The 72,089-nt window shown below is 42.2% G+C and overlaps 2 protein-coding genes across 4 annotated transcripts; both read right to left on the minus strand.

Moving 5' to 3' along the window:
• Positions 1–351: 351 nt before the first annotated feature.
• LOC120027045 (adseverin-like) lies at positions 352–21,828 on the minus strand. The gene is made up of 16 exons (XM_038971890.1): positions 21,636–21,828; positions 18,269–18,423; positions 17,436–17,597; positions 16,666–16,815; positions 16,378–16,470; positions 16,167–16,299; positions 15,951–16,039; positions 15,575–15,790; positions 10,726–10,847; positions 10,523–10,613; positions 3,253–3,423; positions 2,816–2,993; positions 2,366–2,484; positions 2,069–2,146; positions 1,913–1,973; positions 352–521 (listed from the first exon to the last, which is right to left on the minus strand). The coding sequence occupies exons 1-16, from the start codon at positions 21,826–21,828 to the stop codon at positions 352–354; spliced, it is 2,181 nt and encodes a 726-aa protein (XP_038827818.1).
• An 8,863-nt stretch (positions 21,829–30,691) lies between these two features.
• LOC120027000 (transmembrane protein 106B-like) lies at positions 30,692–42,489 on the minus strand. Of its 3 annotated transcripts, none has more exons than XM_038971835.1 (8): positions 42,335–42,489; positions 37,955–38,145; positions 35,235–35,298; positions 34,899–35,058; positions 34,436–34,576; positions 34,110–34,159; positions 33,136–33,189; positions 30,692–32,840 (listed from the first exon to the last, which is right to left on the minus strand). In XM_038971835.1, exons 2-8 carry the CDS (start codon positions 38,136–38,138, stop codon positions 32,699–32,701), a joined length of 795 nt encoding a protein of 264 aa, XP_038827763.1. In that variant the 5' UTR covers positions 38,139–38,145; positions 42,335–42,489; the 3' UTR covers positions 30,692–32,698. The 3 variants fall into 3 exon arrangements, with proteins under 3 accessions (XP_038827763.1, XP_038827764.1, XP_038827762.1); XM_038971836.1 differs by lacking the exon at positions 42,335–42,489 and adding an exon at positions 41,309–42,323; XM_038971834.1 differs by lacking the exon at positions 42,335–42,489 and having other exon boundaries at positions 37,955–38,275.
• Positions 42,490–72,089: the final 29,600 nt, after the last annotated feature.

The raw sequence follows: 72,089 nt of genomic DNA on the forward strand, positions 1-72,089 counted from the left end.
TAGAGCATGGTGCTTGCAACGCCAGGGTTGTGGGTTTGATTCCCACGGGAGACCAGTAAGAAAAAAAAAAGAAATGTATGCACTCGCAACAGTATGTTGCTCTGGATAAGAGCATCTGCTAAATGACTCAAATGTAAAATAAAATGACACATAGCAGGCCTAAAAGTAAAGCAAAAAATACAAATAAAAGTAAAGTACTTTGCGCTTTCTTGGCCCAACACTAGTCCATGAATGGCTAGTTAACCCTCATTTCACACTAGTATTTGTAAACCATTGGCTGAATACAGAGTGAATGTTATACATGTCTAAACTGTGTTATTACATTGTTATAACCGTTGGGATTCATTTATGCTAAATCTGCAGTGTCTTCATGGTCCTGGCCACGGTGTGTGAGTCCCAGCGTGCCATGTCCCACCCCAGGAACCACCCTGTGAAGGTGGGGGGTTCATGACCCTGCTTCACCATCACTATGGAGGTCCTCTTATCCCGAACCCCCGGATCCGTCTCTATGTATGTCTTGGCTGTAAGGAAGGGAGCACATAGACACTGTCAATGGGGTAAACCATAGTGTATTTGAAGTGGGAACACACTCTTTTCTGAGTGTACAAAACAGACAGGAACACCTTCCTAATATTGAGTTGCCCCCCTTTTTGCCCTCAGAACAGCCTCAGTTCGTAGGGGCATGGACTGCACAAGGAGTCAAAAGTGTTCCACATGGATGCTGGCCCTTGTTGACTCCAATCCTTCCCACAGTTTTATCAAGTTGGCTGGATGTCCTTTGAGTGAGCGTTGCAGTTCTCGACACAAACCAATGTGCCTGCCACCTACTACTGCTTGCCACTCTGAATGGCACACATACACAATCCATGTCTCAATGCTCATCTACACTGATTGAAGTAGATTTAACAAGTGATATCAATAAGGGATCATAGCTTTCACCTGGATTCACTTGATCAGTCTTTGTCATGGAAAGAGCAGGTGATCCTAATGTTTTTTACACTCAGTGTATATTAAAAGGGAAATACTGATATATATACACTACCGTTCAAAAGTTTGGGGTCACTTAGAAATATCCTTGCTTTTGAAAGAAAAACATTTTTTTGTCCATTAAAATAACATCAAATTGATCAGAAATACAGTGTAGACATTGTTAATGTTGTAAATGACTATTGTAGCTGGAAACGGCTGATTTTTAATGGAATATCTACATATGCAAACAGAGACCCATTATCAGCAACCATCACTCCTGTGTTCCAATGACACGTTGTGTTAGCTAATCCAAGTTTATCATTTTAAAAGGCTAATTTATCATTAGAAAACCCTTTTGCAATTATGTTAGCACAGCGGAAAACTGTTGTTCTGATTAAAGAAGCAATAAAACTGGCCTTCTTTAGACTAGTTGATTATCTGGAGTATCAGCATTTGTGGGTTCGATTGCAAGCTCAAAATGGCCAGAAACAAAGAACATTCTTCTGAAACTCGTCAGTCTATTCTTGTTCTGAGAAATTAAGGCTATTCCATGTGAGAAATTGCCAAGAAACTGAAGATCTCGTACAACACTTTGTACTACTCCCTTCACAGAACAGCACAAACTGGCTCTAACCAGAATAGAAAGAGGAGCTGGAGGCCTCGTTGCACAACTGAGCAAGAGGACAATTACATTAGAGTGTCTAGTTTGAGAAACAGACGCCTCACAAGTCCTCAACTGGCAGCTTTATTAAGTACCCGCAAAACACCCGTCTCAACGTCAACAGTGAAGAGGCGACTCCGGCATGCTGGCCTTGCTTGAACGGTAGTATATATATATGTAAATATAATATATAATATACTATATATATTAAACTACACATTAAACTTACTATACAAAAAATTAACTACCCTATACACACATAAAACAAAGACCAAAACTCACCAGATTTTACAGATTCAGTTTTCTCAACTTCATTGGCATCTTTGCCAATCCAGATAAACACCTATCACAAAACATTAACATCAATATAATTCAACCTCCATAGAGGTAAAAATGTGCTGAACATTTTAATTTGGGGAAGGGTAACAAGCTCCATACCTGATCCCAGACGTCCAACAGCATCACGTCATCCTCTGCCAGGTCCTCCTGACTGAACTCCCCTGGAACCTCCTCAATCTGTAGACAGCATTTATAATCTATCTATCTAGCTATTTGTGTGTGTGTGTGTGTGTGTGTGTGTGTGTGTGTGTGTGTGTGTGTGTGTGTGTGTGTGTGTGTGTGTGTGTGTGTGTGTGTGTGTGTGTGTGTGTGTGTGTGTGTGTGTGTGTGTGTGTGTGTGTGTTTGTGTGTGAGCGTGCGTGTGTGTGTGGGTGAGCATGTGTGTGTGGTACTCACTATGAACCTGCCAGTCTTGTTGGAGCAGGCGAACAGGCGAGGTTGTTGAGTGCGGCTACTCTCCAGTCTCTCTGATGTCTGGTACTCCTTCTTCCCCCCTAACGCTGCCCAGAGGTCCGCTACATCCAAACATAATACATGTTTCTGTGCATCTTGAACTTGTGATATACATTTTAGGACTAAAATCATCCATCTGCCTCAAAACATTCCTTGTATCAGTGTGCCCCCTGGTGACTCTCCTGAGTACTACATCACACATCATTATCACGGTGCCATATCAGGTCCCATATTCATAAAGCTTCTCAGAGCAGCAGTTCTGATCCAATAGCAGGACCCTGTACATATACTCTTACTTATTATGAGTTAAAAGGAAAACTGGTACTGGATTAGTACTCCTCCCCTGAGACGCTTTCTGAATATGGGCCCAGGCCAAGGAATCTGTGTTCTCACCTGGTTCCTGTCCCTCTACGATGCGTTGTGTCTGACACTTCAGCACCTGACTCAGGTACTGGGCTCCCCGCTCCTCGTCCTCGATGGCGCCCTTACCCACCCACAGGTAGCTCTGCCCCGCGGGCATCTTCAGCAGGTAGGCATCGTTAGAGTTCAGGCTGCCAGCCTCCACATCCACCTACCACAACACACAACAGACAAAGCAACTAGGATCTAGTGGCGAGAATAAAAGCTGAGGAAACGCTGACCTCCATCTAGATGACAGGAAACGACAAACGAGCATCATAAATGCCAATGCAAAAAACTGTAATTTAGCATGATCGGTGCATAAACCCTTTTCAGAAAAATGTGTGTAAACTGCATTTATGTGTGTTTACCTTCCATCACTGCCAATGAAACAACCATAGGTGTGTGTCTGCGTGGGAGAACATTCTAACCTCTGCGATGCGTGTGATGATGCCCAGGTTACGTCGGACCTGGAACAGGCGTGTGGGGGCCGCAGATGCCTGGCCTCCGATGCGTGAGGTACCACTCTTGTACACGATGAGGGGCTTGTCTTTGAACAGACTCAGGAGATGGGCAGGCTCTTTACCTTGGGACACTCTCACCTAGGAAACCACAATAGATTATTAACGCATATGCAATTTGGTACAGGTCATGGATAGCGAAGCCATAGCTGGAGTGCAAGGCAGAGACCTATGCTGTACAGACAGTCATTAGGGGGCACTATAACACATATACAGTGGGAGATTCTCATTTGGCCAAAAAGAACGTTCTCTCCTGGACTCCTCCGTCCTCTCTCCTCCATGACCCAGAAACTGATAAGTGGTCGAGGGGATTGTTAATTCGTTAGGAGGCAAACGAAGGCGTCTGTGCCACTCCTCAATTACCTACTTTGACAGAGGATGCACAAGAGTATCCTCACGGCGTCTAGCACAGTGTTTTACAATATGCCACACCCCTTTGAATCAGCTGTTGTTTTCTTGAAGGAGAAAAGCATGCACACATTTAAAAACAATACTCTACTTAATGTTTATCTATAAAATGTCTGCCACAACTAGCTACATTTGTTTAATCACTTTACACATTTATTTTTGGAATCCTCCCCTGTAAACATCATTTTGAGAGTTTGGGACTAAAAGGTTCCATCTGCATTTTTGTCCAAATTCAGCTATTGACATAGCCTTGTTTTGTTCAATGTTTACCTACAGAATATACAGTTGAAGTCGGAGGTTTACATACACTTAGGTTGGAGTCATTAGAACTCGTTTTTCAACTGAATTTTAGTCCAAATTCAGCTATTGGCATAGCCTTGTTCTGTTCAATGTTTACCTACAGAATATACAGTTGAAGTCGGAGGTTTACATACACTTAGGTTGGAGTCATTAGAACTCGTTTTTCAACCACTTCACAAATTTCTTGTTAAAAAACTATAGTTTTGGCAAGTCGGTTAGGACATCTACTTTGTGCATGGCACAAGTACTTTTCACAATAATTGTTTACAGACAGATTATTTCACTTATAATTTACTGCATCACAATTCCAGTGGGTCAGAAGTTTACATACACTAAGTTGATTGTGCCTTTAAACAGCTTGGAAAATTCCAGAATATGATGTCATGGCTTTAGAAGCTTCTGATAGGCTAATTGACATCATTTGAGTCAATAGGAGGTGTACCTGTGGATGTATTTCAAGCCCTACCTTCAAACTCAGTGCCTCTTTGCTTGACATCATGGGAAAATCAAAAGAAATCAGCCAAGACCTCAGAAAAATAATATTAGACCTCTGCAAGTCTGGTTCATCCTTGGGAGCAATTTCCAAACGCCTGAAGGTACCACGTTCATCTGTACAAACAATAGTATGCAAGTATAAACACCATGGGACCACGCAGTTATCATACCGCTCAGGAAGGAGACGTGTTCTGTCTCCTAGAGGTGAACGTACTTTGGTGTGAAAAGTGCAAATCAATCCCAGAACAATAGCAAAGGACCTTGTGAAGATGCTGGAGGAAACAGGTACAAAGTATATATATATACACAGTAAAATGGGTCCTATATCGGCATAACCTGAAAGGCCGCTCAGCAAGGAAGAAGCCACTGCTCCAAAACCGCCATAAAAAAGCCAGACTACAGTTTGCAACTGCACATGGGGACAAAGATCGTACTTTTTGGGGAAATGTCCTCTGGTCTGATGAAATTGAATTAGAACTGTTTGGCCATAATGACCATCGTTATGTTTGGAGGAAAAAGGGGGATGCTTGCAAGCCGAAGAACACCATCCCAACCGTGAAGCACTGGGGTGGCAGCATCATGATTGCTGCAGGAGGGACTGCAGGAGGCACTTCACAAAATAGATGGCATCATGAGGTAGGAAAATGATGTGGATATATTGAAGCAACATCTCAAGACATCAGTCAGGAAGTTAAAGCTTGGTCGCAAATGGGTCTTCCAAATGGACAATGACCCCAAGCATACTTGCAAGCAAAGTTGTGGCAAAATGGCTTAAGGACAACGAAGTCAAGGTATTGGAGTGACAATCACAAATCCCTGACCTCAATCCTATAGAAAATTTGTGGGCAGAACTGAAAAAGCGTGTGCGAGCAAGGAGGCCTACAAACCTGATTCAGTTACACCAGCTCTGTCAGGAGGAATGGGCCAAAATTCACCCAACTTATTGTGGAAGGCTACCCAAGTTAAACAATTTAAAGGCAATGCTACCAAATACTAATTGAGTGTATGTAAACTTCTGATCCACTGGGAATGTGATGAAAGAAATTAAAGCTGAAATAAATCAAAGCTGAAATAAATAATTCTCTCTACTATTATTCTGGCATTTCACATTCTTAAAATAAAGTGGTGATCTTAATAACTTCTTGCCACTAGGGGGTGCCATTTCGACATAGTACAAATTCGTTTCCAAATTAAACTGCCTCGTACTCAATTCTTGCTCGTACAATATGCATATTATTATTACTATTGGATAGAAAACACTCTCTAGTTTCTAAAACCGTTTGAATTATGTCTGTGGGTGAAACAGAACTGGACTTAGAGCAATTTCCCTATGTGGAGTTGAGAATGCAGAATTTTCCAACCTGTTGTCAGACCTGTTTATAAATCTGCCTGTCTTCTATTGGTTGAGATGCACTGCATACGCCTTCCTCTGGGTGTCAGCGAATAGAGGGCCTTGAAATGGAGTCTCTAGGCAGAGCTGAAAGTCTATAAATTGATTGAAAACGAGGTGTATCGTTCTTTTCCCCTTCGCTCTGACGCACTGAGGACCTTGGAACGTTCTTTTGGAAACATCGGTTAGTGAAAAAATTAATATATTTTGGTGGTTTATACGTTATAGCTATTTTTGCCTTGAATCAATGCTGGTGTGATGTTTGCTATTGTGGTAAGTTACTATAACGCTATATTGTGTTTTCGCTGTAAAACACTTAGAAAATCTGAAATATTGTCTTGATTCACAAGATCTGTGTCTTTCATCTGCTGCACGCTGTGTATTTTTAAGAAATGTTTTATGATGAGTAATTAGCTAATACACGATGGTCTCTGTAGTTATTCTAGTCGCTTTGGTGAGAGTTGGGATGGTGGCTGCAATGGTAAACTATGATTTATACCTGAAATATGCACATTTTTCTAACAAAACATATGCTATACAATAAATATGTTATCAGACTGTCATCTGATGAGGTTGTTTCTTGGTTAGTGGCTATTTATATCTTTATTTGGCCGAATTTGTGATAGCTACTGATGGAGTAAAAAAATGGTGGAGTAAGAAAAGTGGTGTCTTTTGCTAACGTGGTTAGCTAATAGATTTACATATTGTGTCTTCCCTGTAAAACATTTTAAAAATCCGAAATGATGGCTTTATTCACAAGATGTGTATCTTTCATTTGGTGTCTTGGACTTGTGATTTCATGAACATTTTATTATATGATATCCCTGTGGCTTTAGGCTAGGCTATGCTAGTCAGCTTTTTTGATGGGGGGGATCCCGGATCCGGGTTTGGGAGGTGTTAGAGGTTAAATGACCTAAGACAAAATTTTTACTCTGATTAAAACTTCTTGCCACTATAGGGGGTGCTGTTTTCGCATTAGCATAATTTCCTCTACAGATTAAACAGCCTCTTATTCAATTATTGCTCTTACATATGCATATAATTAATACCATTGGATAGAAAACAATCTATAGTTTCTAAAACCGTTTCAATTTTGTCTCTGAGTTAAACAGAAGTCATTTGACAGCACTTTCCCTGACCAAGAAGAAGAATGCAAGATGTGTATGCTCGCTTCAACGCTCTGCCTATATATGGTCACGCCACCTATGACCCGAAACACACTTCATTCGTCTTCCTCTGGGTGTCAAGAGGACGTCAGAGGAGAATTTTTTTGTTTACCTTGTACTGACGTGAAATAAGACCTATTTCTTTGGCGTGACCGACAACTTCCGGTTCTCTGACTCGCGCTATTTGGAGGTGCGATTGTCTACTGTTTTGCTGCCGTTACGGATGAAAACTATCTCCGTCTCGAAGTTTGTTTGATACATGTGACCATATCATCTTAATGTATGTTTTTTCAATATAGTTTAATCAGATTATTTGAATTTTTTCGGGAGTTTTGCCGTGTTCCGTTCTGTGACTTTTTTTTACTTTGGCCAGTCGACCAGTACATATGCTAAATGAAGAGGGAAAGTTGCCATTATGAATGGATTGAACGACTCATCAGGACTAAGGACACATTGATCAACATTCTGATGAAAGATCAGCAATAGTAAGACCCAATTTACGATGTTATTTCATATATCTGTCGTGCATGTGAACTGGTCGCGGGCGCCCAGCTGGTTCTGGCTGGCGTGGCTATGCTAATTTAGCGCTACATTTTGTTTTCGCTATAAAACATTTAATAAATCTGAAATATTGTTTGGATTCACCAGATGTTGGGCTTTCAATATCTGTACGCTGTGTATTTTTCTGAAATGTTTTAAGATAAGTAATTAGTTATATGACGTTGGTCTCTGTAATTGTTCTGGCTGCGTCAGCACTATTTCAGATTGCAGCTGCAATGTAGAACTGTGATTTATACCTGAAAAATGCACATTTTTCAAAAAAAAACTATGCTATACCATAAATATGTTATCAGACTGTCATCTTATGAAGTTGTTTCTTGGTTAGTGGCTATATATATTTTTATTTAGTCGAATTAGTGATAGCTACTGACGCAGGAAAAAACTGTTGGAGTAAAAAAATTGTGTCTTATGCTAACGTGGTTAGCTAATAGATTTACATATTGTGTCTTCCCTGTAAAACATTTTAAAAATCTGAAATGGTGGCTTTATTCACAAGATCTGTATCTTTCATCTGGTGTCTTGGACTTGTGATTTAATGATATTTAGATGCTACAATTTACTTGTGACGCTATGCTAGCTATGCTACTCAGTGGGGGGGGAGTGGGGGGTGATCCCGGATCCGGGTTGGTGACTCGTTAAAGGTTAAATGTCAGGAATTGTGAAAAACTGAGTTTAAATGTATTTGGCTAAGGTTTATGTAAACTTCAGACTTCAACAGTAGCATTGTAAATTCCCCCAATTCATGTAATTAAGTAAAAAATAATACAAGATAAAAATTGCTGATACCATGCAAACCAAAGAGTGGTTGGAACTTTAAAACTTCTTTGGGATAGGGGGCAGCATTTTCACCTTTGGATGAATTGGTGCCCAAATTGAACGGCCTCCTACTCTGTCCCAGATGATAATATATGCATATTATTATTACTACTGGATAGAAAACACTCCGAAGTTTCTAAAACCGTTTGAATTATGTCTGTGAGTATAACAGAACTCATTTGGCAGGCAAACTTCCAAACAGGAAGTGAAAAATCTGAAATAGGTCGATGGGAAAGTCATCGCCTATTCAAATCTCTGTCATTTATGGATCTGTATGCACTTCATACGCCTTCCACTAGATGTCAACAGTCGGTAGAACGTGGAATGAAGCCTATAGTATGATGTGGGGCCAGATGGGAGCTATTGGAGTGACTGGTCTGGCAGATTGCCAGTTCCTGGCCACGCACGCTAGGCATGTGATATCCGTGTTTGCCATGAGTTATATAGACATGAAGAAATGCTCCGGTTGGGACGTTATTGGATATATATGATAACAACATCCTAAAGATTGATTCTCTACTAATTTTGACCAGTTTATTCGACTAGTAATATCACTTTTTGAAGATTTCATCCGACGTTTGCCTTCAATGCGCCGGTGTTTGGACACGTGTACTACACATGCTAGATAAAGTTGCTAATATGACATAAGTAATGGACGTCGAACAAAAAAACGATTTATTGTGGAACTAGGATTCCTGGCATTGTATTCTGATGAAGATATTCAAAGGTAAGGGAATATTTATGATGTAATTTCGTATTTCTGTTGACTCCAACATGGAGGAGTAATGTTTTGTATTTTTGAGCGCCATCTCAGATTATTGCATGGTGTGCTTTTTACATTTTTTTTTTTTTTAAATCTGACACAGCGGTTGCATTAAGAACCAGTGTATCTTTAATTATATGTAAAACATGTATCTTTCATCAAAGTGAGTATTTATGTTAGATGACGGGGCTCTCTAAAATTTCTCCGGATATTTTGGAGCCATTTCTGAACATGGCGCCAATGTAACCAAGATTTGTGGCTATAAATATGCACATTATCGAACAAAACATAAATGTATTCTGTAACATGATGTCATATGAGTGTCTTCTGATGAAGATGTTCAAAGGTTAGTGATACATTTTATCTCTATTTCTGGGTTTTGTGAAAGCTATCTTTGCTGGGAAAAATGGCTGTGTTTTTTGGATTTGGTGGTGAGCTAACATAAATATATGTTGTGTTTTCGCTGTAAAACATTTTAAAAATCGGACATGTTGGCTGGATTCACAAGATGTTTATCTTTCATTTGCTGTATTGGACTTGTTAATGTGTGAAAGTTAAATATTTCTAAAAAATATTTTTGAATTTCGCGTGCTGCCTTTTCAGCGGAATGTTGGGGGGGGTTTCCGCTAGCGGAACGTGTGTCCTAGAAAGGTTAAAACCAATCATCTCAGAATCATCTTTTTTCAGATAGAACCTTACAGTCCTACTCTCTCAATTTGCTTAATGTTGCACGAGTGGAGAAGGAGAGTCTCATTTCATACAAGTGAATTTGTTTCCACGTATCCTTTCCTCCCCTCCTCTTGATTACCTTTCAACTTTTTCAAAAAATGGAGGGGATGGGGGAGTTAGTAAAACCAATTGAGAATCTCCCAGTGTCTCTCTACAAGCAGCACCCTGTGCTACCTATTGGTCATAAATCATTGAATCAGATTAAGGGATGCCAATTCCACATACAGAGAAAAGATTCCGTCCTGCCCCGAAGGCATGGAAAGTAAACCCTGATACGGCAGTCAAATTAGGGGATTTAATACACAGTAGACTGGAGAGAATGACATCCTCTAGTATCACACTTTACTACTGTGATATAAAAAAAATGAATTTACAAACTTTATACAGTTTTGACACATTTCCACCGAGGCGATCTGCTCCAACCTCTTCAGCCTCAGTGTGTGTGTGGGTGTCTTTCAGAAGGGTTGGGATAAAGCAGAACACACATTTCCATTGGACATTCATGGACATTGGACAATAAGAGATCCTCATCTTAATTTGGGTTAGTCCTACCTGAACTGCGTTCCCTCCCAGAGAGCGATCCAGCTCCACAGTTAGGAAGGCTGAAGCTGTGAGCTCATCCAGAGTGCTGCTAGCCCCCTGCCTGCCACAGGAAGTATACGGATCAATCCATCCATCCACCCACCCATCTAATCAACCAACCAACCAACCAATCAATCTAATTGAAAATATGAGTACAGGTCTACCAGACTGACCAGGTGTAGATGATCTGTCCTCTCTTATATGTATAGAGGATGATGTAACAGTCTCCTCCATAGAACTGACCATACGTCTTTGGGTCAACTGGGACTCGACCACTGCTCTCCACTCTGAAGATCTGGAACATGAAACATGCATCTGGCTGGTTATTCTACTATAATTTGTTTAACAATCTATGTGATTGGGATTGTCAGTGGAATAAAACACCTGACTCATGTGTACATTAGCATGTATTAGCATATATGCATATACACTCAAATGATGTCTAATCCAAGATGGCAGCATGTCAAGTCGTTTGTCTGTGACTAGTACGTTTTAACCTACTAATAGTCTATTTATTTATGGTTGCGTAACTTCGTTGTTATGTAGTGCAAACTTTTATTTTTGCTGGTGTAAAGATCACGGGTCCTCCTCAACTCGGCACTTCATTACTTGAAGTTTACCAAAGTAACCCTATCTCTGGCTGGCCTGAGTTCCTCCTTCGTCCGCGGAGTGTCTTGTCCAAGCTGCTCCTTTTTGCTCTTCGCCTGGCTGTCAGTGGCAGCTCAACCCGTTCTCTCTATCGCCCTCAACACCCAATCTACTCACACGCGCAAACACTCACATTGACTCACATACACGCTGTCCCTCTCTCCCCTTACCTTCGCTGGCCTCTTATTTTTTTGTCAGAGAAAATGCCAATTTAAGTGGTATTGCTTTGTGCACTGACTTTACTGAACTCTGGAGAAAACGAACATTGTCGCAGGGTGAGTACATCTGACAATGTGCTCTCCCGTCCATTAGACATTTTGTCTCCAGGAACTCGCTCTTTTTTACTCGGTCCACTCGTCCAAGTGCCGATGCATTTGTGGCATGATGTGAATGTAACAGTATAACTTTAGACCGTCCCCTCGCCCCAACCCAGGCGCGAACCAGGGACCCTCTACATCAACAACAGTCACCCACGAAGCATCGTTACCCATCGCTCCACAAAAGCCGCGGCCCTTGCAGAGCAAGGGGAAACCCTACTTCAAGTCTCAGAGCAAGTGACGTAACCGATTGAAACGCTATTAGCGCGTACCCGCTAACTAGCTAGCCATTTCACATCCGTTACACTCACCCCCCTTTCGACTTCCTCCTTTTCCGCAGCAACCAGTGATCCGGGTCAACAGCATCAATGTAACAGTATAACTTTACGGCGTCCCCTCGCCCCGACCCGGGCGCGAACCAGGGACCCTCTGCACACATCAACAACGGTCGCCCACGAAGCATCGTTACCCATCGCTCCACAAAGGCCGCGGCCCTTGCAGAGCAAGGGGAAACCCTACTTCAAGTCTCAGAGCAAGTGACGTAACCGATTGAAACGCTATTAGCGCGTACCCGCTAACTAGCTAGCCATTTCACATCCGTTACATGAACAGTACGAATTTGTGTCACTACCAAAGTCTAATGGTTTTAAATGACTGTTTTGTATTGTCTGGAAACTCACTTGTAGAATTCGCTTGCAGTAGGTCTCTTAAAAAAGAGAAGCCGTGCAAGGTTATTAAACAGAGGTGCCTAGTTATTCTTCTGTTGTTGATATCAGGTAACGTGCAACCTAATCCTGGCCCTGATATGCAATGTCTCCAAACCCCCTCTGATTTTAAATCAAGATCTGGTTTTGGTATTTTTCATTTAAATGTACGCAGCCTGTTGTCATAAATTGATGGGGTTAGGATTTGGGCTAAATCAACTGAAGCTGATGTAATTGTGTTTTCTGAAACCTGGCTCAGCAAGTCTATTTTTGATAAGGTATTTGTATAAGTGGTTACAATGTTTATCGCACTGATCGGGTTAAGAAAGGTGGGGGTATGGCTATATATGTAAAATCTAAATTCCATGTAAGTGTGGCAAAGTCTGAAACTATTTGTAAACAGTTGGAATTTCTTGCTTTGAATATTGAGGTTTCAAAGGGCCTCTCTATAACTGTGATTGGCTGTTATAGACCCCCCTCTGCTCTCGGTGACGCATTTTCTTCTTTGACGCACCTTATGTCTAAACTTCTTTACAGTGAAATGATCTTGATTGGTGATCTCAACTGGTGTTGGTTAAAGCCGGTGTCTGATGATTTACAAATGTTTTGTAATTCTTTGAATCTTACCCAGTTGATTAACTCACCCACTCGCCCAAATCTTAAATGCCCAGATAAATCTACAATTTGATATTGACAAATGTTCCACATAAATATTCTGCGGTTGGTGTTTTTTGTAACGATTTAAGTGACCATTGTGCTGTTGTTGCTGTTAGAAATACTAAGGTTCCAAAGGCAAATTCACGTTTTATTCGTAAGAGAAATTTGAAGTGTTTTAATGAGCAGGCTTTCTTTCATGATTTGTTTTATTTTGACTGGAGCAAGATTGAGCTTATCCCTGATGTGGAAACTGCCTGGATATTCTTTCATGATGGTTTTTTCCAAATAGTAAACAAACATGCCCCATTCCGCAGGTTCAGGGTTAAAGGGCGGGATAATCCATGGTTTTCTTCTGAGCTGTCTTGTATTATTCACGACCGTAATCTAGCCTGGGCTAAAGCAAGGAAATCTTGTTCTGATGCTGATTGGCTTATTTTTAGGCAGTTAAGAAACAAGTGTTCTTTTCTTCTCAGGAAGGCCAAGTCTGAATATATTATGTCTGTTACCACTGATAACCTGAATGACCCTAGAAAGTTTTGGAATGCTATTAAGTCTATGTCTGGTAACAGTAATGTTAATGAATTACCGTCATGTGTTTTGAAGGACTCTGTTGCTATATATGGCAAAACTGAAATGCTGAATTGTTTCAATGAGCACTTTGTATCATCTGGTAGGCTGTTTGATTCAGTGTCCTCTGTCTCTGTACAACCCTGTGTGGATGAACTAGTGTCCTCTGTCTCTGTACAACCCTGTGTGGATGAACCAGTGAGAGCTGGTCAAACTTTTAGCTTTTTGCCATTCTCAGTGCAGGTGGTACATAAAGCCCTGAAATCCTTAGATCACATAAAGCCTGCAGGTCCTGATCTTTTGGATCCCTGCTTTTTAAATCTGGCAGCTGATTTCATAGCTGAACCACTTACATATCTGTTCAATCTAACCCTGGAATGTAATGAAATTCCAAAGATCTGGAAATCAGCATTTGTCCTACCACTTTTAAAAGGGGGAGATCCAACTCTTTTAAATAAGTATAGGCCAATCTCAAAGCTGTCACCCCTGGTGAAAATACTTGAAACCCTTGTAAGTGAACAGCTAAAAGAGTTTTTATTTACTAACTCTATTTTATCAATGTACCAATCGGGCTTCAGGAAGAAGCATAGCACAATTACAGCAGCCATGAAGGTTTTAAATGATATCACTGAAGCCCTTGACAAAAAACAGCACTGTGTCTCACTTTTTATTGATCTCTCTAAGGCTTTTGATACAGTTGATCATGCTATACTAAGGCAGAGATTGTTGAGTGTAGGTCTTTCGGAGCATGCAGTTGCATGGTTTGCTAACTATCTGTCTGATAGAACTCTGATAGTGCACTCAATTTGATGGGCTTATGTCTGTTAAATTGTCTGTCCTGAATGGTGTGCCCCAAGGCTCTGTACTTGGTCCTCTCTTATTCACTTTTTATATAAATGATTTAGACAAAAATGTCCAAAATGCACAACTTCATTTTTATGCTGATGATACTGTTATTTACTGTTGTGCCTCATCTCTTACAAAAGCTTTCCAGAACTTGCAAACTGCTTTTTATACTGTTCAACATACCTTGTGTCAATTGAAGCTTATCCTCAATACTGACAAAACTAAACTAATGGTGTTTTCTAATGCAAGAAATAGACCTCTGAACCTTTCACCTATTACTACCTGTCAGGGCAAGGAGATTGAGGTTGTAACCTCATATAAATATCTTGGAATTTTAATTGATGACGGCCTCTCTTTTAAATTGCATATTCAACAACTTACAAAAAAATTGAAGCTGAAATTGGGTATTTATTTTAGGAATAAGGCCTGTTTTTCTTTTGAAGCCAGAAGGAGGCTAGTATCAGCTACATTTATGCCTTTACTAGACTATGGGGATATTTTATATATGAATGCTTCCGCTCAGTGTTTGAGATCAATTGACACTCTTTACCATGGCACTTTGAGATTTATTTTAAACTGCAAAACCCTTACGCACCACTGCACTTTGTATACCAGGGTTGGCTGGCCTTCTCTAGTCACTCGTAGGCTCAGTCACTGGTATACTTTTATTTACAAAGCCATTTTGGGTTTACTACCTTTTTATTTGGGCATTTTTATTGTTCAGAAATGTGGTGGGTACTCTCTTCGTTCGCTAGACTTTATCCTGCTAACTGTTCCAAATGTCCGAACTGAATTTGGTAAAAGGTCTTTTATGTACTCTGCGCCATCGTCTTGGAACACCTTACAAAATAATTTAAAACTGGAAGAACTTGTCCCGATTGGTGTTTTTAAATCACTGATGAAGGATTTTGAGGCTGATTCCCTGACCTGTCAATGTTTTTAATTTGCTGTTTTTGATTTTGTTATACTCTTGTGAATTCAATGGTTTTTACTAGATTACTTGTAGTTTTTCATGTCTGTCTGTAATTTTTGTAATGACTTGGTGCTGCCTATCTTGGCCAGGACGCTCTTGTAAAAGAGATTTTAAATCCCAATGAGCCCTTCCTGGTTAAATAAAGGTTAAATAAAAGAAAAAAATAAATGCTTATTCACTCCTTGTAACACTTGCGTAATGAGGAAGCTTGCCTGATACATGAAGGCCTGTGTTAGTGTCCCGATCTATTGCTTAGACCATAGCTCAGTGGGCTAACCATGTCTTGTGGTGGTAACACTTGGTCCTGTACCTGAGTGTCCCCTGTGCCGTCGTCCACCATGTTATGCTGGGCTGCCATGCTCTGGGACTCATGGAGCTTGGAGGCATCGAACTCCACCTGATGTATCTTAGCGATCCTCTCGGTCACAAAGACCTTCCCAAACCCCTCGCTCTGGTTCTTATCCCTCCACCCCTGGAAGAACTGTTTGAAGATGGGAGTCTCCCCACCCTCTGGAAGTACCTGGATCTGGAGGTAAAGAGTTGTTCCTATGAACGTCAGGGTTGGGGATCAACTCCCCTTCAGTCCCAATCAGTTTAGCAGGACATGAACTGACACGATATTTGAGTCACGAGATCCAAACATAGCAATTATGACTGATGCTAGATGGATGATAACGAGCATGAACCTGTGTGTTAGGTGGGTAGCCCATCTGCTTGATGAAGCCCTCAGCAGTCTTCATGGCAGTCTTCCTCTCGCTGGGGTTGGCGTTACGGCCTTTATGGGTGATGTTGGATGATTCATGCAGAAGAAGAGGTACAAAAAAGGTGGGAGGTATAAAAGGATGAGTGATGAATTTAGATGATTTGTCAAGATAAAGATGTTCAGCAGTTTAAATATGTACCTTTCCAGATGAAGATCATCCTGCTCTTCCCGTGGTCCAGGATGAAGCACTCGTCAGACAGCAGATGGCTCTGAGAGAACGGGTTCTCCTCTGAGACCAGGGTCACCTGCATCGCTCCGGACGCATCAGATACCTGGAAGGAACAACAACGAGATGAGTTTGAATGTGTGTGTGTATGTGTGTGTGTGTCTGTGTAAGAGTGTGACCATACCATGTAGAGTTTGGCCATCTTCCTGTTGGAGATATCTGCCACCATATCGTCATTGTCATCACCTTCTGGTAGATTTGGCTTGTTGCCGAGTACCTGTTAGGATTGACAGGTAAAAACACAAAGACAAAAACCACAAAGATAACATTGACAATGGAGATAGTGAAATGATGTCACACAAAAGTAGATTACTTAACTGTCATACAGTTTTGCAGTTAATTTCAATTCAAGAGTGCAAACACTAGACTAGGGAATGAAAGTTAAATGTCGTGTTGAATGAACATCTGTCACCTCAGTTAACTTAGACGGCTCGCTCCCTTCCTCCACGACAACCAGTTTTGCTCGGCCATTCCTCTCGTTGTCACGGATACCGGCAGCCACCTGTGCTGCCTTCAGGAGCTCAAACTTGTTGCACTCTGAACCGCACCACTGGTAGATAACCTAGAGAAAGGTAACAGATATGGTTCAGTTGAAAAGAGGGCTGTTGCACACTTTATGTAGTTCCAGGTGCATAAAGGCTTTAGCTTCGAGGGCTAATTAACACAATCTTGTGGCAAGCAGACAACCCCGGTTCAAAACCAGTGGATCACTGTTGTGTGGCAATACATCCTGATTTCTGGCAATATTCAAACAGGAGTGAAGAGAATAGCTTTCGAATTTAATTTGGTAAACATTAGAATACCTTGTATATCAAATGATCTTGATACCCACCTTAAGTCAACATACCATAGGCCTTCATATGTTTTTGATTTAATAAGAACTCAAGCCGAACGGACAATGTTTGTGTTTCAGCAGAATTTGAAGTTTGTTACAGAGTGAAGTCTAGACAATGAGTCAGGTTTCTCAGGAAAGTGACAGTCAAACAAATGAACTGTTGTTACAGGGCCACTGAGGGCACTACCATACGTGCCATGAAAGTCTGGACCTCTTGGCAGAGGCAGTGTTACCACCATAGACACTATATCACTGATACATGTTCTATATCTATATGGTAAACTCTCACATAGAGGGAGGCCAGAGTACAATCTACTGATCCAGTAGATCAATCAATGAAAACATACTGCTCCCAGGTCCACGATGAAGCAGTCCCCTCTGTTGAAGCTGGACCAGTTGAGGGTGACCTCGGTTGCCCTGACGACACGGCGACCTTTGATGTGGAATAGTCTCAGAGCTGACAGGTCATTGGGGACCACGTGATGGAACCCAGAGGCCACGCCTCCGGCCTAGAATAGAACAGAATAGAATAGAATAAAATAGAGTAGAATAGAAAAGAGTAGATTAGGATAGAATCGAATACTTTAATGCCCTCGAGGGAATTTGTCTTGCTCAGTTTAAAAGCAATTCAAGACGCAGATGTACATGCGTATTATACATCACATACAAAACAAGGTACACAGTTACGTATTACCCAACACAAACATCCCTGAAACAACATACAAAAGGCAATGTCAGGGCCTATAAGTACCCTATGAGGTTGAACAAGGGTAGCGTGTCAAGTACTTCCTTCTAGCGATTAGGCAATATTACGGAAAACCAAGAAATGTTCAGGACCAAGAAAACAAACAACGTGTGGAACACATAACTGTTTTCCTGTTCCCTACACCAAGCTCCTTTTCCATCCCATGAGTCACTGTTGCTGCCCATGGTCAGGGCCAAATAAAACGTTGCAAAAAGTGATTATTTAATAGCACACCTTCAGCATATGATGCCCAGGGTCTGAAATGTAAAATGTGGCAAATGGAATGAATGTTCACTGCTAAAAAATAAGGGTGCGTTCTGGTTCAGTATAACACCATATATTCTCGTAGTAAATAGCAGTAACACAGATAAAGGAATAAATCTAATATTAGTGAAATAAACTGAAATAAAATGCATCAGTAAAACAATACCGTACTTTGTATGTGATTCCTCCCTTGAAGTATCGTGTGAAGGCAGTGGACTCGAACCCCTGCAGTTCTCGGTACTGGACAGGCTTCCCTCCAAGAAAATCATCCAGCTGAACAGTAAAGATGGCCGCCGCCGTGCTCTCATCCTGGCTGCACTCCTTACCTGAGGAGAGAGCATGAGTGGTACAGTACTTAAATACAATATGATAAATGTTCGTATGAAATGAGAGACTATTCAAGTTTAGACAGAGGAACTTTAGCACAACTTCAGCACAAACTGCCTGGTTGATGTTATGCCTCTAATGCTCATAGTATGCTTTATTTTAATACTTTAATGCATTCTCACTCTGCAACAGAGTCTACCAGCTTTGCATGTTGCCATCAACATAGCTCAGGCAGTAGGATGCTCTCTCATCCATTAATATGCAGATGATACAGTATTATACTCAGCTGGCCCCTCCCCTGATTTTGTGTTAAACACTCTACAACAAAGCTTTCTCAGTGTCCAAAAAGCTTTCTCTGCCCTTAACCTTGTTCTGAACATCTCCAAAACAAAGGTCATGTGGTTTGGTAAGAAGAATGCCCCACAGGTGTGATTATTACATCTGAGGGTCTCAAGCTTGAGGTAGTCACCTCATACAAGTACTTGGGAGTATGGCTAGATGGTACACTGTCCTTCTCTCAGAACATATCAAAGCTACAGGCTAAGGTTAAATCTAGACTTGATTTCCTTTATCATAATCACTCTTCTTTCATCCCAGCTGCCAAACTAACCCTGATTCAGATGACCATCCTACCCATGCTCGATTACGGAGATGTAATTTATAGATCGCAGTTAAGGGTGCTCTATAGCGGCTAGATGTTCTTTACCATTCGTCCATCAGATTTGCCACCAATGCTCCTTATAGGACACATCACTGCACTCTATACTCCTCTGTAAACTGGTCATCTCTGTATACCTGTCGCAAAACCTACTGGTTGATGCGTATTTATAAAACCCTCTTAGGCCTCACCACCCCCTATCTGAGATATCTACTGCAGCCCTCATACTCCACATTCAACACCCGTTCTGCCAATCGCATTCTGTTAAAGATCCCCAAAGCACACACATTCCTGGGTCGCTCATCTTTTCAGTTCGCTGCAGCTAGCGACTGGAACGAGCAACAAACACTTTCTTCGATCAAAGACTCAATCCTGGACACTCTTACTGACAGTTGTATCTGCTTCGTATGATGTATTATTATCTCTACCCTCTTGCCCTTTGTGCTGTTGTCTGTGCCCAATAATGTTTGTACCATATTTTGTGCTGCTACTGTACCATGTTGTGCTGCTGCCATGTTGTGTTGCTACCAAGTTGTTGTCATGTGGTGTTGCTACTGTACCATGTTGTGTTGTCATGTGTTGCATGTGTTGTCAGGTCTCTCTTTATGTAGTGTTGTGGTGTCTCTCTTGTCGTGATGTGTGTTTTTTCCTATATTTTTATTTCTAATCCCAGCCCCCGTCCTTGCAGGAGGCCTTTTGCCTTTTGGTAGGCCGTCATTGTAAATAAGAATTTGTTCTTAACTGACTAGTTAAATAAAGGTTAAATACAAAATAAACACCACTACAGAGGTTTAATTCCAGGATCTGGCATCCTGTTAGTGATACCTTGTAGGCTGATGGTAAACAGTCCAAGTCATACCTGCTATTTTGGTGTGACTAACCTACATTAAACATTAGTCTATAGCATTTGGCCATTCTAATTTAATGGGTGACTGAATTGCGGAACTGAGGAAGAAATTAAAGCCCATAGCAGCAAGCAAAATGGCAAGGAAACCTATTGGATGCCCATTAGTGTCTTTACTGGTTAATGATTCATGATGATGATGATGATGGGGGGGATGCGGGAGGAGAGGAAGGACAACCTAACATCTTAGTGGTGCTATTGATGTTTGTATTCAGATGGGAGTTGGTGAGTGAAAAGAGAGAGAGGAGGAGAGAGATGTGTCAAGGAAGGAAGCTAGTGTTACAGATCAGTAGTCTTGACTTGCATGGTTCCATAGCTCCACCACAACAGCTGTACAACACCATGTTTCTACAATAATCTACCTTAATCTGATAGTACTTTCAGGTAGTGTGTACTCTGAGACAGCTGAACAGAGTAGTTACTCAAAGGTTCATGAAAAGTCTTGATTGTTTTCCAGAGTGGCTATAGTCCTGATAGGAAGGGAAAACATCACCGTCCCATGATGTGTGCAACGATGACTGATATAGTTTACGACCTCTGCCTGGAATGTCCTTATCTCAGAATCTTAACATCTGAGAATTGTCCAGGAAGCGTCAGGATATGGCAACTCGCCTGGCCTTTAACCAGATAATCACTTCCTACTTCAGGCAAACCATTTGTTTTCAGCTGATGACAAGATGGGTTGACTTTCTTCTGTCTACAGTAACAGACAACAGCACCTCGAGACCTCACACAGTTGTGAAATGACAGTGACACTACTATGGCGGACAATAACACATACAGCACATACACTGAGTGTACAAAACATTAGGAACACCTCTTCTTTCCTTGGCATAGACAGGCCAGGTGAATCCAGGTGAAAGCTATGAACCCGTATTGATGTCACTTGTTAAATCCACTTCAATCAGTGTAGATGAAGGTGAGGAGACAGGTTAAAGAAGGATCTTTAAGCCTTGAGACAATTGAGACATGGATTATGTATGTGTGTCGTTCAGAGGGTGACTGGACACGGAGTATTAACTGAAACATTTAACTGAAAACCACATAATAGTGATTATTGTGTCCATTTCTCAACCATCTTTCATTTCTCAACATTCTCAGCATCCTATATCTGAACTTGTGGTGTCACCATTCCTTCTCCAATACAAGCCAAACCATCTCTCTTGTTCTGTCTTGTATGTACAACCTGTTCTTCTCTTATATGAATACATCTACACAGATGTGATCCTATGACGAAGTGAATGTGTTATAACACCGTTAGTACCGTATGCCCTTTGATGCTAAGTTGCTTTATCTTTTGCCAATGTATTTATTAATGTTAATGACAATATTATGATAAAATGATGCCGTTGATTTCAGCCTGTAGATATAAAACTTTAACATCTATGAGGCACTCCCTAAATATGTTCACATTTATCTCCAATGTTTGATAAGCCTCCGTCAGTAAACAAATCATCCAGCATGTGACATCCTGCTGAACAGCCTGAGGAAACACGCACACACGCACGTGCGCACGCACGCACGCACGCACGCACGCACGCACGCACGCACGCACGCACACACACACACACACACACACACACACACACACACACACACACACACACACACATACACACACATACACACACATACACACACAAACTCACCCAGCCAGTAGTGCAGGTCGTAGAAGCAGCTATCCCGCTGTTTGACAGTGTGGAGGACCACATACGCATCCCCAACATAGAAGTTCCCGTGTAAGTTCTCAGGCACAGGGACCAGCTCCATCTTCTCTATCCTCCATATCTGGAGACCGGCTGCCCTGCCTGCCTTGTCAAACTCCCTGTGGTAGAGCACCATGGTTCTTCTGGTTGTCTGAAAGCAGAAGAGGGACGGCTGGATGTGGATCCCAGGTGTGGTGAGAGGAGCGTAGGGTGAGAGAGGAGCTCAGACTGCTGCTCTGTTCTCTATCTGGTCATGGGGAGGAGTGAGTCAATAGCAGCAGTGTGCAGGGCTATAAGTTGGAGGCTGAGAAGGGGTGGGTGTGTCTTAGATGCTGCCAAAGTACACACACACACACACAAACACACAGTCTGTGTGTGGTTTTTACACTTGTTTTCACTACACATGCATATTACTGTCTCTATTCATACTCAGTATTTCCAGTTAAGGTGCTGCTCTAATAAATGTATCAGATCATAATATTAGGCTTTAAATAACTTGCATTCAGATCAGGCCGATAGAGATGTGTATCTTGTAGTTTCAACAGAGCTCAGCAGTGGGTGGTTATTTGTCTCTGCACTTATGAATATAGAGAACCAGAAAAAAAATCCCCACAATTGGATCAGTTGTTTAATATTAGACTGGTCTCTGAAGGTTATGGCTTAGGGGAGTTCAAGGTCTTTGCAATGGTATTCGAAACGTATAGATTTACCAGCCATACCTCCCCCTTTCCAACACATTTCACAAGCATTTTCCTCACAAGTCTTGAAATACTATGATAGTGTCACGATCTTTCAAGATCGAACCCAGAAGCAGACCAGGACAAGGAGCGTAGGAAGAAGGTGAGTATTTATTTACAGTGAAATGTGAAAAGGTAGATATATCCAGATGGCGTAGCGGGCAGCGGTGGTGAGTAGATGAGAGGAAATAGGTGAATCCAATGTAGTAGCAGAATCCTCTGTCAACCAGGCGGGAATGGAGTGAATGATCCAGGTGAGTAACTGAAGACAAAACAAACGGAGGTAAGTTCAAGGCAAGCAATACGTAAATGAAAACAACAAAACAAATTCTATCCAACTGGAGTCTGGTACTCAGGCACAACATACTGTTCATGGCTAACGATCCGGCAGGGAATGGAAGTCAGGTCAGAGCCTTTGAAGGGTAGAGATGATGATCAGGACAGGTGTGCAGATTACTGACGGGAAACAGGTGCGGGTGAAATCAATCTCCCAATGAGCTAATTCGCCCGGCAACCAGACAGGGTGCGTTCCAGGACACCTGAAACACACTCCAGGACAGACACACAGGCAAACCCAGACTCAGGAAGCGGGATTCGTGACAGATAGTGTGTAGTACAACTACTCACTACTAACTACTACGTAAGTGTTCGATTACCGATCTGTTAATGTTGTGCAACTAATCTGTTTTGACTTTTGTAATTTTTTTCCCCCCTAAAAGTAATTTTATTTTCAAGTCGGTGGAGCTTGTGACCAGTTTCCACTTAGTGTCTGTTAATGTGAGCGATAGAAGAGGAGACAGTCAAGAGATGGATCCTTTATCATGGATTTATTTTTATTTTTTATTTTATTTAACCTTTTTTTTAAAATAAATTACCAAAACAAACTACCAAAAGGCAAAAAGCCTCCTGCGGGAACGGGGCCTGGAATTAGCAACACAACATGACAACAACATGGTAGTAACACAACATGGTAGCAGCACAAAACATGGTACAAACATTATTGGGCACAGACAACAGCACAAAGGACAAGAAGCTAGAGACAACAATACATCACACAAAGCAGGTACAACTGTCAGTAAGAGTGTCCATGATTGAGTCATTGATCGAAGAGATTGAGATAAAACTGTCCCGTTTGAGTGTTTGTTGCAGCTCGTTCCAGTCGCTAGTTGCAGCGAACTGAAAAGAGGATTGACGCAGGGATGTGTGTGCTTTGGGGACCTTTAACAGAATGTGACTGGCAGAACGGGTGTTGTATGTGGAGAATGAGGGCTGCAGTAGGTATCTCAGAAATGGGGGAGTGAGGCCTAAGAGGGTTTTATAAATGCGCATCAACCAGTGGGTTTTGCGACGGGTATACAGAGAGGACCAGTTTACAGAGGAGTATAGAGTGCAGTGATGTGTCCTATAAGGAGCATTGGTGGCAAATCTGATGGCCAAATGGTAAAGAACATCTAGCCGCTAGATAACACCCTTACCTGCTTTCTATAAATTACGTAATCTAGCATGGGTAGGATGGTCATCTGAATCAGGGTTAGTTTTGCAGCTGGGGTGAAAGAGGAGTGATTACGATAGAGGAAACCAAGTCTAGATTTTACTTTAGCCTGCAGCTTTGATATGTGCTGAGAGAAGGACAGTGTACCGTCTAGCCATACTCCCAAGTACTTGTATAAGGTGACTACCTCAAGCTTTAAACCCTCAGAGGTAGTAATCACACATGTGGGGAGAAGGGCATTCTTCTTACCAAACCACATTACCTTTGTTTTGGAGTGTTCAGAACAAGTTAAGGGTCGAGAAAGCTTTTTGGACACTAAGAAATCTTTGTTGTAGAGCATTTAACACAACATCCGGGGATGGGCCAGCTGAGTATAAGACTTGCATATAAATGAATGAGAGAGCTTCCTACTGCCTGAGCTATGTTGTCGACAACTACTGTGATTATTATTATTTGACCATGCTGGTCATTTATGAACATTTGAACATCTTGGCCATGTTCTGTTATAATCTCCACAACACTTAATAAATACATTATATATACAAAAGTATGTGGACACTCCTTCAAATGAGTGGATTTGGCTATTTCAGCCACACCCGTTGCTGACAGGTTTATAAAATGGAGCACACAGCCATATAATCTCCATAGACAAACATTGGCAGTAGAGTGGCCTTACTGAAGAACTCAGTGACTTTCAACGTGGCACCGTCATAGGATGCCACCTTTCCAACAAGGCAGTTTGTTAACTTCTTGCTGAGCGCTGAAGAGCGTCAAAATCGTCTGTCCTCAGTTGCAACACTCACTACTGAGTTCCAAACTGCCTCTGGAAGCAACATCAGCACAATAACTGTTCGTTGGAAGCAAGCCCAAGATCACCATGAGCAATGCCAAGCGTCGGCTGAGGTGGTGTAAAGCTCGGCACCATTGGACTCTGGAGCAGTGGAAACGCATTCTCTGGAGTGATGAATCACGCTTCACTATCTGGCAGTCCGAAGGACAAATCTGGATTTGGACGATGACAGGAAACCGCTACCTGCCCGAATCGATTGAGCCAACTATAAAGGTTGGTGGAGGAGGAATAATGGTCTGGGGCTGTTTTTCATGGTTCAGGCTAGGCCCTTGAAGGGAAATCTTAACGCTACAGCATACAATGACATTCTAGACGATTCTGTGCTTCCAACTTTGTGGCAACAGTTTGGGGAAGGCCCTTTCCTGATTCAGCATGACAATGCCCCCGTGCACAAAGCGAGGTCCATACAGAAATTATTTGTCAAGATAGGTGTGGAAGAACTTGAATGGCCTGCACAGAGCCCTGACCTTAACCCCATTGGACATCTTTGGGATGAATTAGAACACCAACTGCGAGCCAGGCCTCATCGCCCAACATCAGTGCCCGACCTCATTAATGCTCTTGTGGCTGAATGGAAGCAAGTGCCCGCAGCAATGTTCCAACATCTAGTGGAAAGCCTTCCCAGAAACATGGAGGCTGTTTCAACAGCAAAGGGGGGACCAATGCCCATTATTTTGGAATGAGATGTTCGACGATCAGTTGTCCACATACTTTTGGTCATGTGTAGAATGGTCCTTTGGAGGAAGGATTGTTGACATAGAGTTGATATTTGTATCTAAAAGCATAGTTGAGAAATAATCAAAGTTGGCATATTTATGACATTTTGGCCTCCTTTAAGTCTCCATAATATTTGATATGTAAGTGCTACAAATCAAAATGTGGTGTCATATGAAGATTTACCGCTTGCTCTAAGAGCAGCATTTTGGTTTCAATAACAATGTTCATACATTCATTTATTAATATTGAAAAATATAAATGTAACAGTATAACTTTAAACCGTCCCTTCGCCCCGACCCGGGCGCGAACTAGGGACCCTCTGCACACATCAACAACTGACACCCACGAAGCGTCGTTACCCATCGCTCCACAAAAGCCGCGGCCCTTGCAGAGCAAGGGGCAACACTACTTAAGTCTCAGAGCAAGTGACGTAACTGATTGAAATGCTACTAGCGCGTACCCGCTAACTAGCTAGCCATTTCACATCCGTTACACTCACCCCCCTTTCAACCTCCTCCTTTTTCCGCAGCAACCAGTGATCCGGGTCAACAGCATCAATGTAACAGTATAACTTTACCTCGTCCCCTCGCCCCGACACGGGCGCGAACCAGGGACCCTCTGCACACATCAACAACGGTCGCCCACGAAGCATCGTTACCCATCGCTCCACAAAGGCCGCGGCCCTTGCAGAGCAAGGGGCAACACTACTTAAGTCTCAGAGCAAGTGACGTAACTGATTGAAATGCTACTAGCGCGTACCCGCTAACTAGCTAGCCATTTCACATCCGTTACATAAACATTAATATATGTTATTTGGGCAATTGTTCTATGTATTGTTGAACATAATATTCTCTACGGGCATATCAAAGATGGACAGGGAAAATATACTACCTATCTCAGAAAATAAATAGATCAAACAGTGCTGCTGCTTAGCACTATAAACAATATTTCAAACCACAGTGTCATGTGCTATCCTGTTTTTGGTGTGGATCCGATATCAAAGTGCAAGCTATGGGTGTCAATTCTCTTTGTTACTCTATCTGCATTATACACCAAAACATCAGTGTCACTTAAAAAGACGCTCTTCAGCTTTACATTGTTATTTTCTCATAGTATGTTCTTTTTTACAATGGTGGGGTAGCCTACAATGTTAATGTCAAGGTCGGCCATTTAGGGGAAGTTTACAAGAAGTAGTACATTGAAATGTAGCGCAGTAAAAGTCTGTGTTAGAGTCAAAGACAGGTTGTGACGTCTCCACCAGTTAGTGATTACGTGCAGTTAAGCAACCAAGTTCTCAGTCAAGTATTTTAGATGGCTCATTATTAAATCAATCATTTACTGGAATTCAATAACCTCTTATTGGCACTGTTTCAATGTTAAAGGGTAGAGAGGAACATCAACATCTGCTGGGAATTGGATCTTTGAGAGGTTTAATTCCTTCTTTCATAAAGAACAACTACGACATTATAAATACCAGCTAAACTCCAAACATCACCATACTGAATCTTACCCATTGAATAGGCATAACACTCGGTGCTCGACTTGGGTAGGAGCTCACCGGAGCAGAGTTCCTGCACCTCACATTTTCTACTGCTTGAGCCCCTATTCCTCTTCTAGAATATTAGTTCAAAAGTATTGTGAAGCTCCTGCACCTAAATATAAACAGGACCAGCAACCGAAATGAGTACCGGCACCTATTTCAGTCCATGTCAAGCACTGATAACACTACCATAACTAGCTATGATGTAGTAAATTATGTCTGAGTGTTGGAGTGTGCCCCTGGCTATCCGTGAATAAAAACTTTTTTTTTTAAATTGTGCCGTCTGGTTTGCTTAATAGAAGGAATGTGAACTGATTTATACTTTTACTTTTGATACGTAAGTGTAGTTGAGCAATTACATTTACTTTTGATACTTAAGTATATTTAAAACCAAATACTTTTAGACTTTTACTCAAGTAGTATTTTACTGGGTGACTTTCACTTTTACTTGAGTCAATTTCTATGAAGTTATCTTGACTTTTACTCAAGTATGACAATTGGGTACTTTTTCCACCACTGAGTGTAATCAATTTTATTAAGGACATTTAGGCTTTCTTCTGAGTCAGCATGTTTCACAAGGTGAATCATGTGCTTGATTGGGTTCGATATTATGTCTTCGTATTGGGTCCCCATGTGAACAAAAGTCTTGCCCTGTCCTGTTGTGTCCTTTGGGGCGCTCAGCCTTAAGAGGACAAGGCCTACACACACAGGCCTTCAAATCAGACTGTTTCGAACAACAGCCACTGTTCCAACAGCAGAAAACGAGTGCGGAGATAAATCTAGCATTTTGTCTTTCTCCCTTATCTTGATATGTTATCATCATTGCTGCCTGATATCAATTGTAAATCCACCAACTACATTTCATTTCCCTGAGACATGGACATATCAAAATGACTAGCAAATTAACTAGCCAACAGTGTGACGGTATGTACACTAGCTAATCTATTAGGATGGTATTCTATTATATTCCCTACAACAGATTATATAAAGTGCAAACAAATGTACGTTAGATTAGAATTAACAACAGCAGAGCGTTGCCTTTATTCCAAATGTTTATTGGTGAAAAATCCCAATACAATTTCCTGAGGTTATTGTTCTGTAGTCACAGTCACTGTGTTTCAGTCAGTGAACATGTCCAGGTAGCGCTCCAGTGTGAAGTCCTCTCTGTCGGCCAGTGGGTTGTGGTCCAGGCAATATAACGTCATCCTGGCTGTCTGCTGCCTCAGTCTTTGGGCCTCTCTCTTCATTGGCTCTCTCTCTACACTCAGCACTAAAGGCTGAAGCTCTGGCTCTGTGGAGGAGGCAGGCTCAGGGGAAATATAGTCACACTCCAAAAACTGGCTAACCACATTGTCAGGTAAGGCAATGTATTGGTTTTCCAAATGGTTGCCTGTATTGGTGTAGTCACCTGGCTGCAGGGGTTCTGGAGTTATAGCTAAAGGGTTGCCAAAATGGCTGTAGGTATTGGTGTAGTCGGAATCACCTGGCTGCTGAGGTTCTGGAGAGGCAGGATAGTGGTCCTCAAAATGGCCAACTGTATTGGTGTAGCTGGCATCACTGGGATTGACATGGGTGACCCAGTCGCAGTGGGTAGATGGTGTGATTAACTCTGGAGTCTCTCTATAGACTGGGCCGACGTCAGGTCGCAGAGGGAGGAAGGAGGGTACGGGTAAGGGCGGAAGCTGCGGATGGGGGAACATGTTCATGAGAGTGGCATATTGTGAAAGGGTCATGTTGCTCAAAGCTTCCTCTGAGAGGTCTGGGTATCTTGGAACCCCTGAGAGCTCTTCCAACACTTTGGCGAGCAGGGCTTCCTCATCATTGCCCTCTGCTGGTAGGTAGAATAACCGCTCCAGTGCAGGCCCAATGGCCTGTGTCTCCAGCAGAGATGAGGATATGTCAGATTGCTGAAAATCATTGTCTCGGTTTAGTCGGTTTGCCTGGTTTCGGATCCTACTTTTCACTGTTGCTTTTTTCCCTCTGATGCTCGGTTTTTTTCTTTTACTCACTGCTCTCTTTCTCCTCATTTGATTCACATGTTGGTCAGACTCACTGTCAGTGTCTGTTAGTCCCTTAGTACCTGTCTCATCCACCACCTCCACCCCGTCTTTCCTCAGCAGTGACATTATCCTCTTGTACTTCTCTGTAGTGCTGTGTTCTTGGCTGGTCCAATCAAAGCTGCCATGTGGTTTCCTCTGTTTAGGTGCAGCATGCTTCTTCTTTTTCTTTCTCTTCCTCTTGGGTGGCTCAGAAGACTCTGAACTCTGGCTCAAGTCTAAAACGTCCTGATGCTGGCTTGTCTCAGGTGTTTCAACAGGACCCATGGGAATAGTCTCCCCGTGTATCTCTGAAGTGGTCAAGGCCAGCTGGTGAGGTGGGGGACCTTGGTACACAGGAAGACTGTGCCAGGAGGCCGATGGTGCTGCGTGGTACATCTGGTATACCCCACCTGCACTGTAAGGGGCAGGGGCAGCATTGTTCACAAGTAATGTCACTGCTGATCCTGCATACACAAAATGCAAAAATAAACTACAATATGTGTAATATACAATACTATTCGCAGAAACATTCTTTTCATATTTGCTGTCAAAGCAAAGGACCCAACCTGACACGCGCACCACACACACGACAGGCTGGGAGCAGCATAGGGTCAGCTGGCGGTAAGTGCTTTGCCCATGGGCACAATAGTCCTGGGTATAGAACACATTAAATTGAAGCCAGCTACTCTCTGGATGCAAATTCCTCCAGATTTCCCTGTCTGCCCTGGGATTCAAACTCTGGTTACTAGCCTCCCGGGCCTCCCGGGTGGCGCAGTGGTCTAGGGCACTGCATCGCAGTGCTAGCTGCGCCACCAGAGTCTCTGGGTTCGCGCCCAGGCTCTGTCGCAGCCGGCCGCAACCGGGAGGTCCGTGGGGCGACGCACAATTGGCATAGCGTTGTCCGAGTTAGGGAGGGTTTGGCCGGCAGGGATATCCTTGTCTCAGTATGTAAAAAAAAATGTAATAAAATGTATGCACTCTACTGTAAGTCGCTCTGGATAAGAGCGTCTGCTAAATGACTAAAATGTAAAATGTAGCCTGGTCCAGGATCTATTGGTACTCTTGCTCCATTGCTGTCAAGCCAAACAACCTTGAGGCTACAGCCATGTTACAGCTCATCTGACAGTGTACAAGTCATTTACGATACAAGTTTGCATCAACATGTCATCAGTAATATCAACTTACCATGTTCTAGCTGTAAGGCAAAAGGAAGATCATCTTCCAAATTGGGCTGAAAGTGCATGGTTACCAACGTACCTTCAGCCACCTAGGGAAATTAAATGTGCCAAATGCCACCCAAACAGGCTATTTATGCAGACAGGTGTTTGACGTCACATATGGTGTTTATGATGTAAAAACTGTCCCCACTGGCTGTCAACTGTCCCCATGGCAACATTGTGTGAGTTCACTTCTGCTCAGGAGACAAGTTTTGCAAACATGCATAGTCAGAATTCCAGTATGATTACAATTCTATGGGTTCATGAGTGCATTGTGAGGGAATTGTGATGTCACACTGATTCATGTGCTACTTTGCATGGGAGTGTTCCATTTCTTACCAGTTCCTCTGAGGCTGGATAAATAAAAAGGCATGAACGAAGACAGAAGAAAATACAAGACAGACAAATGAGATGTCAAAAACTTTATTCACACTTTCAGAAAGGGTAACCACGCAATAAAACTAGGTAGGACAAATCGTGCTCAACCATTTTGAATGTATCATGATGAAAAGCAAACAATAAAAACACATCAACTACATTAAAAAATTGCTTGTATTTACATTTAGTCAAATACCGTTAATCAAAATAAATGTCAGTACCCCACAGCAGAAGTAGACATTAGGAAAGAACAAGTTAATCAGATAAACCACTCTTCTAGTTGACGTGTCAGTAGTACTGCAAGTCTTCACTCAATCCTAACATTCATTCAAAAGCTGATCCACTCTTCCATACAAGATTAATTTATTAGGAACAAATGACTGTACACATGTTAAATGTTGTGCTCTACGATAACCTAGGAAACTGTTAATTAGATACCTAGTAGTTTGCCGTTATGAGAATTCATAAAGAAATTCAAGGTATATTTCTATGACAGAGGGTAGTTTATTTGAGTTGTACATTTCAAAAAGATTTTCCGCAATGTCGGAAGGAATCATATTACAAATGTGGTATTAAATCTAGGTAGTTCTAAACTCTTCAACTGAGTTTGATATGCAGGGAAGTCATATCAAAAATGTACAAAGTCCCTTGCAGGTTATCCTCTTTATGCATGTAAAAACTAAGTTGGTCGAATTCAAGTCAGCAGTAGGTTGGTATCACAAAACATTATGCGAGTCCCTCGTAGGCACGAACTCGGAAGGAAGAGGTCAAATTCTGATAATGAATCACTATCAATCAATCTTGTTATTGTACCAATTGGGAACAGAGTGGTAGAAGGAACTTTTAATATCTTAATTTCTTTCAAATGACTCCATTTTAGGGACATAAGCCTTTCAATTCAATCAATGGATCACACATTAACACAGTTGGATCACCCAACAGAGGGTAATATTAGTAAACAACTGGTCCGAATCCAGATTGTACAGAGAGCCCTCTAGAGGAGAGCCCGGTCATTACAAGCTTATACATATGAGAAATGCCACATTCTGGCTTCACACCAAACAGCACCCTATCCCCTATACCAGGGGTATTCAACTCTCTCTACGAGGTCCGGAGCCTGCTAGTTTTCTGTTCTACCTGATAATTAAATTGCACACACCTGGTAATCCAGGTCTAAAATCAGTCCCAGATTAGAAGGGAACAAAACGCAGTGGAACTGGCTTCGAGGTCCAGAGTTTAGTTTGAGAACCCTATATAGTGCACTAGCTTTGGCTAGAGTCCTAGTAGTGTGTTCTATAGTCATAGGTGTCATTTCAGACTTGGCTCACTGTGCCTCTGACTTTTCAGCAGAATTAAATAATACACTAGATTCACCTGTCATAATAATACACATTATTAATGTGTTACGTGAGGTCTGACTTTGAGAATAGTTGACTGGTCCCAGATCGGTTGGTTCAACTCCTTCGACTATCATAGAGATACAGATTTGAGACCAGATTACTGAGAGAACTGAGGTTATCCTCATCCATAGACAGGATTATTAGTTCAGACATCTACAAGTGGTTTGGAGGAGTGTGGAGTGGCTTCATAACATTTTCCATTAACACAATGAGAAGTTGAATGTTAAATGCATTAATAAAGTGCATAATGGTTTGGTACTGAAACATTATGGTGTTTTTTAGACATTAAAAACAATTATTTTTGTCAGTAGACACATTTTCCCCTTCCACTGCACACCTGGCATATACTCCCAACACAATGGTAAGCGAACACAGAAATACATGACATCTACAGTGGGGTCTTCATTGGTAGACGGGTGGTGGAGGGAGAAACACAGTAATCCATCTACAGCTGGGGTGGCCAACTCTCCTCCTGGAGAGCTACTGGGTGCAAACGCGTATCCCTGTTCGAACATACCTTCTTCAACTGACCAGCCGTGTTAGAGAAGCCTAAACAACTAGTAGTTCTGCCAGATCTCTGATGTAAGACTAGCTTCCAAGGACCTTCTCCAGGTCAGGTCAGGTAGGGCAAAGGGGTTACTCTGGGGGTATTGGGGCATTAGACACCTTGGGCTGGGCACCCCTCAGAGTGGTGGTGTTACCTCCACAGTCTACATACTGGTACATCTCCTGCGTGACCTGCTCCATGTGGCCAAAGTACATCGTCGTCACCGTCACCCTGGAAACAACAAGAGGATTTCATTTAATTGGCTTTTTTTGTACCCTTTAGGACAATAACAAGCAGGGATGTGATCACATCCAGTCAATATAGAAACATACAAAAGAGGATATTGGATTAGGTCAATTTTCACTCTGTATGAATAGAAGACGGTATCAGAAAAGTTCCTTATTAATAAGGGGAGGTCATTAACCACACAGAACAAGGTTGACTAACTGTTCTGAGTACATTAATACGTATTACATGGGAGCCAGGCTTCGGGGTCCTGTGAGAATGATAAAAGAGAGGTACTTACTGCATCATGACAACGATGTTGTGCACCTTTATGGTCTGCAGGCTGCAGTAATCACTAGGACACAGAGGAACAGACACTTCAGTCAGTTTCATGTGATGAGCAAAAAGTTACATTTGTCCACCAGCCGGCTCTTACTCTGTCGAACCTTCTGGTTTCATTGGGTTTCAGAAAGGGACTTGAATGGAGCCTATGGCAAGAGCGGGAAAAGGTCCCGCTGGATATTCATTGGCTGATCTCTCAGTCCATCACCATCTAGCGTAACCCTTGAACCTCCCCTCCATGTTGTGGAATTTAAAGCAGGAGCAGCACAAGTGATTGGCTAAATAATGAACGAAGGGAGTTTGGGAAATCGGAAAGTATGACTCTAAGAAATTGTTTTCACATATAAACTTTATATGCCCAAATTCCTCTAATCCAGCAATGGCAGGCTGTCCCTCTCCCGCCTCAGTTACAACATGCCCCTTTCAAGTCTGACTTTGTTCCACACCGTTTCCAGGCTCTATATGAGCCTGGGGACGAGGTTAAGCAAGAACTAAAAGCAGACTGCACACTAAAATCTGTACTCCCATAGGATTTATTGAAACAAAGTCTCGACCATTAGGGTCTTTATCAGGTTCAGTGTTCTCAAAAAGCTATGTGCTGTGCTGGGGTGTGCTGGGCTGGGGTGGGCTGGGCTGGGGTGGGCTGGGGTGTGCTGGGGTGTGGTGTGCTGGGCTGGGGTGTGGTGTGCTGGGGTGTGGTGTGCTGGGGTGTGGTGTGCTGGGGTGTGGTGTGCTGGGGTGTGGTGTGCTGGGCTGGGGTGTGCTGGGCTGGGGTGTGCTGGGCTGGGGTGTGCTGGGCTGGGGTGTGCTGGGCTGGGGTGTGCTGTGCTGGGGTGGGCTGGGCTGGGGTGTGCTGGGGTGTGGTGTGCTGGGGTGTGGTGTGGTGTGCTGGGGTGTGCTGGGGTGTGGTGTGCTGTGGTGTGCTGTACTTACTACATGTAGCTCATCTCATCTGCTAGAATGGTGGGAACCATGTAGTCAACCTGGGAACAACACACAGGGTTATGATCAAAAAGGTGACTAGGAGAAAGTACTTGAAGTGCCAAAATACATAATGTGACAAGTTGAGCAACTTAGGACCAGGAATAGAGGTCTGAGTCCACTAAAAATTTGCTATGGCTTATTGGCTCTTGAATTTAGAAAAACTGGACTTTCTGCTGCATGTCCAATAATGATGACAAAGTTGTTACCACCATTTTTTACATTGTTGCTAGCGCACTGTTAACACCTTGTTACCATGCTATTACAGAGTTGTGTACCTGCTCCATGCCCAGAGGACTGATAGCAGTGATGTTATTGATGCGGGACTTCCCGATCACCGTCTTGGAGAACTGGACCTGGGCTGTGACGTTGGACACCTCTACACTGTAGTAGTTGTTATTGGTGATGTTCAGAGTGTTCTGGAAGGAAGAGGAATACTTTGTCATTTTATAATCACAGAAATTTGTCTTTTAAATTTACCCTCAGAGAAACACACACACTGAGCAGTTTGAAGCCAGAGTTAGCCAGTGCGGCAAACCCGGAAGTTTAGGGGTTAATACAAAATTACAGGGGATGGCAGGATACCTAGAACCTGCAACATTTGTGACCAAACTCATTTGCCCAAACATGGCCAACTTTAGGAGGATAGTACAGGTTGATAAGGAAAAGCAGTCTCCTCCTGTGACTGTCCACAATGTGACCCAAATCATCATGTGGCTAGACCAGAGGAGAGAGGCTTACCGTCACGTTGAGATAGACAATCCTCTTGTCCTCGTCATAGGTGACGAAGATCGACTTGACGCCCACGTAGGAGACGTCTATGGTACGAGGGAACAGGAAGAAGACAGCCAGGCTGGACAGCATCAGACACACAACCACCGAGGACATCACATACAGTTTTCTGTGGAGAGGCGGGAGAACAAAAGACAGGGTCAGAAGTTAAATAGCAGTTTGACAATGGCAGGGTACAAAGAACATTATAACAAGAAATGAATAGCTACTTGCACAGTTGCATCTGCAAGCATTATTGTGACGTTTAGCCTAGAGATACCAACCCAACAACGACATTCCACTTACGTTCTCCTGGGCCTGAGTCTCTGGTCACTGTATGGGATCAATGCTACAAGCTGGTTCTCCTGGCCTGCATAATGCAAGGAAACATTTACAACACTTAGGCTAATCATCGGACACAACTACAGCACAACATAACAGCAACACTAGGGATGTAACGATTCACTGATGGGCATCAGTCCCTGGTTCAATGGTTTAAGATACGAGTGCATCGGTTCGCAGGAGCCTAAACTGATCCAAACGTGGCATGAATCAGTCAGAAAACCGTTTAAAATGTTATGAATTGCCGGTTCACTAATGTTTTTTACTCATAACATATTATTTCCCTATACGAAAATACCTCAATCTTTTGTGACCGAATTGATGCGGCCTCTCCTTCAGTAGCTATTTAAATAAGCATGTCAGTCATTGACCTCCAAGTCAGATAACTGTACAGAGCTCAGCTGCTCGCACCAGCGAGAGCCTCTAATATTTGCGCAGCACCTTCAGCATTCACATTATTGTAAAATGGCTTTGCCAATGTAAAATCATAGGCTTTATTAGTTGGGTGACTTTTCGATTGCCAGGTTCACCATAAAATAGTTTTGCTTTTAACAGTCAGTGCATTTGGTCATTTTTACATGAACAGGGGGGAGTTGTAATTTCATAACAAGAACACCATTTTTGTGAGCTGCACTGTAGGCCTATGGTCGAAGTGGGAGAAGAGCAGCTCTCCTCTGTAAAGTTCTGATGAAATCTGAAGCTGTGCTATATTAATTCACAGCAAGAACCTGACCGATAAGTCATTTCACCGATATTATTGGCAAATAAGGCTATTTTACCAATTGATCGAAATCGGACGGTATTCGATAAATTGGATGAGAAAGGACATTAAGGTTAGGAGGCTTAAAGAAGAGGTTATTACAGGATAGCAGGAAAACACTCAGCAAAACCTCAGAGCTAGCCTGGTTCCAAATATGCATGTGCTTCAGGGAAGAGAACAGAGCTGTGAAGTAGCACAGTCAAGTTATTTGTCATACAGACATGAAGGAGTGACTTCACAGCTGCAGTGTTTTTCCTTTAAAACCCAGGGGTTATTAATAACTGTGCCGGTGTGTGCATGTTTGTGTTCATGTTGTGTCAGAATCTGTGTGTGGGTTTTGGTCTGTGTTTCATCATGTGGTGTTCCTAGGTGTTGGTTGATTTTTCTCCTATGCTATTGGCACCTGTGTAGCCTTGGGTGGGGGAAAACAATTCAATCTAGAAAATAGTTTATTATCCATAAGATTTGTTTCATTAAATTGTGAAATAATCAATGACTGTTGTGAATATAGGTATATAATGATTATTGGCATTATGACAGTCAAAGGGAGAGGGAGTACAAGTTCCAACAGAATCACCTATATTCAAAACAGCCTTACTGTCCTGACAGTTTCTCCTTAGGCTACAAAGCCCAGCGCGGAACCCATAGTTTTGGCACACAAAACAGAAAAGTGTTTGAACTTTGGAACAAGATATTCATACACTTGTTTGAGGATATTACGGCATGTCACATCACACCCACCAGCGGAGACAGCCTGCTCTAGCAGTTGGTTTGAACCACCAACTGATAGCCTATAAACGTAGGGCTCAACCGATATGTAGTTTCACCGATATCATCGGTTGATATTGGCCTTTTACTGAAATATAGCTACAGTGGGGCAAAAAAGTATTTAGTCAGCCACCAATTGTGCAAGTTCTCCTACTTAAAAAGATGAGAGAGGCCTGTAATTTTCATCATAGGTACACTTCAACTATGACATCTATGATATCTCATTGTCACAATGTCACAAATTAACATTTGGAGCACAATGGCAATTTATGAGAACTTAGTGTGGGAAAATTTCACTTCTTCCTCACTGTAAAAACAGTAGGCTATAAATCGGCAGATATATATTGATACCGGTACGTTTTGTCCTACCAAAAAAATCGTAGCTAGGTTCTACACATAAATATAAACATATTACTTTCTGAAAACATTTTTGATCTGATAAAATGACAAGTTAATCAGTAGATGATGGGGATTTCAGATACAAAGTGGGGGACAAAAGGCCTAAATGCTCAGTCTGCCCTATGGCTCAGCTCAGCTGCCTGCACACCATATAATTCATTCTCTGACACACACACACACACACCTCAGAGAAGAAATCTCAGACAGATCCAGCTCAAAGAGGTCCAGCTCCTGACCTCCATCAGAATCCGATTTTAATTTTACAGAATCGATTCGTTCCACTTATCAAACCGAATCCTTCCAAACTAAAAGTATCGTTCCTGTATTGTGTCAAAGCTAATGTATTTATCTAGATACTTATTGAGTCGTGCTTGAAAGAAGAGATTCACATCCCTATGCAATACTGTACAACATTATCCATCAGAGGGGAAATTCACCAGGGTCCGGGGATAAAAATCATGAACCACAAATAACACAGCTTTGATTACAGTGAGTTTACGGGCAAAGCATAAGTCATTCATATGCCAAATTCAGTCATTGGTTCCCTCAAGCTCATAGAGTGATTCAGTCACACTATCCATTATCCACAAGAGAGCACCTTTGCCTTTGGTTTTATCACACACATCAACTGCAGTCTGACTATGACACTGAACAGAACAAACCTCTTACCCAGTCATATTCATTCAAATGGTATAGCATCTTAAATCCTGTTAACCTCTAGGTATCCGGTCTGTACATAGGTGTGTGTGTTGCTCACCTCTAGGTATCCTCCCAGTGCCCTGGCAGCTGGGACATGTGACGCTGTCCCGGCCTGTGAACTCTACGTAGGGGAACTGGGACACATCCTCTCTCTTCCCATCATCCTCCTGGGTGGTGGTCAGGCTGTCCTGGGAGTCTTCGCGGCATGCCTGCTTGGGCAGGAGGGAGAGGGCTTTCCCCATGGTGATGCTTGGAGGGTCAGAGGTTACCGGTTGGCGTTTGTTTGTCATGTTTGAGACAAACACACACAGCAAAAAAAATAAACATCCTCTCACTGTCAACGGCGGTTATTTTCAGAAAACTTAACATGTAAATATTTGTATGAACATAAGATTATACAACTGAGACAAACTGAACAAGTTCCACAGACACGTGATCAACAGAAATTGAATAATGTGTCCCTGAACAAAGGAGGGGGGGGTAAAAATCAAAAGTAACAGTATCTGGTGTGGCCACCAGCTGCATTAAGTACTGCAGTGCATATCCTCCTCATGGACTGCACCAGATTTGCCAGTTCTTGCTGTGAGATGTTACCCCACTCTTCCACCAAGGCACCTGCAAGTTCCCGGACATTTCTGAGGTGGAATGGCCCTAGCCCTCACCCTCCGATCCAACAGGTCCCAGATGTGCTCAATGAGATTGAGATCCGGGCTCTTCGCTGGCCATGGCAGAACACTGACATTCCTCACTTGCAGGAAATCAGGCACAGAACGAGCAGTAGGGCTGGTGGCATTGTCATGCTGGAGATGAGCCTGCAGGAAGGAAATCACATAAGGGAGGATGTCGTCTTCCCTGTAACGCACAGCGTTGAGATGGGCTGCAATTACAACAAGCTCAGTCCGATGATGCTGTGACACACCGCCACAGACTTTGACGGACACTCCACCTCGATCCCGCTCCAGAGTACAGGCCTCGGTGTAACGCTCATTCCTTTGACGATAAACGTGAATCTGACCATCACCCCTGGTGAGACAAAACCGCGACTCGTTAGTGAAGAGCACTTTTTGCTAGTCCTGTCTGATCCAGCGTCGGTTGGTTTGTGCCGGTGATGTCTGGTGAAGACCTGCCTTACAACAGGCCTACAAGCCCTCAGTCCAGCCTCTCTCAACCTATTGCGGACAGTCTGAGCACTGATGGAGGGATTGTGCGTTCCTGGTGTAACTCGGGCAGTTGTTGCCATCCTGTACCTGTCCCGCAGGTGTGATGTTCGGATGTACCTATCCTGTGCAGGTGTTGTTACACATGGTCTGCCACTACGAGGACGCTCAGCTGTCCGTCCTGTCTCCCTGTAGTGCTGTCTTAGGCGTTTCACAGTACAGCCGTTGCAATTTATTGCCCTGGCCACATCTGCAGTCCTCATGCCTCCTTGCAGCATGCCTAAGGCACGTTCACACAGATGAGCAGGGACCCTGGGTATCTTTCTTTTGGTGTTTTTCAGAGTCAGTAAAAAGGCCTCGTTAGTGTCCTAAGTTTTCATAACTGTGTATAACCTTCTGTAAGCTATTAGTGTCTTAACGACCGTTTCCCAGGTGCATGTTCATTAATTGTTTATGGTACATTGAACAAGCATGAGAAACAGTGTTTAAACCCTTTACAATTAAGATCTGTGAAGTTATTGGATTTTTACAAATTATCTTTGAAAGACAGGGTCCTGAAAAGGGGACGTTTCTTTTTTTGCTGTGTTTATATACACACACACACACACACACACACACACACAGTTGAAGTCGGAAGTTTACATACACCTTAGCCAAATACATTTAATCTCAGTTTCACAATTCCTGACATTTAATACTAGTAAAAATTGCCTGTTTTAGGTCAGTTAGGATCACCACTTTATTTTAAGAATGTGAAATGCCAGAATAATAGTAGAGAGTGATTTATTTCTATCATCACATTCCCACTGGGTCAGAAGTTTACATACTATTTGAGTGTTTTTGGTAGCATTGCCTTAAATTGTTTAACTTGAGTCAAACGTTTTGGGTAGTCTTCCACAAGCTTCCCACAATAAGTTGGGTGAATTTTGGCCCATTCCACCTGACAGAGCTGGTGTAACTGAGTCAGGTTTGTTGGCCTCCTTGCTCGCACACACTTTTTCAGTTCTGCAGACATATTTTCTATAGGATTGAGGTCAGGGCTTTGTGATGGCAACTCCAATACCTTGACTTTATTGTCCTTAAGCCATTTGCCACAACTTTGGAAGTATGCTTGGGGTCATTGTCCAATTGGAAGACCCATTTGCGACCAAGCTTTAACTTCCTGGCTGATGTCTTGAGGTGTTGCTTCAATATATCCACATAATTTTCCTTCCTGGTGCCATCTATTTTGTGACATGCCTCCTGCAGTCACTCCTGCAGCAAAGCACCCCCACAACATGATGCTGCCACCCCCGTGCTTCACGGTTGGGATGGTGTTCTTTGGCTTGCAAGCCTCCCCCTTTTTCCTCCAAACATAACGATGGTCATTATGGCCAAACAGTTCTATTTTTGTTTCATCAGACCAGAGGACATTTCTCCAAAAAGTACAATCTGTGTCCCCATGTGCAGTTGCAAACCGTAGTCTGGCTTTTTTATGGCGGTTTTGGAGCAGTGGCTTCTTCCTTGCTGAGCATTTTACTGATTATATATATATATATACACACACTTTTGTACCTGTTTCCTCCAGCATCTTCACAATGTCCTTTGCTGTTGTTCTGGGATTGATTTGCACTTTTCGCATCAAAGTATGTTAATCTCTGAGCGGTATGACGGCTGCGTGGTCCCATGGTGTTTATACTTGCGTACTATTGTTTGTACAGATTAACATTGTACCTTCAGGCGTTTGGAAATTCCTCCCAAGGATGAACCAGACTTGTGGAGGTGTGCAATTTTTTTTCTGAGGTCTTGGCTGATTTCTTTTCATTTTCCCATGATGTCAAGCAAAAGCCACTGAGTTTGAAGGTAGGCCTTGAAATACATCCACAGGTACATCTCCAATTGACTCAAATTATGTCAATTAGCCTCTCAGAAGCTTCTAAAGCCATGACATCATTTTCTGGAATTTTCCAAGCTGTTTAAAGGCACAGTCAACTTAGTGTATGTAAACTTCTGACACACTGGAATTGTGATGCGGTGAATTATAAGTGAAATAATCTGTCTGTAAACAATTGTTGGAAAAATTACTTGTGCCCTGCACAATGTAGATGTCCTAACCGACTTGCCAAAAGTATAGTTTGTTAACAAGACATTGTGGAGTGGTTGAAAAAACAGTTTTAATGACTCCAACCTAAGTGTATGTAATCTTCCAACTTCAACTGTATATACACATACCGAAATGCCACGATAATAAAAGCATTTTAAATCATATACTGTACCTTTGTTTTCTTCAAGAGTACCTTGTTGGGAAAAGTCCCACAATAAATGTTTTCAAAAATGTTCGTTAACTAAGTGACGGCTTTCATCCCTATATGTTGTCTTACTGGATGCCTATTAGAACAGGGCTAGATAAAAAATTAAAAAAAGACTTTACTGTACAGCCAGCAGTAGCTCTCCAGGAGGAGGGTTAGCCAACCAATGCTGTGCTCGTAGCTAACGTTACACATCAATCAGGATTTGACAAACTAAGGCAGAAATAGAAGTTAGTTAGCTATCTAGACATTGATTGGGTAACATTGGCAGGCTGGCTTCTTCAAGTCAACAAGAAACTGCCAAATAACAAGGTCTATAGCTAGCTACAGGTTCTATAGCTAGATAAGTTAGCATAACGGGATTTGGCTAACAAACGGGCAAGTTAATCTTTGTTTAATTCACTGCTCCACTCCTCATCGTGCCAATTATGCTAACTAGCTAGTTATATGCCATTGCCATTAATTAAAATTACTCATCAGTTAGCAAGAAAGTCAGTTGACTGTCGACTGGTTTGTAAACTAAGTTATCTAGTAAATGAACTATCATAAACTGGATAACTAGCTAGCAGAAAATGGAAGCAAAAGGATAACGTTATGAGGTTCTCTAACGATAGCAGTTGTTAGCGGGTGGGTATAATTTGTGTTACGTTCCAACAGGAATATGTTCCAAAAACTTGGTAAAGTACAAGGTTGCCAACAAACATCGCATATATAAAGTAGCATGCTCAATTCGCCTAGCTAACTAGCTGAGTGAAAAACGTAATGAAATAGCCCATTCCCTACCCGGTATCTTATTTTGCCGCTATACAACCTTGTTATTTAGTTTTTGGAACAGATTCCTGTTGGAACGTTCCAAAGCATACCCACGCGCTGCTAGCTAGCATCAGCAAAGCAGGTCAGTCTTGTTTGCTATATGCGCTGGAATAAAATGTATTTAACAGCATACTAACTATTTATTCTACGGTGACGTGAAATTATTATTGTCCGTCTTACCAGAAAACGAGTTGTGTTTTTCCTAGCAATCCTTTCAGGTCATGCAGTTCTTGTTGTCAACCAACCTGACATGCGCAGTACGTTTCAGATGATGAGTAGTCAGAAAATAAATACACGTTTTAGTCACCTCGGACAACGGGATACAGCTAGAAGGGATCCATTTTTTGTCAATTTAATGCGTTTTAGCTAACCCTAACCAGCTACGTTAATTATCCTAACCTGCTACGAAAAGTCAAATCTGACGTTATTTGACAAAAGCTGGATCCCTTCTAGCCATGACCCGGTCAAATCCACAACTTCGCGTTCGATATTGCAAAGTAGTTTTTGTCGATTGGTCTTCCCACTAAATTTAAAAACATATCAAGTAGAAGAAAGTACTTCTACATGTCCTTGTTACGTTTTGAGGTAATAATGTTAAAAAGCAGTCCTCTATTTCAGGCATTCCTATGACTAATACATGTCCTCCAAAATCAGCAAATTATCTTCAATTGTCGCTACAATTGTAGACCTACTGATTTGAAATGTTCATATTCATTACCAGGCAAAACGTCAGTATAGAGACAAAGTGGAGTCGCAATTCAAAGGCTCAGACACCAGACATATATGGCAGGGTCTAACAGACAATCACGGACTACAAAGGGAATACCAGCCACTTCTCGGACACTGACGTCTTGCTTGTTAACCCTTGCAAGGCTACTGGCCCTGACGGCTGGCTGGAGTGTTTACAGACATATTCACTCTCCCTATCCCATTCCATTGTCCCCACATACTTCAAGATGTCCACCATTGTTTCTGTACCCAAGAAAGCAAAGGTAACTGAACTACATGAATATCACCCTGTACCACTCACTTCTGTCATCATGAATTGCTTTGAAAGACTAGTCATATCATATCACCTCCACCTTACCTGCCACCCTAGACCCACTTCAATATGCTTACCGCTCCAATAGATCCACAGACTATGCAATTGCCATCGCACTGCACACTGCCCTAGCTCATCTGGACAAGAGGAATACCTATGTAAGAATGCTGTTCATTGACACAGCATTCAACACCATAGTACCCTCCAAGCTCATCATTAAGCTTGAGGCCCTGGGTCTGAACCCTGCTCTGTGCAACTCGGTCCTGGACTTCCTGATGGGCTGCCCCAGGTGGTGAAGGTGAAGGTAAGAAAAAAACACCTCCACTTTGCTGATCCTCAACACTGGGGCCCCACAAGGATGCGTGCTCAGCCCCCACCCGTACTCCCTGTTCACCCATGACTGCGTGGCCACGCACACCTCCAACTCAATCATCAAGTTTGCAGAAGACACAACAGTAGTAGGCCTGATCACCAACAACGATGAGACAGCCTACAGGGAGGAGGTGGGGGCCCTGGTAGTGTGGTGCCAGGAAAATAACCTCACCCAATGTCAACAAAACAAAGGAGCTGATCTTGGACTTCAGGAAACAGCAGAGGGAGCACCCCTCTTCTACATTGATGGGACCGCAGTGGAGAAGGTGGAAAGCTTCAAGTTCCTCTGCGTACACATCAATGACAAACTGAAATGGTCCACCCACACAGACAGTGTGGTGAAGAAGGCGCAACAGCGCCTCTTCAACCTCAGGAGGCTGAAGAAATTTGTGTTGGCACCTAAATCCCTCAAACTTTTACCGATGCACAATTGAGAGCATCCTGTCGTGCTGTGTCACCGCCTAGTACTGCAACTGTACCCCCGCAACCGCAGGGCTCTCCAGAGGGTGGTGCGGTTTGCCCAACGCATCACCGGGGGCAAACTACCTGCCCTCCAGGACACCTACAGCACCCGATGTCACAGGAAGGCTAAAAAGATCATCAAGGACAACAACCGCTTGAGCCACTGCCTGTTCACCCCGCTATCATCCAGATGGTGAGGTCAGTACAGGTGCATCAAAGCTGGGCCGAGAGACTGAAAAACAGCTTCTCTTTCAAGGTCAGAAGATTAAATAGCCATCACTAGCACATTAGCGGCTGCTGCAGTGCCTTGCAAAAAAAAAAAAAAGTATTCATCCCCCTTGCCATTTTTCCTATTTTGTTGCATTACAACCTGTAATATAAATAGATTTTTATTTGGATTTCATGTAATGGACATACACAAAATAGTCCAAATTGGTGAAGTGAAATGAAAAAAATAACTTGTTTAATAAAATTTGAAAGGGAAAACTGGTGCGTGCATATGTATTCACCCCCTTTGCTATGAAGCCCTCAAATAAGATCTGGTGCAACCAATTACCTTCAGAAGTCACATAATTAGTTAAATAAAGTCCACTTTTGTGCAATCTAAGTGTCACATGATCTGTCACATGATCTCAGTATATATACACCTGTTCTGAAAGGCCCAGAGTCTGCAACACTACTAAGCAAGGGGCACCACCAAGCAAGCAGCACCATGAAGACCAAGGAGCTCTCCAAACAGTTCAGGGACAAAGTTGTGGAGAAGTATAGATCAGGGTTGGGTTATAAAAATAACCCACCAAAACTCACGGACCAAGCAAGGAGGGCATTAATCAGAGAGGCAACAAAGAGACTAAAGATAACCCTGAAGGAGCTGCAAAGCTCCACAGCGGAGATTGGAGTATCCGTCCACTTTAAGCAGTACACTCCACGGAGCTGGGCTTTACGGAAGAGTGGCCAGAAAAAAGCCATTGCTTAAAGAAAAAAATGAGTGACTGGTCAGAATTGAAGGAATGATGGATGACGCTAAATACAAGGATATTCTTGAGGGAAACCTGTTTAAGTCTTCCAGAGATTTGAGACTGAGACGGAGGTTCACCTTCCAGCAGGACAATGACCCTAAGCATACTGCTAAAGCAACACTTGAGTGATTTAAGGGGAAACATTTACATGTCTTGGAATGGCCTAAGACCTCAATCCAATTGAGAATCTGTGGTATGACTTAAAGATTGCTGTACACCAGTGGAACCCATCCAACTTGAAGGAGCTGGAGCAGTTTTTCCTTGAAGAATGGGCAAAAATCGCAGTGGCTAGATGTGCCAAGCTTATAGAGACATACCCCAGAGACTTGCAGCTGTAATTGCTGCAAAAGGTGGCTCTACAAAGTACTGACTTTGAGGGGGTGAATAGTTATGCACGTTTAAGTTCATTTTTTTGGTCTTATTTCTTGTTTTTTTCACAATAAAAAATATTTTGCATCTTCAAAGTGGTAGGCATGTTGTGTAAATCTTATGATCCAAACCTCCAAAAAATATATTTTAATTCCAAGTTGTAAGGCAACAAAATAGGAAAAATGCAAACGGGGGTGAATACTTTTGCAAGCCACTGTATATAAATAGACTTGGAATCACTGGCCACTAATAATATCAATCAATCAATCAAGTTTATTTTATATAGCCCTTCGTACATCAGCTAATATCTCGAAGTGCTGTACAGAAACCCAGCCTAAAACCCCAAACAGCAAGCAATGCAGGTGTAGAAGCACGGTGGCTAGGAAAAACTCCCTAGAAAGGTCAAAACCTAGGAAGAAACCTAGAGAGGAACCAGGCTATGAGGGGTGGCCAGTCCTCTTCTGGCTGTGCCGGGTGGAGATTATAACAGAACATGGCCAAGATGTTCAAAATGTTCATAAATGACAAGCATGGTCAAATAATAATCAGGAATAAATGTCAGTTGGCTTTTCATAGCCGATAATTAAGAGTTGAAAACAGCAGGTCTGGGACAGGCAGGGGTTCCATAACCGCAGGCAGAACAGTTGAAACTGGGACAGCAGCAAGGCCAGGTGGACTGGGGACAGCAAGGAGTCATCATGCCCGGTAGTCCTGACGTATGGTCCTAGGGCTCAGTTCCTCCGAGAGAGAGAAAGAAAGAGAGAAGGAGAGAATTAGAGAGAGCCAGGATGTTCAAAATGTTCATAAATGACAAGCATGGTCAAATAATAATCAGGAATAAATGTCAGTTGGCTTTTCATAGCCGATCATTAAGAGTTTAAAACAGCAGGTCTGGGACAGGTAGGGGTTCCATAACTGCAGGCAGAACAGTTGAAACTGGAACAGTAGCAAGGCCAGGTGGACTGGGGACAGCAAGGAGTCATCATGCCCAGTAGTCCTGACGTATGGTCCTAGGGCTCAGGTCCTCCGAGAGAGAGAAAGAAAGAGAGAAGGAGAGAATTAGAGAGAGCATACTTAAATTCACACAGGACACTGGATAAGACAGGAGAAGTACTCCAGATATAACCAACTGGCCCTAGCTCCCCGACACAAACTACTGCAGCATAAATACTGGAGGCTGAGACAGGAGGGGTCAGGAGACACTGTGGCCCCATCCGATGATACCCCCGGACAGGGCCAAACAGGAAGGATATAACCCCACCCACTTTGCCAAAGCACAGCCCCCGCACCACTAGAGGGATATCTTCAGCCACCAACTTACAATCCTGAGACAAGGCCGAGTATAGCCCACAAAGATCTCCACCACAGCACAAACCAAGGGGGGGCGCCAACCCAGACAGGAAGATCACGTCAGTAACTCAACCCACTCAAGTGACGCACCCCTCCTAGGGACGGCATGAAAGAGCACCAGTAAGCCAGTGACTCAGCCCCTGTAATAGGGTTAGAGGTAGAGAATCCCAGTGGAGGGGAACCGGCCAGGCAGAGACAGCAAGGGCGGTTCGTTGCTCCAGAGCCTTTCCTTTTAGAACACTAGTCACTTTAATAATATTTAAATGTTTTGCATTACTCATCTCATATGTATATACTGTATTCTATCATATCCTACTGTATCTTAGTCTGTGCCGCTCTGACATTGCTCGCCCAAATATTTCTATATTCTTAATTCCTTTACTTTATATTTATGTGAATTTATATGTATTTGTTTCATATTTTATATTTACCAAAATAAATGATCTAATGACTGCCTCCTCGCAGAAAAATCTGCAGAGCTGGGAAGATTGTATCCACCATATATATATATATAACATTCTACTGGTTGCAAGAATTTTGTTTAGTAATTTAAATTGAAAAATTCTAAGCTTTTAGTCTGGCGCCATTTTGCGTGTCAATTGATAAACCATGTGCCATGGAATCTGTACTAAGAAAATCTCTTCCCAACTATTTGGCTATTTATATACCACAGCTGTCAATTTTTTGGTCCTTAAATGAAACTGGTATATATTTTTATTTATCACAATTTTCTTTAACCAATTTGGGTTTTTAATGCAACAGACAAGTTCCTTACTTTTATTTTGTTTTCAAATAACCGAAAGTGAGCGGTTGTATAATCTGAATAAAGGGAAAAAGGCCATTCTTGAACATGTGGTGAGACATTCTTTCTGATTGACTAGAAAACTATTTCGGATTTATTAAGTATAACTGATGCCTTTAGTGAGAGGTCTAATGCTTTAATATTAATAATTTCTGCCCATCCGAATTCATATTCATTATTTAAATAGGCCCTTTTAATTTTGTCTGGCTTGCCGTTCCAAATAAAATTGAATCTTTTTTGCCCATATAATTTAAAAAGCAGGTCGCTAGGTGTAGGCAAAACCATAAGAAAATAGGTAAACTGGGATATGACTAAAGAGTTAATCAGGGCGATTTTCCCACAAATAGACAGGTATTTTCCTTTCCACGGTAGCAAGATCTTATCTATTTTTGCGAACTTTCTATAACAATGCATTGGAGCGAGATCATTTCTTTCTTTCGGGAGATGTCCACATCCCCGTCAGATTTTATTGGTAAACTACACGGTAATGTAAAAGTTGTATTTTTTTGTGATCCAATACATAATATAGTACATTTATCATAATTTGGTTTTAATCCAGAGGTTAGAAAAAACATCTAGATCCTCTATGAGGCTGTGGAGGGATTCTAATTTTGGATTTAGATATTACTGCACTGTTAGAGCTACAAGCATTTCGCTACACCCGCAATAACATCTGCTAAACACTTGCATGTGACAAATAACATTTGATTTGATTCTTGCAAACAAAATCTTTATTAATTCTTGAGCTGCAGTTCTGGTTCTATCCATATGGTGGCAGTAGCATTTAGTGTTTGAAATCCACCCACCTCTGCCTAATGTGCTAATTTACTGTGATCCGTGTTTTGATTGTGCAACAATAATATTATAGGCCTATATCTTCTGAAAACATGTGGCTTTTAATTCCTGTTATGTCAATGTTTACCAGACCTCATTCCTTTGTTATCGCTTGATATCACCCAGATAGTACAGCATCGATTACCATAAAGCCTGCCACACCCTAATATAGAGCATATCTTTCCCCCATACATCAAATCAAGTTGAATGTTGCTGCAGTGTTATAGTCAAATGAGAAAATCAATGTCTATTCTTGACTTAAATAATGTACAAAATAGTATAATCTATATTCAAACTAGTAACCGTGTCTGTATTCCTCATAGAAGTGAAATGTTGGGCTTGACTAAAACACACAGAGGAGAAGTGGGCTGGGGGCAGCAGACTGCTATGGTGCAGTGCACTATACACACCAAATTTAATCAGTTGACATGCAATTATGCACCAGTAAGAGGTTTTAATGGCCACGCTTATAACAGTGTGTGTTGGAGCACAATATTACAGTTTCCCCATCTCTGTTTGCATTGCTGTTTCCGCTCTCATTTGTCCCACTCCCACCACCGATAGATGGGTCTTTGTAGTGTGTGAGTGTGCGTGCGTGCGTGCGCACGTGCTGAGCTGGGTTCAGTGGCAGCACTACTAAACACTGTCATCATTAAGTTCTCTCTCTTTTCCTCCGCATTAGGAGCAGTAGTGTAATGAGTCTCTAGTTAGTCTGTCATGTTGCGTTTTTTTATTTCATGTTTATCCCTGTCCTTGTTTACTCTCTTTACATAACAGCATGTTTGTGGTTTTATTATCCATTACTGAGATGATACAAAGAGAATGTGACAAAATATTTAATCCTGGTTTCTCTAATTTAAGCTGGCATTGTTTTATGTGGGGCCTGTTCTGCTTTTATGTGGATCCTGTCCTTTTTTTCCAGGTCAGGATTATTTTGTCTTAAGTGCAATGTGGCATGATTTAAAAGGAAAGCTGACATGTTATCACACAAGTTTAAATCTTTTTTATTATTGAAAAAGGACAAAACAAAGAAATGTAGACACATCCTATCACAGCCACAGTACCAGGGACAAACTATACCTAGCCTCAATTTCCAGTCTGTCATATAGTTGTAGGTATATGTAATATTTCAGAAACAATTGATGATGAATAAAAGCAAGGTTAAAACTTCTTATGGCTGCAATCCCGCTAACGGGATGATATGACAACAGCCAGTGAAAGTGCAGGGCGCCAAATTCAAAAACCAGAAATCTCATAATTAAAATTCCTCAGACATACATGTGTCTTATACCATTTTAAAGGTAATCTTGTTGTTAATCCCACCAACGTGTCCGATTTCAAATATGCCTTTCAGCGAAAGCACTACAAACGATTATGTTGGGTCACACCAAACCACAATAAGCATAGCCATTTTTCCAGCGAAAGATCGCAGTCACAAAAAGCAGAAATATAGCTAAAATTAATCACTAACCTTTGATGATCTTCATCAGATGACACTCATAGGACTTCATGTTACACAATACATGCATGTTTTGTTTGATAAAGTTCATATTTATATAAAAAAATCTGAGTTTACATTGGCGCGTTACATTCACTAGTTCCAAAAACATCCAGTGATGGTGCATAGCCACATCATTTCAACAGAAATACTCATCATAAATGTAGATGATAATATACACATGGAATTATAGATATACCTCTCCTTAATGCAACCGCTGTGTCAGATTTAAAAAAAACTTTACGGAAAAAGCAAACCATGCAATAATCTGAGACGGAGCTCAGAACAATAGTAAAATTAGCCGCCATGTTGGAGTCAACAGAAACCAGAAAATACATGATAAATGTTTCCTTACCTTTGATGAACTTCATCAGAATGCAGTCCTAGGAATCCCAGGTCCACAATAAATGCCTGATTTGTTCGATAATGTCCGTTATTTATGTCCAATTAGCTACTTTGGTTAGCGCGTTTGGTAAACAATTCCAAAGTCACAAAGCGCGTCCACTATAACGTGACGAAATGTCCAAAAGTTCCGTAACAGTCAGTAGAAACATGTCAAACGATGTATTGAATCAATCTTAAGAATGTTGTTAACATAAATCTTGAATAACGTTCCAACCGGAAAATTTAATTGACTTCAGTTGAGCGATGGAACGGAGCTGCCTCTCACGTGAACGCGCGTGTTCAATGCGTGGTCACCTCATGGCAGTGGTGACTTATTCCTGTCTCCTTCGGCCCCCCTTCACATTCGAGTCATCAGACAAAGTTCTATTGACTGTTGACATCTAGTGGAAGCCGTAGGAAGTGAAAACTCATCCATATCTCGCTGTAATGTCAATGGGATCTTGGTTGAAAATCTACCAGCCTCAGAAAAAATCCAAACAGGAAGTGGAACTTCTCAGGTTTTTGCCTGCCATATGAGTTTTGTTATACTCACAGACATAATTCGAACAGTTTTAGAAACTTCAGAGTGTTTTCTATCTAATACTAATAATACTATGCACATATTAGCAACTATGACTGAGGAGCAGGCCGTTTAATCTGGGCACCTCTGTGCACCTTTCATCCAAGCTACTCAATACTGCCCCTGCAGCCATAAGAAGTTAAATATAAGGCAGTTATAGATGACCTTGAGCTTGGCTTTAAAGAAAGCATTTGATTTGTGTTAAATACTAAACTAAACCTTTACGTAAACATACAAAACACCAGTTATAATTGCCTATATCGTGTAGACTTAGTATATAATACCATAAAATATTAAATTAAATTTGCCTTTACAGAGGGAAAACAGTTTGAATTAATCTGTAATTACGATCAAGTCAAAGGAAAGTGATTGCACAATTTTTTGCGCTCATAAAAATGTATGTGGCCGATGTGCTGGTGTTGGTGTGATGATTAGAGAAATGCAGACCAAACCAAACTGTTGAATAGTCAAATAACTTGTTTTCACTACATTTAGATACTTGGAAAATGCATTGTGAGCTGAACGAAAGAAAGAAAGACAAATGTCTTATAGCACTGTAATGTAACCCACTCTACTATAACCCACAAGTAACTGAGAAAGAATGGAAATCCCAACATCATAAGCAATGTTTAGTGAGGAAAATAAAAGGTAACCATTTTAGACTGTTCATGCTTGAGATGGTTGGTTAGTTCTGCTTCATGCCAGGCCCTACTACTTCTCTAGTCTAACCCAAAGGCCCTGGTCTTCTGCAGGACAGGATGACTGCCTGTTCTTAATGAGGGGAGTGACTCAGCTGTGTGTTAGAGGCTTATTAGTAGCTTATAGTCCATAAGTGCTTTGGTCTGACCCCTAGGGTCAACTCTGATGGTATGGACAATGTATTATATTTCTATGGTATGGATGTACCCTCTGGCCAAGCTCCGAGCTCCCCCCACAGATTGCCATGAACAATGTGGTTTATACAGTGTATAAGGATTTTATAGAGAAGGTCTGTTTATGGCCCTATTGGACAATGTGATGCGTGAATAGAAGCGCTGATGCAAGCTACTGTAGCATAGAAATATATGCTACTGTTCTCTCTCTCTCTGTGTCCCTTTCTCTCTCTCTCTCTGTCAGTCTCCACTATGGTTGGCAAAGCTGGAGTTTGGAATGAGCACCATGTTGTCACTAGTTGGTTCCCCCAAATCAGAGCGTCAGAGAGGTGTATTTTATATTTACTGTATGTGTGTGTGTTTCATGCTCTTCCGTAAAAAAGCTGTCATATTTCATACTCCGACATGTGACAGGACGGCTCACTCCTTATAAAAACACAAAGCGTATGACCTTGTCCTCCACCACAGTGAGCTGTCATATAACATACAAACACTTGTCACGGGAGGAAAAACCAGCTGTCACACGCGAGGGGCTGGTCATCGACTCTGTGTCTAGCCTAGAGTAGCAGATAATTTCTGGACTGTTTTTGTACTGAATGTCTTGTGTTTTCAACCGTGATGTCGGTCAATTGAAATGCGGTCATGCGGTTCCTCCGTTGGTCAATCCTCCATATTCTGTATAACTATGATTAATTAGTCTACTACTAAATTGTGTGTGCGTGTGTGTGTGGTCCGTTTATGTTATACAGTATGTTCCGCGGAATACTCTAATATAGCAGATAATACAATACATAGGTGATTTTGCTCAGTAATGTAGGGGACCTGTGAACCAGGCTGAAGATAAGGTTAGACATGATATTTGGTGGGTTTCTAACATGTTCAAGGTCATTTTCTCTTAACCCGTGTCTGGCCCGGAGAGGAGTGGAGCATTAATCAATTTTTTTTGCTGCGTCAAGACAAAGTTTACTGGCTCTGCGAGTGGATCGATTCCCCCTCCCCCATCTCTCATTCTCTCTCTCCCGTTTACTTGGATCAGTTCTCCAGTAGTGAGATCGTCAGTGTAGATCTCTGCCTTTTCTACAGGGAGCACTTGTGCTCCGAGATTGAAAAATGTAAGAGCCCACAGAAATGTAGGAGCACAATGAAAAATATTTGATGTTACAAGCCGTTTTCTTTATTTGTATTTTATATTGTATTATATTTCTTGGGGTGGGGGGGTAGATCAGCTTCAATATTGCAGATAGATTGTGCCTTATCAATGTAATTGTCTGCATCATTTCCAATCGGCAATATATTTTTTTTTGGGGGGGGGGGGTAAATATATATACACAGTACCAGTCAAAAGTTTGGGCACACCTACTCATTCAAGGGATTTTCTTTATTTTTACATTGTAGAATAGTGAAGACATCAAAACTATAAAATAACACATGGAATCATGTAGTAACCAAAAAAGTCTTAAACAAATCATAATATACAGTTGAAGTCGGAAGTTTACATACACCTTAGCCAAATACATTTAAACTCAGTTTTTCACAATTCCTGACATTTAATCCTAGTAAAAATTCCCTGTCTTAGGTCAGTTAGGATCACCACTTTATTTTAAGAATGTGAAATGTCAGAATAATAGTAGAGAGAATGATTTATTTCAGCTTTTGTTTCTTTCATCACACTCACAGAGGGTCAGAAGTTGACATACAGTCAATAAGTATTTGGTAGCATTGCCTTTTAAATTGTTTAACTTGGGTCAAACGTTTTGGGTAGCCTTCCACAATCTTCCCACAATAAGTTGGGTGAATTTTGGCCCATTCCTCCTGACAGAGCTGGTGTAACTGAGTCAGGTTTGTTGGCCTCCTTGCTCGCACACGCTTTTTCAGTTCTGCAGACATATTTTCTATAGGATTGAGGTCAGGGCTTTGTGATGGCCACTCGAATACCTTGAGTTTGTTGTCCTTAAGCCATTTTGCCACAACTTTGGAAGTATGCTTGGCGTCAGTGTCCACTTGGAAGACCCATTTGCAGCCAAGCTTTAACTTCCTGATGTCTTGAGATGTTGCTTCAATATATCCACATAATTTTCCTACCTCATGATGCCATCTAATTTGTGAAGTGCACCAGTCCCTCCTGCAGCAAAGCACCCCCACAACATGATGCTGCCACCGCCGTGCTTCACGGTTGGGATGGTGTGCTTTGGCTTGCAAGCCTCCCCCTTTTTCCTCCAAACATAGCGATGGTCATTATGGCCAAACGGTTCTATTTTTGTTTCATCAGACCAGAGGACATTTCTCCAAAAAGTACGATCTTTGTCCCCATGTGCATTTGCAAACCGGCTTCTTCCTTGCTGGGCGGCCTTTCAGGTTATGACGATATAGGACTCGTTTTACTGTGGATATAGATACTTTGTACCTGTTTCCTCCAGTATCTTCACAAGGTCCTTTGCTGTTGTTATGGGATTGATTTGCACTTTTCGCACCAAAGTACGTTCATCTCTAGGAGACGGAACGCGTCTCCTTCCTGAGCGGTATGACGGCTGCGTGGACCCATGGTGTTTATACTTGCATACTATTGTTTGTACAGATGAACATGGTACCTTCAGGCGTTTGGAAATTGCTCCCAAGGATGAACCAGACTTGTGGTGTGCAATTTTTTTCTGAGGTCTTGGCTGATTTCTTTTGATTTTCTCATGATGTCAAGCAAAAAGGCACTGAGTTTGAAGGTAGGCCTTGAAATACATCCACAGGTACACCTCCAATTGACTCAAATTATGTTAGTTAGCCTATCAGAAGCTTCTAAAGCCATGACATAATTTTCTTTAATTTTCCAAGCTGTTTAAAGGCACAGACAACTTAGTGTATGGTAACTTCTGACCCGCTGGAATTGTGATACAATGAATTATAAGTGAAATAATCTGTCTGTAAACAATTATTGGAACAATTACTTTTGTCATGCATGAAGTAGATTTCCTATCCGACTTGCCAAAACTATAGTTTGTTAACAAGAAATTTGTGGAGTGGTTGAAAAACGAGTTTTAATGACTCCAACCGAAGTGTATGTAGACTTCCGACTTCAACTGTATTTTAATTTGAGATTCTTCAAAGTATCACCATTTGCCTTGATGTCAGCTTTGCACACTCTTTATTATGATTTTTTTGTCCTACTGTTCAGCTACCCTCAGCCCCTCTCATATATCCCTGAATACCATCCAGTTTTGATTTCTAATTGCCATATATTTGTCACACGAAACTTCAGAACCTTTCTGTTCTCAGTTTATACAGATTGCATTTTTTTTTAAATTGCTAAGAGTATTATTATAATATTGCTCGATTAACTATGACTTTTCAAATCACCCAACGGTGCTATTTGAAGAGTTAGCTCCAGGTAAATCTTTCAGCCATTCCTGGACCTGTGACCAATGTCTCTTCACAGAAAAATCTGGGATGGTTGTACAAGCTGTTTTCTTTGTAGTAATGGTAAAAGCATGACATTCATGCATCTGCACTCAGTGTATTCTCCTAAATAAAATGCCAGGTCGCACAGTAAGGTATTTAGGCGCATATGCGAATAGAATGGTCACTCTGTAGAGCCCTGATAGGGGAGGAAAGAGGAGTCCTGTCCAGTAGTTGATGCACTTGGATGATTCTGTATTTGCTGGGTTGGCAAAGCAGTGTTTCCAAAGCTCATATTCTGTTTCTCTCTCAGTGATGACAGTGTTGAAGTGTGTGTGTGTCCACCAGCAGTCAGATGAGGCCAGGGGAGATAAGAACAGTCTAATCACTAATCCCCCAGTGTGTCTGTGTGTGTCCTACCGTGACATGGCTCAGTAGTGACAAGGCAGAGAGGACATCAATTTAGCATAGTAGTAATAATAATAATAAGTTCATTATCTCTACATCTTTGGTCACAACACATGAAAGCTATGTTCTGTTTGGCCACAAGTCATCATGATGTCATGGAGGATGTGATATATGCAATTTCCACTGAGAAGTGACTGTAGAGTTCCAATCAGAGAAGGGTGGGTGCTATTCGTTACCACTGATGAACACATCAATGAAATTGGCCTCAGGCACATAACAAACAGGCCTCTTACAAAATGATAGTGAATGTGTATTGGCTGAAGATGGAGTTAACAATGTTGTTCCCTGTATAAAGTGCTACAGTGATTGTGAAGGATCTAATGGACATGATGATGTTGTTGTTCCCTGTATAAACTGCAGTGATTGTATAAAGACGGAGCAGGTTGGTATAATCAGTACCTTGGAGAGCGAACGGTGGACCAGACCTGAAAGTGCACACAGCAGCAGATATTTTCTCACCTTCACAAGAGAGGGACACAATGGCCCTCCTTATAGTGGGGTGGGGGAGGGGAGAGAGACAGAGGAAGGTGTGCCCGTGTGTTTGTGTCTCTGTGTGTGAGTGTATAGTGTACACATGTGTTTGTGTCTCTGTGTGTGAGTGTATAGTGTACACATGTGTTTGTGTCTCTGTGTGTGAGTGTATAGTGTACACATGTGTTTGTGTCTCTGTGTGTGAGTGTATAGTGTACACATGTGTTTTTCTCTGTGTGTGTGAGCTGTGCTTTTTGAGCTCAGGTTGGGCTAACTACCCAAGTGCTCAGTTCTTCTTTGTCTGACTTCCCCTCTTCTACCCTCCTATAACAAGTATATAGTGGTTGTGGTAATTAGCAGCTGGGAGAGGTTAATGATTGTCAGCCCTTCTCTCTCTGTCTGTCATGCTCCATCAGAGTGTGTGCGTGTGCCATGCTGCTGTGAATAAGATGGTCACCATGGTGGCAGAGGGTGACAGCCATTCCTTTTGTTGTCTACTTCCTTTGGGAAGTGTAGTTATAGAAGGACTGAAGAGACCAGGATGCCATTGTACGGCAGGCCATAATGACATCACCAGAGAGACCGAGACTCCAGTCATCTCTCTCATCAACAAAGGTCATAAAGGATACAGACAGAAGCAGACACAGACACACACACGCCCATTAAATAGCTCCGGCATCGCTTTTGTGATGAGGGCCTCTGATTTGTTATGAGAATTAATATCAAAACGGAAAAACCTGGGGTAAAATATTTGAAGATTAACCCCGTGAAGAGTAGGTTCTCACTCCCCGTTCTGCCCTCTATTAAATCAGAAACATTTCTCTGAATGTCTCAGAAGGATTTATGCCCTAAGCCAAATCACACTGAAACTGTGGGTTATCAAGGCTTCTCAGGACACTTCTCATAACCGTATCATCCATACATTATGGTGCTAATCAGAGAATCAGGATATGCTGATAATGCTTATTTTTCACTTTTGGAATTGAAATTAAAATGAAATAAATGATTGAGCGCTGCCCAATCCAATCTTGGCTGGTTGAATAATCCCTGTGCTTAAACACGTTCAATTTAGACGGGCTTTCTGTCTCCTGACAGGGACAATTGAAAAACTGAAGGGAATAAGAATGGAAGAATGGGCAATTCCACACCAGGACAGACGAAAATATGTCTCAGATTGTTCTGGCTATTCTCACATAGAAACTTCATTGGGAGGAAGGATGTTTGACATGCTTTTTGTATTTGTATCACAATTTCTTTTTTGAAAATCCATGTGGAAAGTGGCCATTTTAGGCCCAATTTTATTTTGTACAAAATTAGAAAGGGAGTTATCTAGACATATGCCATATGTTAGTGCACACTACACTATTAGGAGTATAATGACACCAATATGTTGTCTGTATCATGTACGGTTCACAGATCATAGGGTCTTACAGGAGGCATGTATTGTATAGGTCTAAAATGGACACTTTCGTCATGATTTAAAAATATATATATTTTTGATGCTAATGTAAAAGGCATGTCAAACATCCTTCATCACAATATCGTTTGTGAAAATTCCTAGAACAATCTGAGATACCCACAAATATTTTTGGACTGTCTTGCCGTGAAATTGCCCGAATATGATTTTATTTCCACCTTATTAGACCAGATATAGAAAGAGAGAGAAAGGAGTAAAAGAGAGAGAAAGAAGTCATCATCTTTTACATGATCCCTCATACCTTTTACATGATCCCTCATACCTTTTACATGATCCCTCCTACCTTTTACATGATCCCTCATACCTTTTACATGATCCCTCCTACCTTTTACATGATCCCTCCTACCTTTTACATGATCCCTCATACCTTTTACATGATCCCTCAGACCTTTTACATGATCCCTCATACCTTTTACATGATCCCTCCTACCTTTTACATGATCCCTCATACCTTTTACATGATCCCTCCTACCTTTTACATGATCCCTCATACCTTTTACATTATCCCTCCTACCTTTTACATGATCCCTCAGACCTTTTACATGATCCCTCATACCTTTTACATGATCCCTCCTACCTTTTACATGATCCCTCATACCTTTTACATGATCCCTCATACCTTTTACATGATCCCTCATACCTTTTACATGATCCCTCCTACCTTTTACATTATCCCTCATACCTTTTACATGATCCCTCCTACCTTTTACATGATCCCTCCTACCTTTTACATGATCCCTCATACCTTTTACATGATCCCTCATACCTTTTACATGATCCCTCCTACCTTTTACATTATCCCTCCTACCTTTTACATTATCCCTCATACCACACTGTAACAGAGGGAGAACATGTAATGCAGTTGTTCAGTTTTAGCTGATGGTTTTGGATAATTTAATGACATTGTTAATTAAACAGAAGACTAAACCCAACACTTCACATCTAGTGCATTTATTGTGAATTATATGGTCAGGCATATATATATATTTTTTTACATAAACAGGACAGTTGTCATCATTTTGTTCCTAACATTAGGAGGGTGACATAGATGATAATGAACGACCTGCAAAGGCTCATGGGAATAAGGTGGTGTTAATAATTGAGCGGCCGTTCACCGTCTCTCCTATCAGCACCACGGGTCACATGGGAAATGAGCCAACCACCCAGCGCCCCACTACCCACAATTCCCTGTAGAATTGACGTCACAGGTGGTGAACTGAGAAAATCATTACCCTCCAAAGGTTGTGGTTGGCTAATGCAGCTGTAAACTGTCATTGTGGCCCTATCAAAAACCACTCTGGGGTTCCAAATGTGATGTAAATCAAATTAGCATCAGCCCCCACCTCTGACCGGGACGACCTCATTTTACATTTCAATTGATCAGATGGCTGATATCTATCTCGACCCAAAGTAATTACCGTAATTTGTCTTGGGCACTCTCTCCTCGCCATTAAACTGAATGCAATCAATTTCCTTGCATGGTGAGTGGCTACATTCTCTGAAGTCCCGTTCTCCTCTCAGTGTCTTCAAGTCAAATCTTTGCACTTGCAGTACGCTGAGTACAACCCTACAGAGAACACGGCAGTCAGTGACATGTGTAGGTTTGAACCTGCTTCTCTTGCGTAAGACTGTGTTTGCATGCTGAGCTAAAGCCTAGGCACTGAGCCACCTCTGTTAACCCATTCATTCCCACATTTTCCCCAGACATGCCACTATGCAAATACTGTGCCATTCGTAACCCGAACATGTAATCTATATTGCTTTTATAAATATAAGTATGTAAAAAAGCATATTTTATTCTCAGTCAAAATTGCAACCGATGGGAACATACAGTGCTCTGCCTATAATAAAATGAACAGACATTTACCTCTATTCCTCAGCCCCAATATCTATATAACTCAGCCCCACACACTTAAACCCAGTGACCCACACACCCCAGCCCTGTTACCCCCATGCCCTAACCCAAACACCCACATGCCAATACCCTAATAGTGATACAATAAAGTACAGATGCACTCATATCCTAGCCCTAAATACCCTATTTGTTACTCATAGACCCCAGTTCCTTTGCCAAAACACCTAATCCCCTCCCTCAGCCCTGTTACCCACTTTCCTTAGGCCTATATTCCCAACTATTTGCTGCACACACCAACCCTGTTGTTTGCATATTTTAGTCCTGTGACCTCTGACCATAGATAAACTAATAGTAGAGTGGTATAACATATGTCCCCCAGCCCCAATTACTTTTTCCTACCACAAACTTGTGCCAGAAAGTATTTGAATCCAGACCCATTACCTGTATGAGCCTTGTGTATCCTACACCTTATTACTCATATTAACAATGTAAATCTATGGGCATTCTCATATAAAACCGGTCTAGCCCAGTGCCCAAGCCTCAACATTCATACAAACCAAGTGTACACCTGCACGTCTAACCCAATATAGATCTTTTTTAAACAGGTAAACTGCTATGTCATCCCCAATTGTCATAAAAATATGTGTACTTCTGCATTTCAGCCCAAATATCTATACATACCAGGTCTACACCTGCACTTCAGCTCCAATTTACATACCTCAAAGTCTGCTGTGCTTGAATCCAATTAGTCAACTAAGCCAGGTCTAAATGTGCCAAAGCTTGGATACCCATAAACTGTAAACACGGTATACCCCTGCACCTCAGCTCCAGTACACCTACAAACCAGGTCTACACCTTTGACTGAGTCCCAATACTAATATAAACCAGATCTACACCTGCATATCTCAGCCCAAATACCCATGTGGAACAGGTTCACACTACCAGCTCTCAGTCTCACATCAGTATTAGACGTTCAATAATGTTTCTCAAAAGTCACATTTCGAAGTGTTTAAGGTTAAGTTTAGGCATTAACTGTGAATTCTTAAGCATAGGAATGGTTAAGGTAAGGGTCCACAGCGCAAAGGCCCGGTCAATGAAATTCCCTGTGGCACCGGAGTCCACTAGAGATGCAGAGACAATACATGAGGAACAGAGAGCCAGTGAAATTGAAACCAGAAAGGGTTTGGTGGAAAGTGATGATGGAATACTCACACCTACCCCGGGAGATGGACGGCCCCGTGATCATCACCTGCCCTCGTGGATCCCTGGTTGGGACGCACCGGACACAGTTGAAGCTGGTGCCCCTCCTGACCTCAATAGGGACAGAGCTCCAGCTGTCTCCGGCGGTGTCGCTCTGCCGCGGGGAGGTATGTGAACCCTCCCTCCATGGGTTCAGGCTTTGTCTCAGGACGGCCAAAGGAGGAGGGCGAGAGGCGATGGAGGTGCCGACACTCCCGAAGAAGGTTATCCAGACGGATGGCCATTGCTATGAGTGCGTCCAAGGAGAGGTCATCGTCTCGACACGCCAGCACCATCTGGACCTCTTCGCACAGACCTCTTCTGAATAGGGTGCGGAGCGCCGTCTCATTCCATCCGCTAGAGGCTGCCATGTTCCAGAAGGTGAGGACGTACTCCGCAGTGGTCAGGGCGTACTCTGCAGCGGTCTAGGCACCCTGCCAGAGTTGAGGTAGGCTCTCACCTCCCTCTCAGTGGATGATCAAAGACAACCCTGAACAGAGCCATGGACCTCTCATAGGAACCCAGCTCTTTCTCTTTACGAGACGGCCCTGACACACTCCAACGCCTGTCCGGTCAGCAGGGAAATTACCGTGGTAACCTTGGACCTCTTAGTGGTAGGGGCTCCCGTTTGATGGTCGAAATAGAGGGAGCACTGGAGTAGGAATCCCTGGCATTTAGATGGAGTCTCGTCATATTTGTCCGGTAGGGACAATTGGGCATCGCTGACCTGGGCCGACTGCTGGATGGGCTGGGAGACTGGCTATCTTGGACGACTCGTTGTAGAGGGTCCTCTGCTAGTTGGAGGTGATGCCCCTCGGGTGATGTAGAGGCGTTGGAGAACGCGGAGGACCTCATCCATAGCCGTACCCTTTTGCATCAGTTGGCCGTGGTGTTGGCGGATTAGGTGTCCGTCCTTGTTCGCTGACCTTCTGGAAGATGTCTTCATTTCCTGCTGCTTCCATTTGTTGAGGCAGTATTCTGTAATGTAGACACAGAGAGTCAGGAAGCAAGTGCAGTTGGTGAGTTTAATAACAAGGACCATGGCGATATACAAAACAAGAGAAGCATACTGGACATGAAAACAAAACCAATACTGTCTGAAGACTGAGGCTACTGAGGGCTGAATAAGGGAGACTAATAAAGGTGATGATGAAGTCCAGGTGTGAATAACGATGGGGAGCAGGTGTGCGTAATGATGGTTGCCAGGTGTGCGTAATGATGGTTGCCAGGTGTGCGTAATGATGGTTGTCAGGTGTGCGTAATGATGGTTGTCAGGTGTGTGTGATGATGGTTGCCAGGTGTGTGTAATGTCGGTTGCCAGGACCGGTGGTTCGTAGAGATGTCGAGCACCGGAGCGAGAGAGCGGGAGTACGCATGCCACAACTCTCCCTTTCGCAGCTTTTCTGTTATTTAGTTCAACTCCGACATTGTCCTTTTTGCCTCCTTTTTGCCTATTCCCAAAAGCATCTAATCCCGCTCATCACGAATCTAAACATATGTAAAAGTGAATGGATAATGGTAAAATCATCTGTAATATCAATTTGATCAAGCATATCCATAACCCAACTCAACTTCAATCTAATGAAAAAAGAATGAATCTGCTATATACTGTATATAATAAATTAGGGCCACTGTATTGTCATATACCGTCAGCAACATGGATTCAATGTATTGAAAATGAAGGCACATACTGTATGTTAACCTGTTGAGGATAGAGGGCGCTATTTTCACTTTGGGGAAAAATCGTGCCCAATTTAAACGGCCTCGTACTCTATTCTTGCTCGTACAATATGCATATTATTATTACTATTGGATAGAAAACACTCTCAAGTTTCTAAAACCGTTTGAATTATATCTGTGAGTAAAACAGAACTCATTTTGCAGCAAACTTCCTGTCAGAAAGTGAAAAATCTGAAATCGAGGCTCTGTTCCAGGGCCTCCCTATCAATTTGCTTGAAATTTATGACTATACATGCACTTCATACGCCTTCCACTAGATGTCAATAGTGAGAGGTGAAATGGGGAGTCTAGCTATATCTATGGTCAAAAGAGAGGTCTTGGAATGACATGACCCCAATTTCCTTTGTTCAGGAAGACGCGGGAAGGACATCAGCTTTGGCTTCTGAAAAGCTTTCCTTATAGACGGCTAATATCTCCGGCTTTGATTTTATTTGATAAATGTGATAATATCATCGTAAAGTATGTTTTTTCAATATAGTTTTATCAGATTATTGAATTTTTTTCGGGAGTTTTGGCGTGTTCCGTTCTCTGCGTTTGGTGACGATGGACAGCTTCGCGCCACTTGGCAAGTTTTGGTTGCTAAATCAACAGACGAAGAGGACATTCTAAATCCAAACAACGATTATTCTGGACAAAGGACCCCTTGTACAAGATTCTGATGGAAGCTCAACAAAAGTAGGACCCATTTATGATGTTATTTCGTATTTCTGTCGAAAATGTTTACTATTAGTTTCCGCCCAGATTTTGGGCGCTCTCTCGCTATATGTCGTACTAAAGTTATTTTTTGAATTCTAACACGGCGATTGCATTAAGAACTAGTGTATCTATCATTTCCTGTACAACATGTATTTTTTTGTAACGTTTATGATTAGTTATTTGGTCAGAATAGGTGAGTGTCAGAAATATATCCGGAGATTCTGAAAAATAGTTGCTACGTTTTCACAATGTATAACCACGGATTTCAGCTCTAAATATGCACATTTTCGAACAAACCATATATGTATTGTGTAATATGATGTTATAGGACTGTCATCTGATGAAGTTTATGAAGGTTAGTGAAATAATTAATATCTTTTGCTGGTTTTGTCGCTATCGCTACTGTTGCCTTGAATCAATGCTGTTGTGTGGTTGGCTATTGTAGTAAGCTAATATAATGCTATATTGTGTTTTCGCTGTAAAACACTTAGAAAATCTGAAATATTGGCTGGATTCACAAGATGTTTGTCTTTCATTTGCTGTACACCATGTATTTTTCAGAAATGTTTTATGATGAGTATTTAGGTATTTCACGTTGGTCTCTATAATTACTCTGGCTGCTTCGGTGCTATTTGTGATGGTAGCTGTGATGGTAGCTGCAATGTAAAACTATGATTTATACCTCAAATATGCACATTTTTCGAACAAAACATAGATTTATTGTATAACATGTTATAAGACTGTCATCTGATGAAGTTGTTTCTTGGTTAGTTTGGTTGGTTCTTGGTTAGTTTGGTTGGTTTTGTGCAAGCTACCTGTGCTGTGAAAGAAATGTCTGTGCTTTTTTGTATTTGGTGGTGAGCTAACATAAATATACGTGGTGTTTTCGCTGTAAAACATTTTAAAAATCGGACATGTTGACTGGATTCACAAGATGTTTATCTTTCATTTGCTGTATTGGACTTGTTAATGTGTGAAAGTTAAATATTTCTAATAAATATTTTTTGAATTTTGAAGACTGAGCGGAACCCCGGGGCTAGACAGGTTAACTAGACCCTTTAAATATTATATTCACAAAAAATACATGTTTTTATTCCAACAATGTATTTGTTTTTTTAAGCTGTTTGATGCAGACCTCTGATGTCAGATTTGTCTGTAAAAGTACACCCTGGAGATTTATGCTTGTGGTCTTGTGACCATTTTGAGAAATCATATGACCTAAATTGTGTGTGTGTAAACTATTACGACCTGTCTGTTGTGTGTGCGTGCGTGTGCATGTGTGCGTGTGTCCCACCACATTTATCACTGTGTCTGTGTAATTGGTTTTGCTCACGCCAGCCACGCCAGTCCCTGCAGGTGTGTGTCTTAAAATGGCCGGATGGCAGATTATCCCTTAATCGCAGATCACAGGCCTCCTCACTCTTAGCTTGTTGTGTATACCTTCCTCTGCTGACAGTACATCCTGTTGCTCCAATCACTGTCCCTGTGTCATGTTTCCCTAATGTCACAGTGTGTGTAGGCAAGATGTTCTGCACCTTTCTACAGTTCTCTGTCTACAGTGCATCTAATCCTTATGTCCCTGTATATTGTGTCTATTTGTGTGTGTGTCTGCACAGCCTATCTGTTTCCTCTGTCTTTTCAGGACATGATTCCCTACATTTCTTGTACTCACAGGAACGCTTCGTAAAGGTTCATTCATGCTTTTAAGCTGTAATAAAGCTTCATACTTGTTGGCTTTAAAGTGTTACCATGAGTTTTTCTTCTTTATCTCTCTATCAAGCCCCAGCTCTTGAACACAATCTCCCCCCTCTTTAACACCTCTCCTTTCATCCCTTCTTTTCTTTCCTTCCCTCTGAAACATCTGTCTTTTCTTTCCTTGTTCATGTCCCTTCTGTAGCTCAGCAGTAGATGTCTCTGATTGTCACGGTGAGCTGAGCTGGTTAAGAGATCAACGTTTCCGATCCAACAGGCAGGCTGGGCGCCTGTGGACATCAATTACCTGTGTGTGTGGTGTCTGTGTGTGTGTGTGTGTTTGTGTTTGTGTCACCATGCTGAAACAAGTGGCTCCTATTAACCCTGCTGTGTTCCTTCAGCTGGTGGAACACTTCCATTACCCAGACTCCTCTTGGTGAAGATTGAGAGGTAATTTCTAGGCGGGAATCGGGAGGCGTACAGTACGGTACGGTAAGCCCTGCCTGAGAGAGGCGGTGTGCGGCAACACTCCTAGAGATAGCTGCTTCCTTTTGCCTTCGAATGCGGCTAGGATCTAATGAATTTCACCTTATCATGTTGCTCAGATCAAAGAAATGGAAAGGGTACGCAACGGAAGAGAGACACAAACAATTTTGCTCACCTACTTGTCAGGGGATCTGGTTTCAAATGAGTTGGCATATTTCTCTCTTTACTTCTGTATCATGGGCTTGTGGTTGAGTTGATCTGAAAGAGGAGGTACTGCTGTTCTCACCTTTCCCTGACCTGATTATAGCCTTCTAGGCTGTTGCTGTGAAAGGAAATTTTAAAACAACATATTGTAGCAGCTGATATTGTGGCCCATCTGTTCAGAGACATCCCTTAGGCTGCATCCCACATGGCATCCTATTCCCTTTCATTTTATAGTGTAAAGGAAAGGAGGAATAGAAAGGGTATAGAAAGGGGAATAGGGTGCCATTTGGGACGCAGTCTTATTAACTTTAATGATGTACGGTACGTTACAGCCCTGCAGCGACAAATGGCTTTGTTGTGTTTCACTATCTTTATTAATGTCATTGTTGTGGCTTTTAAACTTCTCCCAATAGATATCTGAAATACAGTATCTATTATGAATTCACAACCTAATCTAAACCCCTCAGCTCACATAATTTCCATCAGGAGATGATTTTCCCCTCAACAGAGGATGAATTGAATGAAAGCTAGAAATAAAATGAAATGGAATCTCCTTTCCACGCAGATGGTATATTGTTCTGTTGATACTGAATGATGTTGAGCTGATTGCACCTCATCTACAGCCACTTGTGTTTCCTTTATGTCCCAAAGCAGGTCAAGTAAGACCTGTGTGGTGTGGGTGTGGGTGTGCGTGTGCCATAGCAGGCAGAGATATAATACGAGCCAACGATGAGCTGAACGGTATTGATCAGAAGAGTCCTTGAGCGGACTTTCAAGGCTCAGTATCCATGTCTCAAAAGGAACCACAAGGAGCTAACATTCCCAATCACAATCAAAGACAAGAACAACGCTCAGAATCATACACCGGAATGTAACAAACATAATTCCCATTATTTATCTGTCTGTGCTGTAAGTGAGCATGGCTTGCTTTGCCTGTCTTTCACCAGGCTCAGGCAGTCGTCATGCCTGTCGGTAGTAACTAACCAAAACTTGAAAAGCCCCATATTGTGCGCTTTGCCAAATGGGAGATCTGTGATGCGGAATGCACCGGGGTAGCAGCATTTGATTGGTGTTAAGCTGCGTGACTGGCAGAACAGAACGAGGAAGGGGTTGCTATGTAGCCGACCTAGAGGTTCCCCTGTCTCCGGGAAGAAATGTGGAACTTAGAGCACTCATTGGCTTGGAGTGCTGGGCTGAAGATTCCGGGGGTCGCGGTGGTTGCGGTGTGGGGGCACATGTTGGGGGAGGGGGAAAAGGGAGGGAAATGGAAACACTAAGGAAGATGAAAAAATGCCTTCTCCATGCGCTTCTCTCATTCTCTCGTTTGTTCATCCCATCTTTCCTCCCTCGTTATCTTTCTAGCCATAATTAAAGGAAGGGACTTTTTTACTTCTGTCACTTTGGTCTCCAAAGTCTGAAATAAGCTTGATCCTCCATCAGCTACAGGAAGAACCATCTTTTAGAAAGGATTCCACATACTGAATATATTGATGAGCACACTTTGATGTGTCACAGCTTCTCTTGATCTCACCAGTACAAACATTATTAATCACATTTCATCCGCCATTCTTTTTTTTTCTTTTTGGCACATGGGAATGCGGTTCATGTTTTTTGCGGTATGGCATTTCCAAAATACATCTAATGAAAACTGCGCTGAATGTTTATTTTTTTACTTGTAAAATATCCTTGTTTCCCCCAATTGTCTTCATCAGCATCTCTCTGTTCCTGATCTTATTTATACTCAGCAGACATGTTGCTTTGTAGACAGAACTGCCAGAAAACCGACAGAAAGTTTCCCTCGACGTGACTGAATATCAACCAAAGTGACAAGGAAAGCTTTTCTTCGGCAGAAATCCTTTTTGACACACATAAAACAATTGTAGGCCTAGTATGATTGGTGATAATACACGGCACCAGCTCATTCTTGTGAATGACAACCCTTACCTGTTAATTAAAGGTGTGAACTCACATTCATTAACACACCTAGTAACTAGGTCTGGGAAATGCCAGGGACCCCATGGTACGATATTATCACGAAACGTAGGTGCCTTTTACGATATGGATCGAGATTCTCCCCATTCTCCCGATTTCCATATGTATTAAGATTCGATACTGTGATTTTTATTGCGATTTGATGTTTCAAACATATTGCTCACTAAATGTCTGCTGCAGAGGGACAAGAGAAAGCATGAGAAAATTTGTTTTGATCAGTCATGGAAATAAAAAACATGTTGGCTCACTATTTAAAATGAAGATGGAGAAGAAGCTATATATGAAAAATACCGATTTTGGAGCTTGCGCTAGCTAACGCTACCTTGCCAAAACAATTATCGTACAAACATCACAATATGTGACTGTATTGACTTTTTCCCCCACCACTACTAGTAAGACCACTAATGCAACAAATAACCCCATTTCATTATCAACCTACGGAGAGCGTTTCCACAAACCTGCAACCAGTATGACTTATAGCCACTTTGCTGGTCAACAGTACATCAGTAAAGAACACTTACTATTTCTGTTGTCTGTTTCCTTAACCCCTCCCCTCCTTGCCCCAGGCTGCCAAGCAGAGTTGTATCAGAAATCAATCGGTGGATCTTGTCTGTCCAGGGTAAAGTGGCTGTGACAGCTGTCGAGTCAGCATCTTATCCCGAAATTGTGTGTGTGTGTGTGTCTGTCTCTCTCTGTGTGTGTGAATCTACGCCCATCTCCCCCTAAATTCCACTGGGAATTGAAAACCGACCGTCGGACCGGATGGGGGGGAGGGGGGGATAGGTTGGGCCCTGTTTGTGCAATTAGAAATCAATCAATCAAAAGCAGCATGTGCTGAGATAAGGGGAATGAGAGAGGGGAGCTGTGCATTCACATTGGGTGTGGATGTGCTGTATGATACGTGATTTGCGTTGATTTAGAATGTGATGACGCAGGGTGTTGAGTTTCTTCTGCGAATGACGGGGATGAGGGCCTCGTCGGGCGTCTGAAGGAAATCCTTCCCGTCCGACTTGTTAAAGAAAAAGTATTCCTCCAGTACCGGGTGAGTTATCGCTGTCCTGATATCTAGAAGCTCTTTTCGGGTATAAGACACGGTGGCAGAAACATTATGTACAAAATAAGTTACAAATAACGCAAAAAACCACACACAATGGCACAATTGGTTACCGGATCGTAAAGCGGCAGCCATCTCCTTCGGCGCCATCCGGGGGGATTTAGTCCTCAGCTACCTATACTACTTTCAGGTACACGCACCCAAGTGCAAAAGCATTCACACACACTCCCTCTAATTCTCCCATCTCTCTCTCTCTCTCTCTCTCTCTCTCTCTCTCTCTCTCTCTCTCTCTCTCTCTCTCTCTCTCTCTCTCTCTCTCTCTCTCTCTCTCTCTCTCTCTCACACACACACACACACACACACACACACACACACACACACACACACACACACACACACACACACACACACACACACACACACACACACACACACACACACACACACACACACACACACTGAGATAGTAGACAGTAAGACGAAAGCCATGGCTGGCTGCCCATACAGTATTGCCACAGACAGTGATGTGCTCCATTGTGTGTGTGAAGGACTCCATCTCTTATGTAAAAGCAGGAACAATTCTGAATGTGTCATTGAGTTGGACATTCAGAGCACGCGCCGATCAGTGTCATGCAAGCTTGTCCTTTTGTGTTTGTGTGTGTGTTAGATGTTCCGAGCTGTGTCACGCAAACCTCTTGGTGTGGTTTCCCAGGCATCGTTTGGTGTCACTGTCACCGGCGGGCGGGTGGCTGCCCCCGTCATGCCAAATTTGTCAAGAAGTAATCAGGAAGGAGATTTCACCAGTCTCACCTCTACAGGTTAGACATGCTCTACAGGACATGGACTATACATACCACTCAGAGCATTTCCACTGGAGGAAACAGAGAAGTCTCTGAGATGAGAATGTCTAGGTGGCCATTTATTCAACAGACAGTTGCTGTGTATGCAACCAAGGTGTTTGAAATGAGAAAAAATTGTCCCCATAGGCAAACTCTTTTTGGTTCCAGGTTCTACCTGGAACCAGAAGGGTTCTACCTGGAACCCAAAATGGTTCTTTAAAGGGACAGCTGAAGAAACCTTTTAGGTTCTTGATAGCACCTTTTTCTCTAAGAGTGTAGCTCTGCCTGCCTTCTGAGGGATATCTGCACCTCAGATCAGGCTTTGTATAGCAGCTGGAACAGATGTTGTGGTCTAACCCCAGCTAGAGCTCATCCTCTCACTCTGACAGCACAGCCTGAGTGCTTCAGGACCAGTGGAGTGCACCTGACACACACATGTTCCCTGGGCCCTGCCTGCAGACACCTGTCTTCTGTCTCCAAGATCTTAGAAAGATCTTCCTGCTACCACACTACATCATGTAGACAAGGTCATTACAGCAGGAATCTATTGAACACAGAGGCTGACAGTCACATGGGGTTTAGCAGTTTCTTGTTCTGAGGGATACACAGGCCAAATGGGGGGGAGGTTAGAATCTCTCTGCCCTCCAACTCCTCTCTCAAATTCATATTCAAATTGGCATGAAATGGACAAATCCAAAACCACCTCTCTCTTTCTCTCTCTCAATTCAATTCAAATGGTCTCTATTGGCATGGGAAACATGTTTACATTGCCAAAGCAAGTGAAATAGTAAACAGTAAACATTACACTCACAAAAGATCCAAGGGAATAGAGACATTTCAAATGTCATATTATATCTATATACTGTGTTGTAACGATGTGCAAATAGTTAAAGTACAAAAGGGGGAAAAAATAAACTGAAATATGGGGTTGTATTTACAATGGTGTTTGTTCTTCACTTGTTGCCCTTTTATTATGGCAACAGTTCACAAATCTGTGGAATTTAAACCAATAGATATGGGAGTTTATCAAAATCTGATTTGTTTTCGAATTCTTTGTGGGTCTGTGTAATCTGAGGGAAATACAGTGCATTCGGAAAGTATTCAGACCCCTTTCACTTTTCCATATTTTGTTGTTACAGCCTTTTTCTAAAACGTATTAAATTATGTTATTTTTTTTTAAGGCGCATGACAACCCGCTTGGAGTTTTCCAAAAGGCACCTAAAGGACTCAGACCATGAGAAACCACATTCTCTGGTCTGATAAAACCAAGATTTGGCCTGAATGCCGAGCGTCACGTCTGGAGAAAACCTGGCACCATCCCTACGGTGAAGCAAGGTGGTGGCAGCATCAAGCTGTGGGGATGTTTTTCAGCAGCAGGGACTGGGAGACTAGTCAGGATCGAGGGAAAGATGTACGGAGCAAAGTACAGAGAGATCCTTGATGAAAACATGCTCCAGAGCGCTCAGGACCTCAGACTGGGGCAACAGTTCACCTTCCAACAGGACAACGACCCTAAGCATACAGCCAAGACAACGCAGGAGTGACTTTGGAACAAGTCTCTGAATGTCCTTGGGTGGCCCAGCCAGAGCCCGGACTTGGCAATTTCTCGATCGAACATCTCTGAAGAGACCTGAAAATAGCTGTGCAGCGACACTCCCCATCCAACCTGACAGAGCTAGTTTGGATCTGCAGAGAAGAATGTGAGAAACTCCCTAAATACAGGTGTGCCATGCTTGCAGCGTCATACCCAAGACGAATCGAGGCTGTAATCGCTGCCAAAGGTGCTTCAACAAAGTACTAAGTAAAGGGTCTGAATACTAATGTAAATGTGATATTTCAGTTTTTTATTTTTAATACATTTGCAAAAACATTTTTAAAAATTCTTTGTCATTATGGGGTTTTGTTTGTGGATTGATGAGGAAAAAAAACATTTTAATCAATTTTAGAATAACGCTGTAACATAAGTCAAGGGGTCTGACTACTTTCCCAATTGCACTGTATGTGTCTCTAATATGGTCATACATTTAGCAGGAGGTTAGGAAGTGCAGCTCAGTTTCCACCACATTTTGTGGGCAGTGTGCACATAGCCTGTCTTCTCTTGAAAGCCACGTCTGCCTACGGCGGCCTCTCTCAATAGCAAGGCCATGCTCACTGAGTCTGTACATAGTCAAAGCTTTCCTTTATTTTTGGGCGGTCACACTGGTCAGGTATTCTGCCACTGTGTACTCTCTGTTTAGGGCCAAATAGCATTCTAGTTTGCTCAGTTTGTTCATTCTTTCCAATGTGTCAATTATTTATCTTTTTGTTTTCTCATGATTTGGTTGGGTCTCTCTCAGATGGTTAACAAATGACCTCCATCACCACCGTCTCTATTTGCATATCTATCTGTTTTCAGGAAATTCATTGTGAGTTTATCTACCACATCTCAGGTAATTATGTTAGAATATGACAATTGGAAGAAAATTGTATGACAAGGATGGACAAATACTGTCAGTGTAAGCAAGGAGTTATGAGCCATGCTGACGAAACAGATTGTTCACCGATTTGAACAGTGAACAGTTGAACAGATTGCTCTAACATTATGCAAAGGAACCTACCTATTCGGTCACATAGACCTTTGTCAGGCATCACATGTTGACCCCCCAGAATATACCTCTGTTTACGTTGTTGTTTGTTGTTTACGTGAATCTCCAGGGGTTGGCCCTAACCCCTTTAAATCCTCTTTGGGGTGCTTTAAATCATTTCTGGGGTGTG

Source organism: Salvelinus namaycush, chromosome 32 (genome assembly GCF_016432855.1).
Source record: "Salvelinus namaycush isolate Seneca chromosome 32, SaNama_1.0, whole genome shotgun sequence".
Classification (NCBI taxonomy): domain Eukaryota; kingdom Metazoa; phylum Chordata; class Actinopteri; order Salmoniformes; family Salmonidae; genus Salvelinus; species Salvelinus namaycush.

Coding starts and splice junctions, on each gene's coding strand:
- LOC120027045 (XM_038971890.1), bottom strand. CDS start 21,828: ATGGTGCTCTACCACAGGGAGTTTGACAAGGCAGGCAGGGCAGCCGGT. Junction 16,816..17,435: donor TCATCGTGGACCTGGGAGCA/GTATGTTTTCAT, acceptor ACCTTTCTCTAG/GTTATCTACCAGTGGTGCGG. Junction 10,848..15,574: donor ACGGCACAGGGGACACTCAG/GTACAGGACCAA, acceptor TTCATGTTCCAG/ATCTTCAGAGTGGAGAGCAG.
- LOC120027000 (XM_038971834.1), bottom strand. CDS start 38,186: ATGACAAACAAACGCCAACCGGTAACCTCTGACCCTCCAAGCATCACC. Junction 35,299..37,954: donor CACTGGGAGGATACCTAGAG/GTGAGCAACACA, acceptor TGCATTATGCAG/GCCAGGAGAACCAGCTTGTA. Junction 34,160..34,435: donor GTCCTCTGGGCATGGAGCAG/GTACACAACTCT, acceptor TGTTGTTCCCAG/GTTGACTACATGGTTCCCAC.